The sequence below is a fragment of the Sus scrofa genome, chromosome 18, assembly GCF_054392235.1.
Source record: "Sus scrofa isolate SSC_HxYL_T2T_F1_AM1 chromosome 18, Sscrofa_HxYL_maternal_Yorkshire_Landrace_v2.0, whole genome shotgun sequence".
Taxonomy (NCBI): Eukaryota; Metazoa; Chordata; class Mammalia; order Artiodactyla; family Suidae; genus Sus; species Sus scrofa.
In genome coordinates, this window is record NC_139400.1 from 5980092 (window position 1) to 6052180 (window position 72089).

Here is a 72089-nt window from a genome sequence, read left to right on the forward strand (position 1 = left end):
GGGCCTCGCTGCATGGACTCCACTGCATACAATCGGGATCCATTGCGCCACAATGCATGGAATCCTCTGCATTCAATGATGCTGCATGAAATCCACTGCATTCCATCGGGATGCATTTTACCACACTGCATGGAGTACACTGCATTCAATCACAATGAATGGAATCCAATGCATTCAATCGGGATGCTTTGGGCCATGCTGCAGAAAATCCACTGCATTCAATCGGGATGCACTGGGCCTCGCTGCATAGACTCCACTGCATTCAATTGGTATCCATTGCGCTGCAATGCATGGAATCCTCTGCATTCAATGACGCTGCATGGTATCCACTGCATTCAATCGGGATGCTTTGGGGCATGCTTCATGAAATCCACTGCATTCAATCATGCTGCATGGAATCCACTGCACTCCATCATGCTGCATAAAATCCACTGCATTCAATAGGGTTCCATTTCTTCACACTGCAGGGAATACAATGCATTCAATCGGGATGCATTTTAACACTCTGCATGGATTACACTGCTGCAAACATGCTGCATATAATCCACTGCATTCAATCGGGATGATTTGGGCCATGCTGCATAAAATCCACTGCATTCCATCGGGATGCATTGGGCCTCGCTGCATGGACTCCACTGCATACAATCGGGATCCATTGCGCCACAATGCATGGGATCTTCTGCATTCATTGATGCTGCATGGAATCCACTGCATTCAATTGGGATGCTTTGGGCCATGCTGCATATAATCCAGTGCATTCAATCGGGATGCATTTGGCCTCGCTCCATGGACTCCACTGCATACAATAAGGATCAATTGCAACACAATGCATGGAATCCTCTGCATTCAATGATGCTCCATTGAATCCAGTGCACTCAATCAGGATGCTTTGGGCCATGCTGCATAAAATCCACTGCATTCAATAGGGTTCCAACACTTCACGCTGCATGGAATCCACTGCATTCAATCAGGATGCTTTGGGCCATGCTTAATAAATTCCACTGCATTCAACAACGCTGCATGGAATCCACCGAACTTAATTGGGATACATTATACTAAGCTGTATCGAATCCACTGCATTCAATCAGGATGCATTTTACCACATTGCATGGAGTTCACTGCATTCAATCATGCTGCACGTAATCCACTGCATTCAATCAGGATGCTTTGGGCCATGCTGCATAAAATCCACTGCATTCAATCATGCTGCACGAAATCCACTGCATTCAATCCGGATGCATTTTACCAGGCTGCATGGAATCCACTGCATTCAATCACGCTGCATGGAATCCACTGCATTCAATCGGGATGCATTTTACCAGGCTGCATGGAATCCACTGCATTCAATCACGCTGCATGGAATCCACTGCATTCAATCACGCTGCATGGAATCCACTGTATTCAATCAGGATGCATTTTAATAAGCTGCATGGAATCCATTCAGTCATCACGCTGCATGGACTCCGCTGCATACAGTCGGGATCCATTACGCCACAATGCATGGAATCCTCTGCATTCAATCGGGATGCATTTTACCAGGCTGCATGGAATCCACTGCATTCAATCACGCTGCATGGAATCCACTGCATTCAATCAAGCTGCATGGAATCCACTGCATTCAATCAGGATGCATTTTACCAGGCTGCCTGGAATCCATGCATTCATCACACTGCATGGACTCCACTGCATACAATCGGGATCCATTGCGCCACAATGCATGGAATACTCTGCATTCAATGATGCTCCATGGACTCCACTGCATTCAATCAGGATGCTTTGGGCCATGCTGCATAAAATCCACTGCATTCAATCATGCTGCATGGAATCCACTGCATTCAATCATGCTGCATAATATCCACTGCATTCAAAATATTCCATTGCTTCACGCTGCATGGAATCCACTGCATTCAATCGGGATGCATTTTACCTCGCTGCATGGAGTATACTGAATTCAATCTCAATGCATGGAATCCACTGCATTCAATCGGGATGATTTGGGCCATGCTGCAAAAAATCCACTGCAATCAATCAGGATGCATTGGCCCTCGCTGCATGGACTCCACTGCATACAATCCGGATCCATTGCGCCACAATGCATGGAATAGTCTGCATTCAATGACGCTGCATGGAATCCACTGCATTCAATCGGGATGCTTTGGGGCATGCTTCATGAAATCCACTGCATTCAATCATGCTGCATGGAATCCACTGCACTCCATCATGCTGCATAAAATCCACTGCATTCAATAGGGTTCCATTTCTTCACACTGCAGGGAATACAATGCATTCAATCGGGATGCATTTTAACACTCTGCATGGATTACACTGCTGCAAACATGCTGCATATAATCCACTGCATTCAATCGGGATGCTTTGGGCCATGCTGCATAAAATCCACTGCATTCCATCGGGATGCATTGGGCCTCGCTGCATGGACTCCACTGCATACAATCGGGATCCATTGCGCCACAATGCATGGGATCTTCTGCATTCATTGATGCTGCATGGAATCCACTGCATTCAATTGGGATGCTTTGGGCCATGCTGCATATAATCCAGTGCATTCAATCGGGATGCATTTGGCCTCGCTCCATGGACTCCACTGCATACAATAAGGATCAATTGCAACACAATGCATGGAATCCTCTGCATTCAATGATGCTCCATTGAATCCAGTGCACTCAATCAGGATGCTTTGGGCCATGCTGCATAAAATCCACTGCATTCAATAGGGTTCCAACACTTCACGCTGCATGGAATCCACTGCATTCAATCAGGATGCTTTGGGCCATGCTTAATAAATTCCACTGCATTCAACAACGCTGCATGGAATCCACCGAACTTAATTGGGATACATTATACTAAGCTGTATCGAATCCACTGCATTCAATCAGGATGCATTTTACCACATTGCATGGAGTTCACTGCATTCAATCATGCTGCACGTAATCCACTGCATTCAATCAGGATGCTTTGGGCCATGCTGCATAAAATCCACTGCATTCAATCATGCTGCACGAAATCCACTGCATTCAATCCGGATGCATTTTACCAGGCTGCATGGAATCCACTGCATTCAATCACGCTGCATGGAATCCACTGCATTCAATCGGGATGCATTTTACCAGGCTGCATGGAATCCACTGCATTCAATCACGCTGCATGGAATCCACTGCATTCAATCACGCTGCATGGAATCCACTGTATTCAATCAGGATGCATTTTAATAAGCTGCATGGAATCCATTCAGTCATCACGCTGCATGGACTCCGCTGCATACAGTCGGGATCCATTACGCCACAATGCATGGAATCCTCTGCATTCAATCGGGATGCATTTTACCAGGCTGCATGGAATCCACTGCATTCAATCACGCTGCATGGAATCCACTGCATTCAATCAAGCTGCATGGAATCCACTGCATTCAATCAGGATGCATTTTACCAGGCTGCCTGGAATCCATGCATTCATCACACTGCATGGACTCCACTGCATACAATCGGGATCCATTGCGCCACAATGCATGGAATACTCTGCATTCAATGATGCTCCATGGACTCCACTGCATTCAATCAGGATGCTTTGGGCCATGCTGCATAAAATCCACTGCATTCAATCATGCTGCATGGAATCCACTGCATTCAATCATGCTGCATAATATCCACTGCATTCAAAATATTCCATTGCTTCACGCTGCATGGAATCCACTGCATTCAATCGGGATGCATTTTACCTCGCTGCATGGAGTATACTGAATTCAATCTCAATGCATGGAATCCACTGCATTCAATCGGGATGATTTGGGCCATGCTGCAAAAAATCCACTGCAATCAATCAGGATGCATTGGCCCTCGCTGCATGGACTCCACTGCATACAATCCGGATCCATTGCGCCACAATGCATGGAATAGTCTGCATTCAATGACGCTGCATGGAATCCACTGCATTCAATCGGGATGCTTTGGGGCATGCTTCATGAAATCCACTGCATTCAATCATGCTGCATGGAATCCACTGCACTCCATCATGCTGCATAAAATCCACTGCATTCAATAGGGTTCCATTTCTTCACACTGCAGGGAATACAATGCATTCAATCGGGATGCATTTTAACACTCTGCATGGATTACACTGCTGCAAACATGCTGCATATAATCCACTGCATTCAATCGGGATGCTTTGGGCCATGCTGCATAAAATCCACTGCATTCCATCGGGATGCATTGGGCCTCGCTGCATGGACTCCACTGCATACAATCGGGATCCATTGCGCCACAATGCATGGGATCTTCTGCATTCATTGATGCTGCATGGAATCCACTGCATTCAATTGGGATGCTTTGGGCCATGCTGCATATAATCCAGTGCATTCAATCGGGATGCATTTGGCCTCGCTCCATGGACTCCACTGCATACAATAAGGATCAATTGCAACACAATGCATGGAATCCTCTGCATTCAATGATGCTCCATTGAATCCAGTGCACTCAATCAGGATGCTTTGGGCCATGCTGCATAAAATCCACTGCATTCAATAGGGTTCCAACACTTCACGCTGCATGGAATCCACTGCATTCAATCAGGATGCTTTGGGCCATGCTTAATAAATTCCACTGCATTCAACAACGCTGCATGGAATCCACCGAACTTAATTGGGATACATTATACTAAGCTGTATCGAATCCACTGCATTCAATCAGGATGCATTTTACCACATTGCATGGAGTTCACTGCATTCAATCATGCTGCACGTAATCCACTGCATTCAATCAGGATGCTTTGGGCCATGCTGCATAAAATCCACTGCATTCAATCATGCTGCACGAAATCCACTGCATTCAATCGGGATGCATTTTACCAGGCTGCATGGAATCCACTGCATTCAATCACGCTGCATGGAATCCACTGCATTCAATCGGGATGCATTTTACCAGGCTGCATGGAATCCACTGCATTCAATCACGCTGCATGGAATCCACTGCATTCAATCACGCTGCATGGAATCCACTGTATTCAATCAGGATGCATTTTAATAAGCTGCATGGAATCCATTCAGTCATCACGCTGCATGGACTCCGCTGCATACAGTCGGGATCCATTACGCCACAATGCATGGAATCCTCTGCATTCAATCGGGATGCATTTTACCAGGCTGCATGGAATCCACTGCATTCAATCACGCTGCATGGAATCCACTGCATTCAATCAAGCTGCATGGAATCCACTGCATTCAATCAGGATGCATTTTACCAGGCTGCCTGGAATCCATGCATTCATCACACTGCATGGACTCCACTGCATACAATCGGGATCCATTGCGCCACAATGCATGGAATACTCTGCATTCAATGATGCTCCATGGACTCCACTGCATTCAATCAGGATGCTTTGGGCCATGCTGCATAAAATCCACTGCATTCAATCATGCTGCATGGAATCCACTGCATTCAATCATGCTGCATAATATCCACTGCATTCAAAATATTCCATTGCTTCACGCTGCATGGAATCCACTGCATTCAATCGGGATGCATTTTACCTCGCTGCATTGAGTATACTGAATTCAATCTCAATGCATGGAATCCACTGCATTCAATCGGGATGATTTGGGCCATGCTGCAAAAAATCCACTGCAATCAATCAGGATGCATTGGCCCTCGCTGCATGGACTCCACTGCATACAATCCGGATCCATTGCGCCACAATGCATGGAATAGTCTGCATTCAATGACGCTGCATGGAATCCACTGCATTCAATCGGGATGCTTTGGGCCATGCTGCATAAAATCCACTGCATTCCATCGGGATGCATTGGGCCTCGCTGCATGGACTCCACTGCATACAATCGGGATCCATTGCGCCACAATGCATGGGATCTTCTGCATTCATTGATGCTGCATGGAATCCACTGCATTCAATTGGGATGCTTTGGGACATGCTGCATATAATCCAGTGCATTCAATCGGGATGCATTTGGCCTCGCTCCATGGACTCCACTGCATACAATAAGGATCAATTGCAACACAATGCATGGAATCCTCTGCATTCAATGATGCTCCATTGAATCCAGTGCACTCAATCAGGATGCTTTGGGCCATGCTGCATAAAATCCACTGCATTCAATAGGGTTCCAACACTTCACGCTGCATGGAATCCACTGCATTCAATCAGGATGCTTTGGGCCATGCTTAATAAATTCCACTGCATTCAACAACGCTGCATGGAATCCACCGAATTTAATTGGGATACATTATACTAAGCTGTATCGAATCCACTGCATTCAATCAGGATGCATTTTACCACATTGCATGGAGTTCACTGCATTCAATCATGCTGCACGTAATCCACTGCATTCAATCAGGATGCTTTGGGCCATGCTGCATAAAATCCACTGCATTCAATCATGCTGCACGTAATCCACTGCATTCAATCGGGATGCATTTTACCAGGCTGCATGGAATCCACTGCATTCAATCAGGCTGCATGGAATCCACTGCATTCAATCGGGATGCATTTTACCAGGCTGCCTGGAATCCATGCATTCATCACACTGCATGGACTCCACTGCATACAATCGGGATCCATTGCGCCACATTGCATGGAATACTCTGCATTCAATGATGCTCCATGGACTCCACTGCATTCAATCAGGATGCTTTGGGCCATGCTGCATAAAATCCACTGCATTCAATCATGCTGCATGGAATCCACTGCATTCAATCATGCTGCATAATATCCACTGCATTCAAAATGTTCCATTTCTTCACGCTGCATGGAATCCACTGCATTCAATCGGGATGCATTTTACCTCGCTGCATGGAGTACACTGCATTCAATCTCAATGCATGGAATCCACTGCATTCAATCGGGATGCTTTGGGCCATGCTGCAAAAAATCCACTGCAATCAATCAGGATGCATTGGGCCTCGCTGCATGGACTCCACTGCATACAATCGGGATCCATTGCGCCACAATGCATGGAATCCTCTGCATTCAATGATGCTGCATGGAATCCACTGCATTCCATCGGGATGCATTTTACCACACTGCATGGAGTACACTGCATTCAATCACAATGGATGGAATCCAATGCATTCAATCGGGATGCTTTGGGCCATGCTGCAGAAAATCCACTGCATTCAATCGGGATGCACTGGGCCTCGCTGCATGGACTCCACTGCATTCAATTGGTATCCATTGCGCTGCAATGCATGGAATCCTCTGCATTCAATGACGCTGCATGGAATCCACTGCATTCTATCGGGATGCTTTGGGGCATGCTTCATGAAATCCACTGCATTCAATCATGCTGCATGGAATCCACTGCACTCCATCATGCTGCATAAAATCCACTGCATTCAATAGGGTTCCATTTCTTCACACTGCAGGGAATACAATGCATTCAATCGGGATGCACTTTACCTCACTGCATGGATTACACTGCTGCAAACATGCTGCATATAATCCACTGCATTCAATCGGGATGATTTGGGCCATGCTGCATAAAATCCACTGCATTCCATCGGGATGCATTGGGCCTCGCTGCATGGACTCCACTGCATAGAATCGGGATCCATTGCGCCACAATGCATGGGATCTTCTGCATTCATTGATGCTGCATGGAATCCACTGCATTCAATTGGGATGCTTTGGGCCATGCTGCATATAATCCAGTGCATTCAATCGGGATGCATTTGGCCTCGCTCCATGGACTCCACTGCATACAATAAGGATCAATTGCAACACAATGCATGGAATCCTCTGCATTCAATGATGCTCCATTGAATCCAGTGCACTCAATCAGGATGCTTTGGGCCATGCTGCATAAAATCCACTGCATTCAATAGGGTTCCAACACTTCACGCTGCATGGAATCCACTGCATTCAATCAGGATGCTTTGGGCCATGCTTAATAAATTCCACTGCATTCAACAACGCTGCATGGAATCCACCGAATTTAATTGGGATACATTATACTAAGCTGTATCGAATCCACTGCATTCAATCAGGATGCATTTTACCACATTGCATGGAGTTCACTGCATTCAATCATGCTGCACGTAATCCACTGCATTCAATCAGGATGCTTTGGGCCATGCTGCATAAAATCCACTGCATTCAATCATGCTGCACGTAATCCACTGCATTCAATCGGGATGCATTTTACCAGGCTGCATGGAATCCACTGCATTCAATCACGCTGCATGGAATCCACTGCATTCAATCGGGATGCATTTTACCAGGCTGCATGGAATCCACTGCATTCAATCACGCTGCATGGAATCCACTGCATTCAATCACGCTGCATGGAATCCACTGTATTCAATCAGGATGCATTTTAATAAGCTGCATGGAATCCATTCAGTCATCACGCTGCATGGACTCCGCTGCATACAGTCGGGATCCATTACGCTACAATGCATGGAATCCTCTGCATTCAATCGGGATGCATTTTACCAGGCTGCATGGAATCCACTGCATTAAATCACGCTGCATGGAATCCACTGCATTCAATCAAGCTGCATGGAATCCACTGCATTCAATCGGGATGCATTTTACCAGGCTGCCTGGAATCCATGCATTCATCACACTGCATGGACTCCACTGCATACAATCGGGATCCATTGCGCCACAATGCATGGAATACTCTGCATTCAATGATGCTCCATGGACTCCACTGCATTCAATCAGGATGCTTTGGGCCATGCTGCATAAAATCCACTGCATTCAATCATGCTGCATGGAATCCACTGCATTCAATCATGCTGCATAATATCCACTGCATTCAAAATGTTCCATTTCTTCACGCTGCATGGAATCCACTGCATTCAATCGGGATGCATTTTACCTCGCTGCATGGAGTACACTGCATTCAATCTCAATGCATGGAATCCACTGCATTCAATCGGGATGCTTTGGGCCATGCTGCAAAAAATCCACTGCAATCAATCAGGATGCATTGGGCCTCGCTGCATGGACTCCACTGCATACAATCGGGATCCATTGCGCCACAATGCATGGAATCCTCTGCATTCAATGATGCTGCATGGAATCCACTGCATTCCATCGGGATGCATTTTACCACACTGCATGGAGTACACTGCATTCAATCACAATGAATGGAATCCAATGCATTCAATCGGGATGCTTTGGGCCATGCTGCAGAAAATCCACTGCATTCAATCGGGATGCACTGGGCCTCGCTGCATAGACTCCACTGCATTCAATTGGTATCCATTGCGCTGCAATGCATGGAATCCTCTGCATTCAATGACGCTGCATGGAATCCACTGCATTCAATCGGGATGCTTTGGGGCATGCTTCATGAAATCCACTGCATTCAATCATGCTGCATGGAATCCACTGCACTCCATCATGCTGCATAAAATCCACTGCATTCAATAGGGTTCCATTTCTTCACACTGCAGGGAATACAATGCATTCAATCGGGATGCATTTTAACACTCTGCATGGATTACACTGCTGCAAACATGCTGCATATAATCCACTGCATTCAATCGGGATGATTTGGGCCATGCTGCATAAAATCCACTGCATTCCATCGGGATGCATTGGGCCTCGCTGCATGGACTCCACTGCATAGAATCGGGATCCATTGCGCCACAATGCATGGGATCTTCTGCATTCATTTATGCTGCATGGAATCCACTGCATTCAATTGGGATGCTTTGGGCCATGCTGCATATAATCCAGTGCATTCAATCGGGATGCATTTGGCCTCGCTCCATGGACTCCACTGCATACAATAAGGATCAATTGCAACACAATGCATGGAATCCTCTGCATTCAATGATGCTCCATTGAATCCAGTGCACTCAATCAGGATGCTTTGGGCCATGCTGCATAAAATCCACTGCATTCAATAGGGTTCCAACACTTCACGCTGCATGGAATCCACTGCATTCAATCAGGATGCTTTGGGCCATGCTTAATAAATTCCACTGCATTCAACAACGCTGCATGGAATCCACCGAACTTAATTGGGATACATTATACTAAGCTGTATCGAATCCACTGCATTCAATCAGGATGCATTTTACCACATTGCATGGAGTTCACTGCATTCAATCATGCTGCACGTAATCCACTGCATTCAATCAGGATGCTTTGGGCCATGCTGCATAAAATCCACTGCATTCAATCATGCTGCACGAAATCCACTGCATTCAATCCGGATGCATTTTACCAGGCTGCATGGAATCCACTGCATTCAATCACGCTGCATGGAATCCACTGCATTCAATCGGGATGCATTTTACCAGGCTGCATGGAATCCACTGCATTCAATCACGCTGCATGGAATCCACTGCATTCAATCACGCTGCATGGAATCCACTGTATTCAATCAGGATGCATTTTAATAAGCTGCATGGAATCCATTCAGTCATCACGCTGCATGGACTCCGCTGCATACAGTCGGGATCCATTACGCCACAATGCATGGAATCCTCTGCATTCAATCGGGATGCATTTTACCAGGCTGCATGGAATCCACTGCATTCAATCACGCTGCATGGAATCCACTGCATTCAATCAAGCTGCATGGAATCCACTGCATTCAATCAGGATGCATTTTACCAGGCTGCCTGGAATCCATGCATTCATCACACTGCATGGACTCCACTGCATACAATCGGGATCCATTGCGCCACAATGCATGGAATACTCTGCATTCAATGATGCTCCATGGACTCCACTGCATTCAATCAGGATGCTTTGGGCCATGCTGCATAAAATCCACTGCATTCAATCATGCTGCATGGAATCCACTGCATTCAATCATGCTGCATAATATCCACTGCATTCAAAATATTCCATTGCTTCACGCTGCATGGAATCCACTGCATTCAATCGGGATGCATTTTACCTCGCTGCATGGAGTATACTGAATTCAATCTCAATGCATGGAATCCACTGCATTCAATCGGGATGATTTGGGCCATGCTGCAAAAAATCCACTGCAATCAATCAGGATGCATTGGCCCTCGCTGCATGGACTCCACTGCATACAATCCGGATCCATTGCGCCACAATGCATGGAATAGTCTGCATTCAATGACGCTGCATGGAATCCACTGCATTCAATCGGGATGCTTTGGGGCATGCTTCATGAAATCCACTGCATTCAATCATGCTGCATGGAATCCACTGCACTCCATCATGCTGCATAAAATCCACTGCATTCAATAGGGTTCCATTTCTTCACACTGCAGGGAATACAATGCATTCAATCGGGATGCATTTTAACACTCTGCATGGATTACACTGCTGCAAACATGCTGCATATAATCCACTGCATTCAATCGGGATGCTTTGGGCCATGCTGCATAAAATCCACTGCATTCCATCGGGATGCATTGGGCCTCGCTGCATGGACTCCACTGCATACAATCGGGATCCATTGCGCCACAATGCATGGGATCTTCTGCATTCATTGATGCTGCATGGAATCCACTGCATTCAATTGGGATGCTTTGGGCCATGCTGCATATAATCCAGTGCATTCAATCGGGATGCATTTGGCCTCGCTCCATGGACTCCACTGCATACAATAAGGATCAATTGCAACACAATGCATGGAATCCTCTGCATTCAATGATGCTCCATTGAATCCAGTGCACTCAATCAGGATGCTTTGGGCCATGCTGCATAAAATCCACTGCATTCAATAGGGTTCCAACACTTCACGCTGCATGGAATCCACTGCATTCAATCAGGATGCTTTGGGCCATGCTTAATAAATTCCACTGCATTCAACAACGCTGCATGGAATCCACCGAACTTAATTGGGATACATTATACTAAGCTGTATCGAATCCACTGCATTCAATCAGGATGCATTTTACCACATTGCATGGAGTTCACTGCATTCAATCATGCTGCACGTAATCCACTGCATTCAATCAGGATGCTTTGGGCCATGCTGCATAAAATCCACTGCATTCAATCATGCTGCACGAAATCCACTGCATTCAATCCGGATGCATTTTACCAGGCTGCATGGAATCCACTGCATTCAATCACGCTGCATGGAATCCACTGCATTCAATCGGGATGCATTTTACCAGGCTGCATGGAATCCACTGCATTCAATCACGCTGCATGGAATCCACTGCATTCAATCACGCTGCATGGAATCCACTGTATTCAATCAGGATGCATTTTAATAAGCTGCATGGAATCCATTCAGTCATCACGCTGCATGGACTCCGCTGCATACAGTCGGGATCCATTACGCCACAATGCATGGAATCCTCTGCATTCAATCGGGATGCATTTTACCAGGCTGCATGGAATCCACTGCATTCAATCACGCTGCATGGAATCCACTGCATTCAATCAAGCTGCATGGAATCCACTGCATTCAATCAGGATGCATTTTACCAGGCTGCCTGGAATCCATGCATTCATCACACTGCATGGACTCCACTGCATACAATCGGGATCCATTGCGCCACAATGCATGGAATACTCTGCATTCAATGATGCTCCATGGACTCCACTGCATTCAATCAGGATGCTTTGGGCCATGCTGCATAAAATCCACTGCATTCAATCATGCTGCATGGAATCCACTGCATTCAATCATGCTGCATAATATCCACTGCATTCAAAATATTCCATTGCTTCACGCTGCATGGAATCCACTGCATTCAATCGGGATGCATTTTACCTCGCTGCATGGAGTATACTGAATTCAATCTCAATGCATGGAATCCACTGCATTCAATCGGGATGATTTGGGCCATGCTGCAAAAAATCCACTGCAATCAATCAGGATGCATTGGCCCTCGCTGCATGGACTCCACTGCATACAATCCGGATCCATTGCGCCACAATGCATGGAATAGTCTGCATTCAATGACGCTGCATGGAATCCACTGCATTCAATCGGGATGCTTTGGGGCATGCTTCATGAAATCCACTGCATTCAATCATGCTGCATGGAATCCACTGCACTCCATCATGCTGCATAAAATCCACTGCATTCAATAGGGTTCCATTTCTTCACACTGCAGGGAATACAATGCATTCAATCGGGATGCATTTTAACACTCTGCATGGATTACACTGCTGCAAACATGCTGCATATAATCCACTGCATTCAATCGGGATGCTTTGGGCCATGCTGCATAAAATCCACTGCATTCCATCGGGATGCATTGGGCCTCGCTGCATGGACTCCACTGCATACAATCGGGATCCATTGCGCCACAATGCATGGGATCTTCTGCATTCATTGATGCTGCATGGAATCCACTGCATTCAATTGGGATGCTTTGGGCCATGCTGCATATAATCCAGTGCATTCAATCGGGATGCATTTGGCCTCGCTCCATGGACTCCACTGCATACAATAAGGATCAATTGCAACACAATGCATGGAATCCTCTGCATTCAATGATGCTCCATTGAATCCAGTGCACTCAATCAGGATGCTTTGGGCCATGCTGCATAAAATCCACTGCATTCAATAGGGTTCCAACACTTCACGCTGCATGGAATCCACTGCATTCAATCAGGATGCTTTGGGCCATGCTTACTAAATTCCACTGCATTCAACAACGCTGCATGGAATCCACCGAATTTAATTGGGATACATTATACTAAGCTGTATCGAATCCACTGCATTCAATCAGGATGCATTTTACCACATTGCATGGAGTTCACTGCATTCAATCATGCTGCACGTAATCCACTGCATTCAATCAGGATGCTTTGGGCCATGCTGCATAAAATCCACTGCATTCAATCATGCTGCACGTAATCCACTGCATTCAATCGGGATGCATTTTACCAGGCTGCATGGAATCCACTGCATTCAATCACGCTGCATGGAATCCACTGCATTCAATCGGGATGCATTTTACCAGGCTGCATGGAATCCACTGCATTCAATCACGCTGCATGGAATCCACTGCATTCAATCACGCTGCATGGAATCCACTGTATTCAATCAGGATGCATTTTAATAAGCTGCATGGAATCCATTCAGTCATCACGCTGCATGGACTCCGCTGCATACAGTCGGGATCCATTACGCTACAATGCATGGAATCCTCTGCATTCAATCGGGATGCATTTTACCAGGCTGCATGGAATCCACTGCATTCAATCACGCTGCATGGAATCCACTGCATTCAATCAAGCTGCATGGAATCCACTGCATTCAATCAGGATGCATTTTACCAGGCTGCCTGGAATCCATGCATTCATCACACTGCATGGACTCCACTGCATACAATCGGGATCCATTGCGCCACAATGCATGGAATACTCTGCATTCAATGATGCTCCATGGACTCCACTGCATTCAATCAGGATGCTTTGGGCCATGCTGCATAAAATCCACTGCATTCAATCATGCTGCATGGAATCCACTGCATTCAATCATGCTGCATAATATCCACTGCATTCAAAATGTTCCATTTCTTCACGCTGCATGGAATCCACTGCATTCAATCGGGATGCATTTTACCTCGCTGCATGGAGTACACTGCATTCAATCTCAATGCATGGAATCCACTGCATTCAATCGGGATGCTTTGTGCCATGCTGCAAAAAATCCACTGCAATCAATCAGGATGCATTGGGCCTCGCTGCATGGACTCCACTGCATACAATCGGGATCCATTGCGCCACAATGCATGGAATCCTCTGCATTCAATGATGCTGCATGGAATCCACTGCATTCCATCGGGATGCATTTTACCACACTGCATGGAGTACACTGCATTCAATCACAATGAATGGAATCCAATGCATTCAATCGGGATGCTTTGGGCCATGCTGCAGAAAATCCACTGCATTCAATCGGGATGCACTGGGCCTCGCTGCATAGACTCCACTGCATTCAATTGGTATCCATTGCGCTGCAATGCATGGAATCCTCTGCATTCAATGACGCTGCATGGAATCCACTGCATTCAATCGGGATGCTTTGGGGCATGCTTCATGAAATCCACTGCATTCAATCATGCTGCATGGAATCCACTGCACTCCATCATGCTGCATAAAATCCACTGCATTCAATAGGGTTCCATTTCTTCACACTGCAGGGAATACAATGCATTCAATCGGGATGCATTTTAACACTCTGCATGGATTACACTGCTGCAAACATGCTGCATATAATCCACTGCATTCAATCGGGATGATTTGGGCCATGCTGCATAAAATCCACTGCATTCCATCGGGATGCATTGGGCCTCGCTGCATGGACTCCACTGCATACAATCGGGATCCATTGCGCCACAATGCATGGGATCTTCTGCATTCATTGATGCTGCATGGAATCCACTGCATTCAATTGGGATGCTTTGGGCCATGCTGCATATAATCCAGTGCATTCAATCGGGATGCATTTGGCCTCGCTCCATGAACTCCACTGCATACAATAAGGATCAATTGCAACACAATGCATGGAATCCTCTGCATTCAATGATGCTCCATTGAATCCAGTGCACTCAATCAGGATGCTTTGGGCCATGCTGCATAAAATCCACTGCATTCAATAGGGTTCCAACACTTCACGCTGCATGGAATCCACTGCATTCAATCAGGATGCTTTGGGCCATGCTTAATAAATTCCACTGCATTCAACAACGCTGCATGGAATCCACCGAACTTAATTGGGATACATTATACTAAGCTGTATCGAATACACTGCATTCAATCAGGATGCATTTTACCACATTGCATGGAGTTCACTGCATTCAATCATGCTGCACGTAATCCACTGCATTCAATCAGGATGCTTTGGGCCATGCTGCATAAACTCCACTGCATTCAATCATGCTGCACGTAATCCACTGCATTCAATCGGGATGCATTTTACCAGGCTGCATGGAATCCACTGCATTCAATCACGCTGCATGGAATCCACTGCATTCAATCGGGATGCATTTTACCAGGCTGCATGGAATCCACTGCATTCAATCACGCTGCATGGAATCCACTGCATTCAATCACGCTGCATGGAATCCACTGTATTCAATCAGGATGCATTTTAATAAGCTGCATGGAATCCATTCAGTCATCACGCTGCATGGACTCCGCTGCATACAGTCGGGATCCATTACACCACAATGCATGGAATCCTCTGCATTCAATCGGGATGCATTTTACCAGGCTGCATGGAATCCACTGCATTCAATCACGCTGCATGGAATCCACTGCATTCAATCAAGCTGCATGGAATCCACTGCATTCAATCAGGATGCATTTTACCAGGCTGCCTGGAATCCATGCATTCATCACACTGCATGGACTCCACTGCATACAATCGGGATCCATTGCGCCACAATGCATGGAATACTCTGCATTCAATGATGCTCCATGGACTCCACTGCATTCAATCAGGATGCTTTGGGCCATGCTGCATAAAATCCACTGCATTCAATCATGCTGCATGGAATCCACTGCATTCAATCATGCTGCATAATATCCACTGCATTCAAAATATTCCATTTCTTCACGCTGCATGGAATCCACTGCATTCAATCGGGATGCATTTTACCTCGCTGCATGGAGTATACTGAATTCAATCTCAATGCATGGAATCCACTGCATTCAATCGGGATGATTTGGGCCATGCTGCAAAAAATCCACTGCAATCAATCAGGATGCATTGGCCCTCGCTGCATGGACTCCACTGCATACAATCCGGATCCATTGCGCCACAATGCATGGAATAGTCTGCATTCAATGATGCTGCATGGAATCCACTGCATTCCATCGGGATGCATTTTACCACACTGCATGGAGTACACTGCATTCAATCACAATGGATGGATCCAATGCATTCAATCGGGATGCTTTGGGCCATGCTGCAGAAAATCCACTGCATTCAATGACGCTGCATGGAATCGACTGCATTCAATCATGCTGCATATAATCCACTTCTTACAATAGGGTTCAATTTCTTCACGCTGCATGGAATCCACTGCAGTCAATCACGCTGCATGGAATCCACTACATTCAATAGGGATGCATGTTCCCACGCTGCATGGAGTACACTGCATTCAATCAAAATGCATGGAATCCACTGCATTCAATCGGGATGCTTTGGGCCATGCTGCATACAATCCACTGCATTCAATCGGGATGCATTGGGCCTCACTGCATGGACTCCACTGCATATAATCGGGATCCATTACACCACAATGCATGGAATCATCTGCATTCAATGACGCTGCATGGAATCCACTGCATTCAATCAGGATGCATTTTACCAGGCTGCATGGAATCCATGCATTCATCACGCTGCATGGACTCCACTGCATACAATCTGGATCCATTGCGCCACAATGCATGGAATCCTCTGCATTCAATCAGGATGCTTTGGGCCATACTGCATAAAATCCACTGCATTCAATCATGCTCCATTAAATCCACTGCATTCAATCAGGCTGCATAAAATACACTGCATTCAATAGGGTTCCATTACTTCACACTTCATGGAATACAGTGCATTCAATCACGCTTCATGGAATCCACTGCATTCAATCGGGATTCATTTTACCACGCTGCATGGAGTTCACTGCATTCAATCACAATGCATGGAATCCACTGCATTCAATCGGGATGCTTTGGGCCATGCCTCATAAAATCCACTGCATTCTATCGGGATGCCTTGGGCTTCGCTGCATGGACTCCACTGCATACAATCAGGATCCATTGCGCCACAATGCTTGGAATCCTCGCATTCATTGAGGCTTCATGGAATCCACTGTATTCAATCGGGATGCTTTGGGCATGCTGCATAAAATCCACTGCATTCAATCATGCTTCATGGAATCCACTGCACTCAGTCATGCTGCATAAAATCCACTGCCTACAATAATGTTCCACAACTTCACACTGTATGGAATACACTCCATTCCATCATGCTGCATGGAATCCACTGCATTTAATCGGGATGTTTTGGGCCATGCTGCATATAATCCACTGCATTCAATTGGGATGCATTGGGCCTCACTGCATGGACTCCACTGCATACAATCGGGATCCATTGCGCCACAATGCATGGAATCCTCTGCATTCAATGACGCTGCATGGAATCCACTGCATTCAATCGGGATGCTTTGGGCCATGCTGTATAAAATCCACTGCATCAATCATGCTGCATAATATTCACTGCATTCAATAGTGTACCTTTTCTTCACACTGCATGGAATACACTGCATTCAATCACGCTGTATGGAATAAACTGCATTCAATCGGGATGCATTTAACCACGCTGCATGGATTACACTGCATTCAATGACGCTGCATGGAATCCACTGCATTCAATCGGGATGCTTTGGGGCATGCTTCATGAAATCCACTGCATTCAATCATGCTGCATGGAATCCACTGCATTCAATAGGGTTCCATTTCTTCACGCTGAATGGAATACAGTGCATGCAATCACGCTCCATGGACTCCACTGCATACAATCTGGATCCATTGAGCCACAATGAATGGAATCCTCTGTATTCAATGACGCTGCATGGAATCAACTGCGGTGAATCCGGATGCTTTGGGCCATGCCGCATATAATCTACTGCATTCAATTGGGAAGCATTTGGCCTCGCTGCATTGACTCCACTTGATAAAATCGGGATCCATTGCGCCACAATGCATGGAATCCTCTGAATTCAATGACGCTGCATGGAATCCACTGCAATCAATCGGGATGCTTTGGGCCATGCTGCATAAAATCCACTGCATGCAATCATGCTGCATGGAATCCACTGCATTCAATAGGGTTCCATTGCTTCATGCTGCATGGAATCCACTGCATTCAATCACGCTGCATGGAATCCACTGCATTCAATCGGGATGCATTTTACCACGCTGAATGGAGTACACTGCATTCAATCACAATGCATGGAATCCACTGCATTGAATCGGGATGCTTTGGGCCATGCTGCATAAAATCCTCTGCATTCAATCATGCTGCATAAAATCCACTGCATTCAATAGGGTTCCATTTCTTCACACTACATGGAATATACTGCATTCAATCACGCTGTATGGAATAAACTTCATTCAATCGGGATGCATTTAACCACGCTGCATGGATTACACTTCATTCAATCACAATGCATGGAATCCACTGCATTCTATCAGGATGCTTTGGGCCATGCTGCAAAAAATCCACTGCATTCAATAGGGTTCCATTTCTTCACGCTGCATGGAATACACTGCATTCAATCAGGATGCATGGAATCGACTCCATTCAATCAGGATGCATTATACAACGCTGCATGGATTACCCTGCATTCAATCACAATGCATGGAATCCACTCCATTCAATCGGGATGCTTTGGGCCATGCTGCAGAAAATCCACTGCATTCAATCGGGATGCATTGGGACTCGCTGCATAGACTCCACTGCATATAATCTGGATCCATTGCACCACAATGCATGGAATGCTCTGCATTCAATGTCGCTGCATGGAATCCACTGCATTCAATCGGGATGCTTTGGGCCATGCTGCATAAAATCCACTGCATTCAATCATGCTGCATGGAATCCACTGCATTCAATCGGGATGCATTTTACCACGCTGCAAAGATTACACTTCATTCAATCACAATGAATGGAATCAAATGCATTCAATCGGGATGCTTTGGGCCATGCTGCATATAATCCACTGCATTTAATCGGGATGCATTGGGCCATGCTGCATGGACCCCACTGCATAAAATCGGGATCCATTGCGCCAAAATGCGAGGAATCATCTGCATTTAATGACGCTGCATCGAATCCACTGCATTCGATCGGGATCCTTTTTACCACGCAGCGTGGATTACACTGCTTTCAATCACAATGCATGGAATCCACTCCATTCAATCGGGATGCTTTGGGCCATACTGCATAAAATCCACTGCATTCAATCTTGCTGCATGGAATCCAATGCATTCAATCATGCTGCATAAAATCCATGCATTCAAGAGGGTTCCAATTATTCACACTGCATGGAATCCACTGCATTCAATCGGGATGCATTTTACCACACTGCATATATCACACTGCATTGAATTGCAATGCATAGAATTCACTGCATTCAATCGGGAAGCATTTTACACCACTGCATGGAATCCACTGCATTTAATCACGCTACATGTAATCCATGGAATTTAATCGGGATTCATTTTACTAAGCTGTATGTCATTGACTGCATTTAATCACACTGCATGGAATCCACTGCATTCAATTGGGATTCATTTTACAAGGCTGCATGGAGTTGACTGCATTCAATCACAATACATGGAATCCACTGCATTCAATCGGGATGCTTTGGGCCATGCTGCATAAAATCCACTGCATTCAATTGGGTTCCATGTCTTCACTCTGCATGGAATACACTGCATTCAATCACGCTGCATGGAATCCCCTGCATTCAATCGGGATGCATTCTACCTTGCTGCATGGAGTTCACTGCATCCAATCACAATGCATGGAATCCACTGCATTCAATCGGGATGCTTTGGGCCATGCTGCATAAAATCCACTGCATTCAATCATGCTGCATGGAATCCACTGCATTCAATCGGGATGCATTTTACCACGCTGCATGGATTACACTTCATGCAATCACAATGCATGGAATCCACTGCATTCTATCGGGATGCTTTGGGCCATGCTGCATATAATCCACTTCATTTAATCGGGATGCTTTGGGCCATGCTGCATAAAATCCACTGCATTCAATCATGCTGCATGGAATCCACTGCATTCAATCGGGATGCAATTTACCACGCTGAATGGAGTACACTGCATTCAATCATGCTGCATGGATTCCCCTGCATTCAATCGGGATGCTTTGGATCATGCTGCAATACAATCCACTGCATTCAATCGGGATGCATTGGGCCTCGCTTCATGGACTCCAGTGCATACAGTCGGGATCCATTGCACCACAATGCATGGAATCCTCTGCATTCAATGACGCTGCATGGAATCCACTGCATTCAATCGGGATGCTTTGGGCCATGCCTCATAAAATCCACTTCATTCAATGACGCTGCATGGAATCGACTGCATTCAATCATGCTGCATATAATCCACTGCTTACAATAGGGTTCAATTTCTTCACGCTGCATGGAATCCACTGCATTCAATCACGCTGCATGGAATCCACTGCATTCAATCAGGATGCATGTTCCCACGCTGCATGGAGTACACTGCATTCAATCAAAATGCATGGAATCCACTGCATTCAATCGGGATGCTTTGGGCCATGCTGCATACAATCCACTGCATTCAATCGGGATGCATTGGGCCTCACTGCATGGACTCCACTGCATATAATCGGGATCCATTACACCACAATGCATGGAATCATCTGCATTCAATGACGCTGCATGGAATCCACTGCATTCAATCGGGATGCATTTTACCAGGCTGCATGGAATCCATGCATTCATCACGCTGCATGGACTCCACTGCATACAATCGGGATCCATTGCGCCACAATATATGGAATACTCTGCATTCATTAATGCTCCATGGACTCCACTGCATTCAATCAGGATGCTTTGGGCCATACTGCATAAAATCCACTGCATTCAATCATGCTCCATTAAATCCACTGCATTCAATCAGGCTGCATAAAATACACTGCATTCAATAGGGTTCCATTACTTCACACTTCATGGAATACAGTGCATTCAATCACGCTTCATGGAATCCACTGCATTCAATCGGGATTCATTTTACCACGCTGCATGGAGTTCACTGCATTCAATCACAATGCATGGAATCCACTGCATTCAATCGGGATGCTTTGGGCCATGCCTCATAAAATCCACTGCATTCAACAACGCTGCATGGAATCCACCGAATTTAACTGGGATATATTATATTAAGCTGTATCGAATCCACTGCATTCAATCAGGATGCATTTTACCATATTGCATGGAGTTCACTGCATTCAATCATGCTACACGTAATCCACTGCATTCAATCAGGATGCTTTGGGCCATGCTGCATAAAATCCACTGCATTCAATCATGCTGCACGTAATCCACTGCATTCAATCGGGATGCATTTTACCAGGCTGCCTGGAATCCATGCATTCATCACACGGCATGGACTCCACTGCATACAATCGGGATCCATTGCACCACAATGCATGGAACACTCTGCATTCAATGACGCTGCATGGAATCCACTGCATTCAATCGGAATGCTTTGGGCCATGCTTCATAAAATCCACTTCATTCAATGACGCTGCATGGAATCGACTGCATTCAATCTGGATGCATTTTACCAGGCTGCATGGAATCCACTGCATTCAATCACGCTGCATGGAATCCACTGCATTCAATCGGGATGCATTTTACCAGGCTGCATGGAATCTACTGCATTCAATCATGCTGCATGGAATCCACTGCATTCAATCACGCTGCATGGAATCCACTGCATTCAATCGGGATGCATTTTACCAGGCTGCCTGGAATCCATGCATTCATCACACTGCATGGACTCCACTGCATACAATCGTGATCCATTGCGCCACAATGCATGGAATACTCTGCATTCAATGATGCTCCATGGACTCCACTGCATTCAATCAGGATGCTTTGGGCCATGCTGCATAAAATCCACTGCATTCAATCATGCTGCATGGAATCCACTGCATTCAATCATGCTGCATAATATCCACTGCATTCAAAATGTTCCATTTCTTCACGCTGCATGGAATCCACTGCATTCAATCGGGATGCATTTTACCTCACTGCATGGAGTACACTGCATTCAATCTCAATGCATGGAATCCACTGCATTCAATCGGGATGTTTTGGGCCATGCTGCAAAAAATCCACTGCAATCAATCAGGATGCATTGGCCCTCGCTGCATGGACTCCACTGCATACAATCTGGATTCATTGCGCCACAATGCATGGAATCCTCTGCATTCAATGATGCTGCATGGAATCCACTGCATTCCATCGGGATGCATTTTACCACACTGCATGGAGTACACTGCATTCAATCACAATGGATGGAATCCAATGCATTCAATCGGGATGCTTTGGGCCATGCTGCAGAAAATCCACTGCATTCAATCGGGATGCACTGGGCCTCGCTGCATGGACTCCACTGCATTCAATTGGTATCCATTGCGCTGCAATGCATGGAATCCTCTGCATTCAATGACGCTGCAAGGAATCCACTGCATTCTATCGGGATGCTTTGGGGAATGCTTCATGAAATCCACTGCATTCAATCATGCTGCATGGAATCCACTGCATTCAATCGGGATGCATTTTACCAGGCTGCATGGAATCCACTGCATTCAATCACGCTGCATGGAATCCACTGCATTCAATCACGCTGCATGGAATCCACTGCATTCAATGAGGATGCATTTTAATAAGCTGCATGGAATCCATTCAGTCATCACTCTGCATGGACTCCGGTGCATACAGTCGGGATTCATTACGCCACAATGCATGGAAACCTCTGCATTCAATCGGGATGCATTTTACCAGGCTGCATGGAAACCATGCATTCATCACACTGCATGGACTTTACTGCATACAGTCGGGATCCATTGCGCCACAATGCATGGAATACTCTGCATTCAATGTTGCTCCATGGAATCCACTGCATTCAATCAGGATGCTTTGGGCCATGCTGCATAAAATCCACTGCATTCAATCATGCTGCATGGAATCCACTGCATTCAATCGGGATGCATTTTACCTCGCTGCATGGAGTACACTGCATTCAATCTCAATGCATGGAATCCACTGCATTCAGTCGGGATGCTTTGGGCCATGCTGCAAAAAATCCACTGCAATCAATCAGGATGCATTGGGCCTCGCTGCATGGACTCCACTGCATTCAATTGGTATCCATTGCGCTACAATGCATGGAATACTCTGCATTCAATGACGCTGCAAGGAATCCACTGCATTCTATCGGGATGCTTTGGGGCATGCTTCATGAAATCCACTGCATTCAATCATGCTGCATGGAATCCACTGCACTCCATCATGCTGCATAAAATCCACTGCATTCAATAGGGTTCCATTTCTTCACACTGCAGGGAATACAATGCATTCAATCGGGATGCATTTTAACACTCTGCATGGATTACACTGCTGCAAACATGCTGCATATAATCCACTGCATTCAATCGGGATGATTTGGGCCATGCTGCATAAAATCCACTGCATTCCATCGGGATGCATTGGGCCTCGCTGCATGGACTCCACTGCATACAATCGGGATCCATTGCGCCACAATGCATGGGATCTTCTGCATTCATTGATGCTGCATGGAATCCACTGCATTCAATTGGGATGCTTTGGGCCATGCTGCATATAATCCAGTGCATTCAATCGGGATGCATTTGGCCTCGCTCCATTGACTCCACTGCATACAATAAGGATCAATTGCAACACAATGCATGGAATCCTCTGCATTCAATGATGCTCCATTGAATCCAGTGCACTCAATCAGGATGCTTTGGGCCATGCTGCATAAAATCCACTGCATTCAAAAGGGTTCCAACACTTCACGCTGCATGGAATCCACTGCATTCAATCAGGATGCTTTGGGCCATGCTTAATAAATTCCACTGCATTCAACAACGCTGCATGGAATCCACCGAATTTAATTGGGATACATTATACTAAGCTGTATCGAATCCACTGCATTCAATCAGGATGCATTTTACCACATTGCATGGAGTTCACTGCATTCAATCATGCTGCACGTAATCCACTGCATTCAATCAGGATGCTTTGGGCCATGCTGCATAAAATCCACTGCATTCAATCATGCTGCACGTAATCCACTGCATTCAATCGGGATGCATTTTACCAGGCTGCATGGAATCCACTGCATTCAATCACGCTGCATGGAATCCACTGCATTCAATCGGGATGCATTTTACCAGGCTGCATGGAATCCACTGCATTCAATCACGCTGCATGGAATCCACTGCATTCAATCGGGATGCATTTTACCAGGCTGCATGGAATCCACTGCATTCAATCACGCTGCATGGAATCCACTGCATTCAATCACGCTGCATGGAATCCACTGTATTCAATCAGGATGCATTTTAATAAGCTGCATGGAATCCATTCAGTCATCACGCTGCATGGACTCCGCTGCATACAGTCGGGATCCATTACGCCACAATGCATGGAATCCTCTGCATTCAATCGGGATGCATTTTACCAGGCTGCATGGAATCCACTGCATTCAATCACGCTGCATGGAATCCACTGCATTCAATCAAGCTGCATGGAATCCACTGCATTCAATCAGGATGCATTTTACCAGGCTGCCTGGAATCCATGCATTCATCACACTGCATGGACTCCACTGCATACAATCGGGATCCATTGCGCCACAATGCATGGAATACTCTGCATTCAATGATGCTCCATGGACTCCACTGCATTCAATCAGGATGCTTTGGGCCATGCTGCATAAAATCCACTGCATTCAATCATGCTGCATGGAATCCACTGCATTCAATCATGCTGCATAATATCCACTGCATTCAAAATATTCCATTGCTTCACGCTGCATGGAATCCACTGCATTCAATCGGGATGCATTTTACCTCGCTGCATGGAGTATACTGCATTCAATCTCAATGCATGGAATCCACTGCATTCAATCGGGATGATTTGGGCCATGCTGCAAAAAATCCACTGCAATCAATCAGGATGCATTGGCCCTCGCTGCATGGACTCCACTGCATACAATCGGGATCCATTGCGCCACAATGCATGGAATCCTCTGCATTCAATGATGCTGCATGGAATCCACTGCATTCCATCGGGATGCATTTTACCACACTGCATGGAGTACACTGCATTCAATCACAATGGATGGATCCAATGCATTCAATCGGGATGCTTTGGGCCATGCTGCAGAAAATCCACTGCATTCAATGACGCTGCATGGAATCGACTGCATTCAATCATGCTGCATATAATCCACTTCTTACAATAGGGTTCAATTTCTTCACGCTGCATGGAATCCACTGCAGTCAATCACGCTGCATGGAATCCACTACATTCAATAGGGATGCATGTTCCCACGCTGCATGGAGTACACTGCATTCAATCAAAATGCATGGAATCCACTGCATTCAATCGGGATGCTTTGGGCCATGCTGCATACAATCCACTGCATTCAATCGGGATGCATTGGGCCTCACTGCATGGACTCCACTGCATATAATCGGGATCCATTACACCACAATGCATGGAATCATCTGCATTCAATGACGCTGCATGGAATCCACTGCATTCAATCAGGATGCATTTTACCAGGCTGCATGGAATCCATGCATTCATCACGCTGCATGGACTCCACTGCATACAATCTGGATCCATTGCGCCACAATGCATGGAATCCTCTGCATTCAATCAGGATGCTTTGGGCCATACTGCATAAAATCCACTGCATTCAATCATGCTCCATTAAATCCACTGCATTCAATCAGGCTGCATAAAATACACTGCATTCTATAGGGTTCCATTACTTCACACTTCATGGAATACAGTGCATTCAATCACGCTTCATGGAATCCACTGCATTCAATCGGGATTCATTTTACCACGCTGCATGGAGTTCACTGCATTCAATCACAATGCATGGAATCCACTGCATTCAATCGGGATGCTTTGGGCCATGCCTCATAAAATCCACTGCATTCTATCGGGATGCCTTGGGCTTCGCTGCATGGACTCCACTGCATACAATCAGGATCCATTGCGCCACAATGCTTGGAATCCTCGCATTCATTGAGGCTTCATGGAATCCACTGTATTCAATCGGGATGCTTTGGGCATGCTGCATAAAATCCACTGCATTCAATCATGCTTCATGGAATCCACTGCACTCAGTCATGCTGCATAAAATCCACTGCCTACAATAATGTTCCACAACTTCACACTGTATGGAATACACTCCATTCCATCATGCTGCATGGAATCCACTGCATTTAATCGGGATGTTTTGGGCCATGCTGCATATAATCCACTGCATTCAATTGGGATGCATTGGGCCTCACTGCATGGACTCCACTGCATACAATCGGGATCCATTGCGCCACAATGCATGGAATCCTCTGCATTCAATGACGCTGCATGGAATCCACTGCATTCAATCGGGATGCTTTGGGCCATGCTGTATAAAATCCACTGCATCAATCATGCTGCATAATATTCACTGCATTCAATAGTGTACCTTTTCTTCACACTGCATGGAATACACTGCATTCAATCACGCTGTATGGAATAAACTGCATTCAATCGGGATGCATTTAACCACGCTGCATGGATTACACTGCATTCAATGACGCTGCATGGAATCCACTGCATTCAATCGGGATGCTTTGGGGCATGCTTCATGAAATCCACTGCATTCAATCATGCTGCATGGAATCCACTGCATTCAATAGGGTTCCATTTCTTCACGCTGAATGGAATACAGTGCATGCAATCACGCTCCATGTACTCCACTGCATACAATCTGGATCCATTGAGCCACAATGAATGGAATCCTCTGTATTCAATGACGCTGCATGGAATCAACTGCGGTGAATCAGGATGCTTTGGGCCATGCCGCATATAATCTACTGCATTCAATTGGGAAGCATTTGGCCTCGCTGCATTGACTCCACTTGATAAAATCGGGATCCATTGCGCCACAATGCATGGAATCCTCTGAATTCAATGACGCTGCATGGAATCCACTGCAATCAATCGGGATGCTTTGGGCCATGCTGCATAAAATCCACTGCATGCAATCATGCTGCATGGAATCCACTGCATTCAATAGGGTTCCATTGCTTCATGCTGCATGGAATCCACTGCATTCAATCACGCTGCATGGAATCCACTGCATTCAATCGGGATGCATTTTACCACGCTGAATGGAGTACACTGCATTCAATCACAATGCATGGAATCCACTGCATTGAATCGGGATGCTTTGGGCCATGCTGCATAAAATCCTCTGCATTCAATCATGCTGCATAAAATCCACTGCATTCAATAGGGTTCCATTTCTTCACACTACATGGAATATACTGCATTCAATCACGCTGTATGGAATAAACTTCATTCAATCGGGATGCATTTAACCACGCTGCATGGATTACACTTCATTCAATCACAATGCATGGAATCCACTGCATTCTATCAGGATGCTTTGGGCCATGCTGCAAAAAATCCACTGCATTCAATAGGGTTCCATTTCTTCACGCTGCATGGAATACACTGCATTCAATCAGGATGCATGGAATCGACTCCATTCAATCAGGATGCATTATACAACGCTGCATGGATTACCCTGCATTCAATCACAATGCATGGAATCCACTCCATTCAATCGGGATGCTTTGGGCCATGCTGCAGAAAATCCACTGCATTCAATCGGGATGCATTGGGACTCGCTGCATAGACTCCACTGCATATAATCTGGATCCATTGCACCACAATGCATGGAATGCTCTGCATTCAATGTCGCTGCATGGAATCCACTGCATTCAATCGGGATGCTTTGGGCCATGCTGCATAAAATCCACTGCATTCAATCTTGCTGCATGGATTCCACTGCATTCAATCAGGCTGCATAAAATCCAATGCATTCAATAGGGTTCCATTTCTTCACACTGCATGGACTTCACTGCATTCAATCACTCTGCATGAAATTCACTGCATTAGATCTGGATGCATTTTACCACGCTGCATGGATTACACTGCATTCAATGACGCTGCATGGAATCCACTGCATTCAATCGGGATGCTTTGGGCCCTGCTGCATAAAATCCACTGCATTCAATCGGGGTGCATTCGGCCTCGCTGCATGGACTTCACTGCATTCAATTTGTATCCATTGCCCCACAATGCATGGAATCCTCTGCATTCAACGACACTGCATGGAATCCACTGCATTCAATCATGCTGCCTAAAATCCACTGCATTCAATAGGGTTCCATTTCTTCACGCTGCATGAATCCACTGCATTCAAACACGCTGCATGGAATCCACTGCATTCAATCGGGATGCTTTGGGCCATGCTGCATAAAATCCACTGCATTCAATCATGCTGCATGGAATCCACTGCATTCAATCGGGATGCATTTTACCACGCTGCAAAGATTACACTTCATTCAATCACAATGCATGGAATCCACTGCATTCTATCGGGATGCTTTGGGCCATGCTGCATATAATCCACTTCATTTAATCGGGATGCTTTGGGCCATGCTGCATAAAATCCACTGCATTCAATCATGCTGCATGGAATCCACTGCATTCAATCGGGATGCAATTTACCACGCTGAATGGAGTACACTGCATTCAATCATGCTGCATGGATTCCCCTGCATTCAATCGGGATGCTTTGGATCATGCTGCAATAAAATCCACTGCATTCAATCGGGATGCATTGGGCCTCGCTTCATGGACTCCAGTGCATACAGTCGGGATCCATTGCACCACAATGCATGGAATCCTCTGCATTCAATGACGCTGCATGGAATCCACTGCATTCAATCGGGATGCTTTGGGCCATGCCTCATAAAATCCACTTCATTCAATGACGCTGCATGGAATCGACTGCATTCAATCATGCTGCATATAATCCACTGCTTACAATAGGGTTCAATTTCTTCACGCTGCATGGAATCCACTGCATTCAATCACGCTGCATGGAATCCACTGCATTCAATCAGGATGCATGTTCCCACGCTGCATGGAGTACACTGCATTCAATCAAAATGCATGGAATCCACTGCATTCAATCGGGATGCTTTGGGCCATGCTGCATACAATCCACTGCATTCAATCGGGATGCATTGGGCCTCACTGCATGGACTCCACTGCATATAATCGGGATCCATTACACCACAATGCATGGAATCATCTGCATTCAATGACGCTGCATGGAATCCACTGCATTCAATCGGGATGCATTTTACCAGGCTGCATGGAATCCATGCATTCATCATGCTGCAGGGACTCCACTGCATACAATCGGGATCCATTGCGCCACAATGTATGGAATACTCTGCATTCATTAATGCTCCATGGACTCCACTGCATTCAATCAGGATGCTTTGGGCCATACTGCATAAAATCCACTGCATTCAATCATGCTCCATTAAATCCACTGCATTCAATCAGGCTGCATAAAATACACTGCATTCAATAGGGTTCCATTACTTCACACTTCATGGAATACAGTGCATTCAATCACGCTTCATGGAATCCACTGCATTCAATCGGGATTCATTTTACCACGCTGCATGGAGTTCACTGCATTCAATCACAATGCATGGAATCCACTGCATTCAATCGGGATGCTTTGGGCCATGCCTCATAAAATCCACTGCATTCAACAACGCTGCATGGAATCCACCGAATTTAACTGGGATACATTATATTAAGCTGTATCGAATCCACTGCATTCAATCAGGATGCATTTTACCATATTGCATGGAGTTCACTGCATTCAATCATGCTACACGTAATCCACTGCATTCAATCAGGATGCTTTGGGCCATGCTGCATAAAATCCACTGCATTCAATCATGCTGCACGTAATCCACTGCATTCAATCGGGATGCATTTTACCAGGCTGCCTGGAATCCATGCATTCATCACACGGCATGGACTCCACTGCATACAATCGGGATCCATTGCACCACAATGCATGGAACACTCTGCATTCAATGACGCTGCATGGAATCCACTGCATTCAATCGGAATGCTTTGGGCCATGCTTCATAAAATCCACTTCATTCAATGACGCTGCATGGAATCGACTGCATTCAATCTGGATGCATTTTACCAGGCTGCATGGAATCCACTGCATTCAATCACGCTGCATGGAATCCACTGCATTCAATCGGGATGCATTTTACCAGGCTGCATGGAATCTACTGCATTCAATCATGCTGCATGGAATCCACTGCATTCAATCACGCTGCATGGAATCCACTGCATTCAATCGGGATGCATTTTACCAGGCTGCCTGGAATCCATGCATTCATCACACTGCATGGACTCCACTGCATACAATCGTGATCCATTGCGCCACAATGCATGGAACACTCTGCATTCAATGATGCTCCATGGACTCCACTGCATTCAATCAGGATGCTTTGGGCCATGCTGCATAAAATCCACTGCATTCAATCATGCTGCATGGAATCCACTGCATTCAATCATGCTGCATAATATCCACTGCATTCAAAATGTTCCATTTCTTCACGCTGCATGGAATCCACTGCATTCAATCGGGATGCATTTTACCTCACTGCATGGAGTACACTGCATTCAATCTCAATGCATGGAATCCACTGCATTCAATCGGGATGTTTTGGGCCATGCTGCAAAAAATCCACTGCAATCAATCAGGATGCATTGGCCCTCGCTGCATGGACTCCACTGCATACAATCTGGATTCATTGCGCCACAATGCATGGAATCCTCTGCATTCAATGATGCTGCATGGAATCCACTGCATTCCATCGGGATGCATTTTACCACACTGCATGGAGTACACTGCATTCAATCACAATGGATGAAATCCAATGCATTCAATCGGGATGCTTTGGGCCATGCTGCAGAAAAACCACTGCATTCAATCGGGATGCACTGGGCCTCGCTGCATGGACTCCACTGCATTCAATTGGTATCCATTGCGCTGCAATGCATGGAATCCTCTGCATTCAATGACGCTGCAAGGAATCCACTGCATTCTATCGGGATGCTTTGGGGCATGCTTCATGAAATCCACTGCATTCAATCATGCTGCATGGAATCCACTGCATTCAATCGGGATGCATTTTACCATGCTGCATGGAATCCACTGCATTCAATCACGCTGCATGGAATCCACTGCATTCAATCACGCTGCATGGAATCCACTGCATTCAATCAGGATGCATTTTAATAAGCTGCATGGAATCCATTCAGTCATCACGCTGCATGGACTCCGCTGCATACAGTCGGGATTCATTACGCCACAATGCATGGAAACCTCTGCATTCAATCGGGATGCATTTTACCAGGCTGCATGGAATCCATGCATTCATCACACTGCATGGACTTTACTGCATACAGTCGGGATCCATTGCGCCACAATGCATGGAATACTCTGCATTCAATGTTGCTCCATGGAATCCACTGCATTCAATCAGGATGCTTTGGGCCATGCTGCATAAAATCCACTGCATTCAATCATGCTGCATGGAATCCACTGCATTCAATCGGGATGCATTTTACCTCGCTGCATGGAGTACACTGCATTCAATCTCAATGCATGGAATCCACTGCATTCAGTCGGGATGCTTTGGGCCATGCTGCAAAAAATCCACTGCAATCAATCAGGATGCATTGGGCCTCGCTGCATGGACTCCACTGCATTCAATTGGTATCCATTGAGCTACAATGCATGGAATACTCTGCATTCAATGACGCTGCAAGGAATCCACTGCATTCTATCGGGATGCTTTGGGGCATGCTTCATGAAATCCACTGCATTCAATCATGCTGCATGGAATCCACTGCACTCCATCATGCTGCATAAAATCCACTGCATTCAATAGGGTTCCATTTCTTCACACTGCAGAGAATACAATGCATTCAATCGGGATGCATTTTAACACTCTGCATGGATTACACTGCTGCAAACATGCTGCATATAATCCACTGCATTCAATCGGGATGATTTGGGCCATGCTGCATAAAATCCACTGCATTCCATCGGGATGCATTGGGCCTCGCTGCATGGACTCCACTGCATACAATCGGGATCCATTGCGCCACAATGCATGGAATCTTCTGCATTCATTGATGCTGCATGGAATCCACTGCATTCAATTGGGATGCTTTGGGCCATGCTGCATATAATCCAGTGCATTCAATCGGGATGCATTTGGCCTCACTCCATTGACTCCACTGCATACAATAAGGATCAATTGCAACACAATGCATGGAATCCTCTGCATTCAATGATGCTCCATTGAATCCAGTGCACTCAATCAGGATGCTTTGGGCCATGCTGCATAAAATCCACTGCATTCAAAAGGGTTCCAACACTTCACGCTGCATGGAATCCACTGCATTCAATCAGGATGCTTTGGGCCATGCTTAATAAATTCCACTGCATTCAACAACGCTGCATGGAATCCACCGAACTTAATTGGGATACATTATACTAAGCTGTATCGAATCCACTGCATTCAATCAGGATGCATTTTACCACATTGCATGGAGTTCACTGCATTCAATCATGCTGCACGTAATCCACTGCATTCAATCAGGATGCTTTGGGCCATGCTGCATAAAATCCACTGCATTCAATCATGCTGCACGTAATCCACTGCATTCAATCGGGATGCATTTTACCAGGCTGCATGGAATCCACTGCATTCAATCACGCTGCATGGAATCCACTGCATTCAATCGGGATGCATTTTACCAGGCTGCATGGAATCCACTGCATTCAATCACGCTGCATGGAATCCACTGCATTCAATCACGCTGCATGGAACCCACTGAATTCAATCAGGATGCATTTTAATAAGCTGCATGGAATCCATTCAGTCATCACGCTGCATGGACTCCAATGCATACAGTCGGGATCCATTACGCCACAATGCATGGAATACTCTGCATTCAATCGGGATGCATTTTACCAGGCTGCATGGAATCCACTGCATTCCATCACGCTGCATGGAATCCACTGCATTCAATCAAGCTGCATGGAATCCACTGCATTCAATCGGGATGCATTTTACCAGGCTGCCTGGAACCCATGCATTCATCACACTGCATGGACTCCACTGCATACAATCGGGATCCATTGCGCCACAATGCATGGAATACTCTGCATTCAATGATGCTCCATGGACTCCACTGCATTCAATCAGGATGCTTTGGGCCATGCTGCATAAAATCCACTGCATTCAATCATGCTGCATGGAATCCACTGCATTCAATCATGCTGCATAATATCCACTGCATTCAAAATATTCCATTTGTTCACGCTGCATGGACTCCACCGCATACAATCCGGATCCATTGCGCCACAATGCATGGAATAGTCTGCATTCAATGATGCTGCATGGAATCCACTGCATTCCATCGGGATGCATTTTACCACACTGTTTTAAGTACACTGCATTCAATCACAATGGATGGATCCAATGCATTCAATCGGGATGCTTTGGGCCATGCTGCAGAAAATCCACTGCATTCAATGACGCTGCATGGAATCGACTGCATTCAATCATGCTGCATGTAATCCACTTCTTACAGTAGGGTTCAATTTCTTCATGCTGCATGGCATCCACTGCATTCAATCACGCTGCATGGAATCCACTACATTCAATCGGGATGCATGTTCCCACGCTGCATGGAGTACACTGCATTCAATCAAAATACATGGAATCCACTGCATTCAATCGGGATGCTTTGGGCCATGCTGCATACAATCCACTGCATTCAATCGGGATGCTTTGGGCCTCACTGCATGGACTCCACTGCATATAATCGGGATCCATTACACCACAATGCATGGAATCATCTGCATTCAATGACGCTGCATGGAATCCACTGCATTCAATCGGGATGCATTTTACCAGGCTGCATGGAATCCATGCATTCATCACGCTGCATGGACTCCACTGCATACAATCGGGATCCATTGCGCCACAATGCATGGAATCCTCTGCATTCAATCAGGATGCTTTGGGCCATGCTGCATAAAATCCACTGCATTCAATCATGCTCCATTAAATCCACTGCATTCAAACAGGCTGCATAAAATACACTGCATTCAATAGGGTTCCATTACTTCACACTTCATGGAATACAGTGCATTCAATCACGCTGCATGAAATCCACTGCATTCAATCAGAATGCTTTGGGCCATGCTTAATAAATTCCACTGCATTCAACAACGCTGCATGGAATCCACCGAATTTAATTGGGATACATTATACTAAGCTGTATCGAATCAACTGCATTCAATCAGGATGCATTTTACCACATTGCATGGAGTTCACTGCATTCAATCATGCTGCACGTAATCCACTGCATTCAATCAGGATGCTTTGGGCCATGCTGCATAAAATCCACTGCATTCAATCATGCTCCATTAAATCCACTGCATTCAAACAGGCTGCATAAAATACACTGCATTCAATAGGGTTCCATTACTTCACACTTCATGGAATACAGTGCATTCAATCACGCTTCATGGAATCCACTGCATTCAATCGGGATTCATTTTACCACGCTGCATGGAGTTCACTGCATTCAATCACAATGCATGGAATCCACTGCATTCAATCGGGATGCTTTGGGCCATGCCTCATAAAATCCACTGCATTCAATCGGGATGCCTTGGGCTTCGCTGCATGGACTCCACTGCATACAATCAGGATCCATTGCGCCACAATGCTTGGAATCCTCGCATTCATTGAGGCTTCATGGAATCCACTGTATTCAATCGGGATGCTTTGGGCCATGCTGCATAAAATCCACTGCATTCAATCATGCTTCATGGAATCCACTGCACTCAATCATGCTGCATAAAATCCACTGCCTACAATAATGTTCCATAACTTCACACTGTATGGAATACACTTCATTCCATCATGCTGCATGGAATCCACTGCATTTAATCGGGATGTTTTGGGCCATGCTGCATATAATCCACTGCATTCAATTGGGATGCATTGGGCCTCACTGCATGGACTCCACTGCATACAATCGGGATCCATTGCGCCACAATGCATGGAATCCTCTGCATTCAATGACGCTGCATGGAATCCACTGCATTCAATCGGGATGCTTTGGGCCATGCTGTATAAAATCCACTGCATCAATCATGCTGCATAATATTCACTGCATTCAATAGTGTACCTTTTCTTCACACTGCATGGAATACACTGCATTCAATCACGCTGTATGGAATAAACTGCATTCAGTCGGGATGCATTTAACCACGCTGCATGGATTACACTGCATTCAATGACGCTGCATGGAATCCACTGCATTCAATCGGGATGCTTTGGGGCATGCTTCATGACATCCACTGCATTCAATCATGCTGCATGGAATCCACTGCATTCAATAGGGTTCCATTTCTTCACGCTGAATGGAATACAGTGCATGCAATCACGCTCCATGGACTCCACTGCATACAATCTGGATCCATTGAGCCACAATGAATGGAATCCTCTGTATTCAATGACGCTGCATGGAATCAACTGCGGTGAATCAGGATGCTTTGGGCCATGCCGCATATAATCTACTGCATTCAATTGGGAAGCATTTGGCCTCGCTGCATTGACTCCACTTGATAAAATCGGGATCCATTGCGCCACAATGCATGGAATCCTCTGAATTCAATGACGCTGCATGGAATCCACTGCAATCAATCGGGATGCTTTGGGCCATGCTGCATAAAATCCACTGCATGCAATCATGCTGCATGGAATCCACTGCATTCAATAGGGTTCCATTGCTTCATGCTGCATGGAATCCACTGCATTCAATCACGCTGCATGGAATCCACTGCATTCAATCGGGATGCATTTTACCACGCTGAATGGAGTACACTGCATTCAATCACAATGCATGGAATCCACTGCATTGAATCGGGATGCTTTGGGCCATGCTGCATAAAATCCTCTGCATTCAATCATGCTGCATAAAATCCACTGCATTCAATAGGGTTCCATTTCTTCACACTACATGGAATACACTGCATTCAATCACGCTGTATGGAATAAACTGCATTCAATCCGGATGCATTTAACCACGCTGCATGGATTACACTTCATTCAATCACAATGCATGGAATCCACTGCATTCTATCAGGATGCTTTGGGCCATGCTGCAAAAAATCCACTGCATTCAATAGGGTTCCATTTCTTCACGCTGCATGGAATCTACTGCATTCAATAGGGTTCCATTTCTTCACGCTGCATGGAATACACTGCATTCAATCAGGATGCATGGAATCGACTCCATTCAATCAGGATGCATTATACAACGCTGCATGGATTACCCTGCATTCAATCACAATGCATGGAATCCACTCCATTCAATCGGGATGCTTTGGGCCATGCTGCAGAAAATCCACTGCATTCAATCGGGATGCATTGGGACTCGCTGCATAGACTCCACTGCATATAATCTGGATCCATTGCACCACAATACATGGAATGCTCTGCATTCAATGTCGCTGCATGGAATCCACTGCATTCAATCGGGATGCTTTGGGCCATGCTGCATAAAATCCACTGCATTCAATCATGCTGCATGGATTCCACTGCATTCAATCATGCTGCATAAAATCCAATGCATTCAATAGGGTTCCATTTCTTCACACTGCATGGACTTCACTGCATTCAATCACTCTGCATGAAATTCACTGCATTAGATCTGGATGCATTTTACCACGCTGCATGGATTACACTGCATTCAATGACGCTGCATGGAATCCACTGCATTCAATCGGGATGCTTTGGGCCCTGCTGCATAAAATCCACTGCATTCAATCGGGGTGCATTGGGCCTCGCTGCATGGACTTCACTGCATTCAATTTGTATCCATTGCCCCACAATGCATGGAATCCTCTGCATTTAACGACACTGCATGGAATCCACTGCATTCAATCATGCTGCCTAAAATCCACTGCATTCAATAGGGTTCCATTTCTTCACGCTGCATGAATCCACTGCATTCAAACACGCTGCATGGAATCCACTGCATTCAATCGGGATGCTTTGGGCCATGCTGCATAAAATCCACTGCATTCAATCATGCTGCATGGAATCCACTGCATTCAATCGGGATGCATTTTACCACGCTGCAAAGATTACACTTCATTCAATCACAATGAATGGAATCAAATGCATTCAATCGGGATGATTTGGGCCATGCTGCATATAATCCACTGCATTTAATCGGGATGCATTGGGCCATGCTGCATGGACCCCACTGCATAAAATCGGGATCCATTGCGCCAAAATGCGAGGAATCATCTGCATTTAATGACGCTGCATCGAATCCACTGCATTCGATCAGGATCCTTTTTACCACGCAGCGTGGATTACACTGCTTTCAATCACAATGCATGGAATCCACTGTATTCAATCGGGATGCTTTGGGCCATACTGCATAAAATCCACTGCATTCAATCTTGCTGCATGGAATCCAATGCATTCAATCATGCTGCATAAAATCCATGCATTCAAGAGGGTTCCAATTCTTCACACTGCATGGAATCCACTGCATTCAATCGGGATGCATTTTACCACACTGCATATATTACACTGCATTGAATTGCAATGCATAGAATTCACTGCGTTCAATCGGGAAGCATTTTACACCACTGCATGGAATCCACTGCATTTAATCACGCTACATGTAATCCATGGAATTTAATCGGGATTCATTTTACTAAGCTGTATGTCATTGACTGCATTTAATCACACTGCATGGAATCCACTGCATTCAATTGGGATTCATTTTACAAGGCTGCATGGAGTTGACTGCATTCAATCACAATACATGGAATCCACTGCATTCAATCGGGATGCTTTGGGCCATGCTGCATAAAATCCACTGCATTCAATTGGGTTCCATGTCTTCACTCTGCATGGAATACACTGCATTCAATCACGCTGCATGGAATCCCCTGCATTCAATCGGGATGCATTCTACCTTGCTGCATGGAGTTCACTGCATCCAATCACAATGCATGGAATCCACTGCATTCAATCGGGATGCTTTGGGCCATGCTGCATAAAATCCACTGCATTCAATCATGCTGCATGGAATCCACTGCATTCAATCGGGATGCATTTTACCACGCTGCATGGATTACACTTCATGCAATCACAATGCATGGAATCCACTGCATTCTATCGGGATGCTTTGGGCCATGCTGCATATAATCCACTTCATTTAATCGGGATGCTTTGGGCCATGCTGCATAAAATCCACTGCATTCAATCATGCTGCATGGAATCCACTGCTTTCAATCGGGATGCAATTTACCACGCTGAATGGAGTACACTGCATTCAATCATGCTGCATGGATTCCCCTGCATTCAATCGGGATGCTTTGGATCATGCTGCAATAAAATCCACTGCATTCAATCGGGATGCATTGGGCCTCGCTTCATGGACTCCAGTGCATACAGTCGGGATCCATTGCACCAAAATGCATGGAATCCTCTGCATTCAATGACGCTGCATGGAATCCACTGCATTCAATCGGGATGCTTTGGGTCATGCCTCATAAAATCCACTTCATTCAATGACGCTGCATGGAATCGACTGCATTCAATCATGCTGCATATAATCCACTGCTTACAATAGGGTTCAATTTCTTCACGCTGCATGGAATCCACTGCATTCAATCACGCTGCATGGAATCCACTGCATTCAATCAGGATGCATGTTCCCACGCTGCATGGAGTACACTGCATTCAATCAAAATGCATGGAATCCACTGCATTCAATCGGGATGCTTTGGGCCATGCTGCATACAATCCACTGCATTCAATCGGGATGCATTTTACCAGGCTGCATGGAATCCATGCATTCATCACGCTGCAGGGACTCCACTGCATACAATCGGGATCCATTGCGCCACAATATATGGAATACTCTGCATTCATTAATGCTCCATGGACTCCACTGCATTCAATCAGGATGCTTTGGGCCATACTGCATAAAATCCACTGCATTCAATCATGCTCCATTAAATCCACTGCATTCAATCAGGCTGCATAAAATACACTGCATTCAATAGGGTTCCATTACTTCACACTTCATGGAATACAGTGCATTCAATCACGCTTCATGGAATCCACTGCATTCAATCGGGATTCATTTTACCACGCTGCATGGAGTTCACTGCATTCAATCACAATGCATGGAATCCACTGCATTCAATCGGGATGCTTTGGGCCATGCCTCATAAAATCCACTGCATTCAACAACGCTGCATGGAATCCACCGAATTTAACTGGGATATATTATATTAAGCTGTATCGAATCCACTGCATTCAATCAGGATGCATTTTACCATATTGCATGGAGTTCACTGCATTCAATCATGCTACACGTAATCCACTGCATTCAATCAGGATGCTTTGGGCCATGCTGCATAAAATCCACTGCATTCAATCATGCTGCACGTAATCCACTGCATTCAATCGGGATGCATTTTACCAGGCTGCCTGTAATCCATGCATTCATCACACGGCATGGACTCCACTGCATACAATCGGGATCCATTGCACCACAATGCATGGAACACTCTGCATTCAATGACGCTGCATGGAATCCACTGCATTCAATCGGAATGCTTTGGGCCATGCTTCATAAAATCCACTTCATTCAATGACGCTGCATGGAATCGACTGCATTCAATCTGGATGCATTTTACCAGGCTGCATGGAATCCACTGCATTCAATCACGCTGCATGGAATCCACTGCATTCAATCGGGATGCATTTTACCAGGCTGCATGGAATCTACTGCATTCAATCATGCTGCATGGAATCCACTGCATTCAATCACGCTGCATGGAATCCACTGCATTCAATCGGGATGCATTTTACCAGGCTGCCTGGAATCCATGCATTCATCACACTGCATGGACTCCACTGCATACAATCGTGATCCATTGCGCCACAATGCATGGAATACTCTGCATTCAATGATGCTCCATGGACTCCACTGCATTCAATCAGGATGCTTTGGGCCATGCTGCATAAAATCCACTGCATTCAATCATGCTGCATGGAATCCACTGCATTCAATCATGCTGCATAATATCCACTGCATTCAAAATGTTCCATTTCTTCACGCTGCATGGAATCCACTGCATTCAATCGGGATGCATTTTACCTCACTGCATGGAGTACACTGCATTCAATCTCAATGCATGGAATCCACTGCATTCAATCGGGATGTTTTGGGCCATGCTGCAAAAAATCCACTGCAATCAATCAGGATGCATTGGCCCTCGCTGCATGGACTCCACTGCATACAATCTGGATTCATTGCGCCACAATGCATGGAATCCTCTGCATTCAATGATGCTGCATGGAATCCACTGCATTCCATCGGGATGCATTTTACCACACTGCATGGAGTACACTGCATTCAATCACAATGGATGGAATCCAATGCATTCAATCGGGATGCTTTGGGCCATGCTGCAGAAAATCCACTGCATTCAATCGGGATGCACTGGGCCTCGCTGCATGGACTCCACTGCATTCAATTGGTATCCATTGCGCTGCAATGCATGGAATCCTCTGCATTCAATGACGCTGCAAGGAATCCACTGCATTCTATCGGGATGCTTTGGGGCATGCTTCATGAAATCCGCTGCATTCAATCATGCTGCATGGAATCCACTGCATTCAATCGGGATGCATTTTACCAGGCTGCATGGAATCCACTGCATTCAATCACGCTGCATGGAATCCACTGCATTCAATCACGCTGCATGTAATCCACTGCATTCAATGAGGATGCATTTTAATAAGCTGCATGGAATCCATTCAGTCATCACACTGCATGGACTCCGGTGCATACAGTCGGGATTCATTACGCCACAATGCATGGAAACCTCTGCATTCAATCGGGATGCATTTTACCAGGCTGCATGGAATCCATGCATTCATCACACTGCATGGACTTTACTGCATACAGTCGGGATCCATTGTGCCACAATGCATGGAATACTCTGCATTCAATGTTGCTCCATGGAATCCACTGCATTCAATCAGGATGCTTTGGGCCATGCTGCATAAAATCCACTGCATTCAATCATGCTGCATGGAATCCACTGCATTCAATCGGGATGCATTTTACCTCGCTGCATGGAGTACACTGCATTCAATCTCAATGCATGGAATCCACTGCATTCAGTCGGGATGCTTTGGGCCATGCTGCAAAAAATCCACTGCAATCAATCAGGATGCATTGGGCCTCGCTGCATGGACTCCACTGCATTCAATTGGTATCCATTGCGCTACAATGCATGGAATACTCTGCATTCAATGACGCTGCAAGGAATCCACTGCATTCTATCGGGATGCTTTGGGGCATGCTTCATGAAATCCACTGCATTCAATCATGCTGCATGGAATCCACTGCACTCCATCATGCTGCATAAAATCCACTGCATTCAATAGGGTTCCATTTCTTCACACTGCAGGGAATACAATGCATTCAATCGGGATGCATTTTAACACTCTGCATGGATTACACTGCTGCAAACATGCTGCATATAATCCACTGCATTCAATCGGGATGATTTGGGCCATGCTGCATAAAATCCACTGCATTCCATCGGGATGCATTGGGCCTCGCTGCATGGACTCCACTGCATACAATCGGGATCCATTGCGCCACAATGCATGGAATCTTCTGCATTCATTGATGCTGCATGGAATCCACTGCATTCAATTGGGATGCTTTGGGCCATGCTGCATATAATCCAGTGCATTCAATCGGGATGCATTTGGCCTCACTCCATTGACTCCACTGCATACAATAAGGATCAATTGCAACACAATGCATGGAATCCTCTGCATTCAATGATGCTCCATTGAATCCAGTGCACTCAATCAGGATGCTTTGGGCCATGCTGCATAAAATCCACTGCATTCAAAAGGGTTCCAACACTTCACGCTGCATGGAATCCACTGCATTCAATCAGGATGCTTTGGGCCATGCTTAATAAATTCCACTGCATTCAACAACGCTGCATGGAATCCACCGAATTTAATTGGGATACATTATACTAAGCTGTATCGAATCCACTGCATTCAATCAGGATGCATTTTACCACATTGCATGGAGTTCACTGCATTCAATCATGCTGCACGTAATCCACTGCATTCAATCAGGATGCTTTGGGCCATGCTGCATAAAATCCACTGCATTCAATCATGCTGCACGTAATCCACTGCATTCAATCGGGATGCATTTTACCAGGCTGCATGGAATCCACTGCATTCAATCACGCTGCATGGAATCCACTGCATTCAATCGGGATGCATTTTACCAGGCTGCATGGAATCCACTGCATTCAATCACGCTGCATGGAATCCACTGCATTCAATCGGGATGCATTTTACCAGGCTGCATGGAATCCACTGCATTCAATCACGCTGCATGGAATCCACTGCATTCAATCACGCTGCATGGAATCCACTGTATTCAATCAGGATGCATTTTAATAAGCTGCATGGAATCCATTCAGTCATCACGCTGCATGGACTCCGCTGCATACAGTCGGGATCCATTACGCCACAATGCATGGAATCCTCTGCATTCAATCGGGATGCATTTTACCAGGCTGCATGGAATCCACTGCATTCAATCACGCTGCATGGAATCCACTGCATTCAATCAAGCTGCATGGAATCCACTGCATTCAATCAGGATGCATTTTACCAGGCTGCCTGGAATCCATGCATTCATCACACTGCATGGACTCCACTGCATACAATCGGGATCCATTGCGCCACAATGCATGGAATACTCTGCATTCAATGATGCTCCATGGACTCCACTGCATTCAATCAGGATGCTTTGGGCCATGCTGCATAAAATCCACTGCATTCAATCATGCTGCATGGAATCCACTGCATTCAATCATGCTGCATAATATCCACTGCATTCAAAATATTCCATTTCTTCACGCTGCATGGAATCCACTGCATTCAATCGGGATGCATTTTACCTCGCTGCATGGAGTATACTGCATTCAATCTCAATGCATGGAATCCACTGCATTCAATCGGGATGATTTGGGCCATGCTGCAAAAAATCCACTGCAATCAATCAGGATGCATTGGCCCTCGCTGCATGGACTCCACTGCATACAATCCGGATCCATTGCGCCACAATGCATGGAATAGTCTGCATTCAATGATGCTGCATGGAATCCACTGCATTCCATCGGGATGCATTTTACCACACTGCATGGAGTACACTGCATTCAATCACAATGGATGGATCCAATGCATTCAATCGGGATGCTTTGGGCCATGCTGCAGAAAATCCACTGCATTCAATGACGCTGCATGGAATCGACTGCATTCAATCATGCTGCATATAATCCACTTCTTACAATAGGGTTCAATTTCTTCACGCTGCATGGAATCCACTGCAGTCAATCACGCTGCATGGAATCCACTACATTCAATAGGGATGCATGTTCCCACGCTGCATGGAGTACACTGCATTCAATCAAAATGCATGGAATCCACTGCATTCAATCGGGATGCTTTGGGCCATGCTGCATACAATCCACTGCATTCAATCGGGATGCATTGGGCCTCACTGCATGGACTCCACTGCATATAATCGGGATCCATTACACCACAATGCATGGAATCATCTGCATTCAATGACGCTGCATGGAATCCACTGCATTCAATCAGGATGCATTTTACCAGGCTGCATGGAATCCATGCATTCATCACGCTGCATGGACTCCACTGCATACAATCTGGATCCATTGCGCCACAATGCATGGAATCCTCTGCATTCAATCAGGATGCTTTGGGCCATACTGCATAAAATCCACTGCATTCAATCATGCTCCATTAAATCCACTGCATTCAATCAGGCTGCATAAAATACACTGCATTCAATAGGGTTCCATTACTTCACACTTCATGGAATACAGTGCATTCAATCACGCTTCATGGAATCCACTGCATTCAATCGGGATTCATTTTACCACGCTGCATGGAGTTCACTGCATTCAATCACAATGCATGGAATCCACTGCATTCAATCGGGATGCTTTGGGCCATGCCTCATAAAATCCACTGCATTCTATCGGGATGCCTTGGGCTTCGCTGCATGGACTCCACTGCATACAATCAGGATCCATTGCGCCACAATGCTTGGAATCCTCGCATTCATTGAGGCTTCATGGAATCCACTGTATTCAATCGGGATGCTTTGGGCATGCTGCATAAAATCCACTGCATTCAATCATGCTTCATGGAATCCACTGCACTCAGTCATGCTGCATAAAATCCACTGCCTACAATAATGTTCCACAACTTCACACTGTATGGAATACACTCCATTCCATCATGCTGCATGGAATCCACTGCATTTAATCGGGATGTTTTGGGCCATGCTGCATATAATCCACTGCATTCAATTGGGATGCATTGGGCCTCACTGCATGGACTCCACTGCATACAATCGGGATCCATTGCGCCACAATGCATGGAATCCTCTGCATTCAATGACGCTGCATGGAATCCACTGCATTCAATCGGGATGCTTTGGGCCATGCTGTATAAAATCCACTGCATCAATCATGCTGCATAATATTCACTGCATTCAATAGTGTACCTTTTCTTCACACTGCATGGAATACACTGCATTCAATCACGCTGTATGGAATAAACTGCATTCAATCGGGATGCATTTAACCACGCTGCATGGATTACACTGCATTCAATGACGCTGCATGGAATCCACTGCATTCAATCGGGATGCTTTGGGGCATGCTTCATGAAATCCACTGCATTCAATCATGCTGCATGGAATCCACTGCATTCAATAGGGTTCCATTTCTTCACGCTGAATGGAATACAGTGCATGCAATCACGCTCCATGTACTCCACTGCATACAATCTGGATCCATTGAGCCACAATGAATGGAATCCTCTGTATTCAATGACGCTGCATGGAATCAACTGCGGTGAATCAGGATGCTTTGGGCCATGCCGCATATAATCTACTGCATTCAATTGGGAAGCATTTGGCCTCGCTGCATTGACTCCACTTGATAAAATCGGGATCCATTGCGCCACAATGCATGGAATCCTCTGAATTCAATGACGCTGCATGGAATCCACTGCAATCAATCGGGATGCTTTGGGCCATGCTGCATAACATCCACTGCATGCAATCATGCTGCATGGAATCCACTGCATTCAATAGGGTTCCATTGCTTCATGCTGCATGGAATCCACTGCATTCAATCACGCTGCATGGAATCCACTGCATTCAATCGGGATGCATTTTACCACGCTGAATGGAGTACACTGCATTCAATCACAATGCATGGAATCCACTGCATTGAATCGGGATGCTTTGGGCCATGCTGCATAAAATCCTCTGCATTCAATCATGCTGCATAAAATCCACTGCATTCAATAGGGTTCCATTTCTTCACACTACATGGAATATACTGCATTCAATCACGCTGTATGGAATAAACTTCATTCAATCGGGATGCATTTAACCACGCTGCATGGATTACACTTCATTCAATCACAATGCATGGAATCCACTGCATTCTATCAGGATGCTTTGGGCCATGCTGCAAAAAATCCACTGCATTCAATAGGGTTCCATTTCTTCACGCTGCATGGAATACACTGCATTCAATCAGGGTGCATGGAATCGACTCCATTCAATCAGGATGCATTATACAACGCTGCATGGATTACCCTGCATTCAATCACAATGCATGGAATCCACTCCATTCAATCGGGATGCTTTGGGCCATGCTGCAGAAAATCCACTGCATTCAATCGGGATGCATTGGGACTCGCTGCATAGACTCCACTGCATATAATCTGGATCCATTGCACCACAATGCATGGAATGCTCTGCATTCAATGTCGCTGCATGGAATCCACTGCATTCAATCGGGATGCTTTGGGCCATGCTGCATAAAATCCACTGCATTCAATCATGCTGCATGGATTCCACTGCATTCAATCAGGCTGCATAAAATCCAATGCATTCAATAGGGTTCCATTTCTTCACACTGCATGGACTTCACTGCATTCAATCACTCTGCATGAAATTCACTGCATTAGATCTGGATGCATTTTACCACGCTGCATGGATTACACTGCATTCAATGACGCTGCATGGAATCCACTGCATTCAATCGGGATGCTTTGGGCCCTGCTGCATAAAATCCACTGCATTCAATCGGGGTGCATTGGGCCTCGCTGCATGGACTTCACTGCATTCAATTTGTATCCATTGCCCCACAATGCATGGAATCCTCTGCATTCAACGACACTGCATGGAATCCACTGCATTCAATCATGCTGCCTAAAATCCACTGCATTCAATAGGGTTCCATTTCTTCACGCTGCATGAATCCACTGCATTCAAACACGCTGCATGGAATCCACTGCATTCAATCGGGATGCTTTGGGCCATGCTGCATAAAATCCACTGCATTCAATCATGCTGCATGGAATCCACTGCATTCAATCGGGATGCATTTTACCACGCTGCAAAGATTACACTTCATTCAATCACAATGAATGGAATCAAATGCATTCAATCGGGATGATTTGGGCCATGCTGCATATAATCCACTGCATTTAATCGGGATGCATTGGGCCATGCTGCATGGACCCCACTGCATAAAATCGGGATCCATTGCGCCAAAATGCGAGGAATCATCTGCATTTAATGACGCTGCATCGAATCCACTGCATTCGATCGGGATCCTTTTTACCACGCAGCGTGGATTACACTGCTTTCAATCACAATGCATGGAATCCACTGTATTCAATCGGGATGCTTTGGGCCATACTGCATAAAATCCACTGCATTCAATCTTGCTGCATGGAATCCAATGCATTCAATCATGCTGCATAAAATCCATGCATTCAAGAGGGTTCCAATTCTTCACACTGCATGGAATCCACTGCATTCAATCGGGATGCATTTTACCACACTGCATGTATTACACTGCATTGAATTGCAATGCATAGAATTCACTGCATTCAATCGGGAAGCATTTTACACCACTGCATGGAATCCACTGCATTTAATCACGCTACATGTAATCCATGGAATTTAATCGGGATTCATTTTACTAAGCTGTATGTCATTGACTGCATTTAATCACACTGCATGGAATCCACTGCATTCAATTGGGATTCATTTTACAAGGCTGCATGGAGTTGACTGCATTCAATCACAATACATGGAATCCACTGCATTCAATCGGGATTCATTTTACCACGCTGCATGGAGTTCACTGCATTCAATCACAATGCATGGAATCCACTGCATTCAATCGGGATGCTTTGGGCCATGCCTCATAAAATCCACTGCATTCTATCGGGATGCCTTGGGCTTCGCTGCATGGACTCCACTGCATACAATCAGGATCCATTGCGCCACAATGCTTGGAATCCTCGCATTCATTGAGGCTTCATGGAATCCACTGTATTCAATCGGGATGCTATGGGCATGCTGCATAAAATCCACTGCATTCAATCATGCTTCATGGAATCCACTGCACTCAGTCATGCTGCATAAAATCCACTGCCTACAATAATGTTCCACAACTTCACACTGTATGGAATACACTCCATTCCATCATGCTGCATGGAATCCACTGCATTTAATCGGGATGTTTTGGGCCATGCTGCATATAATCCACTGCATTCAATTGGGATGCATTGGGCCTCACTGCATGGACTCCACTGCATACAATCGGGATCCATTGCGCCACAATGCATGGAATCCTCTGCATTCAATGACGCTGCATGGAATCCACTGCATTCAATCGGGATGCTTTGGGCCATGCTGTATAAAATCCACTGCATCAATCATGCTGCATAATATTCACTGCATTCAATAGTGTACCTTTTCTTCACACTGCATGGAATACACTGCATTCAATCACGCTGTATGGAATAAACTGCATTCAATCGGGATGCATTTAACCACGCTGCATGGATTACACTGCATTCAATGACGCTGCATGGAATCCACTGCATTCAATCGGGATGCTTTGGGGCATGCTTCATGAAATCCACTGCATTCAATCATGCTGCATGGAATCCACTGCATTCAATAGGGTTCCATTTCTTCACGCTGAATGGAATACAGTGCATGCAATCACGCTCCATGTACTCCACTGCATACAATCTGGATCCATTGAGCCACAATGAATGGAATCCTCTGTATTCAATGACGCTGCATGGAATCAACTGCGGTGAATCAGGATGCTTTGGGCCATGCCGCATATAATCTACTGCATTCAATTGGGAAGCATTTGGCCTCGCTGCATTGACTCCACTTGATAAAATCGGGATCCATTGCGCCACAATGCATGGAATCCTCTGAATTCAATGACGCTGCATGGAATCCACTGCAATCAATCGGGATGCTTTGGGCCATGCTGCATAAAATCCACTGCATGCAATCATGCTGCATGGAATCCACTGCATTCAATAGGGTTCCATTGCTTCATGCTGCATGGAATCCACTGCATTCAATCACGCTGCATGGAATCCACTGCATTCAATCGGGATGCATTTTACCACGCTGAATGGAGTACACTGCATTCAATCACAATGCATGGAATCCACTGCATTGAATCGGGATGCTTTGGGCCATGCTGCATAAAATCCTCTGCATTCAATCATGCTGCATAAAATCCACTGCATTCAATAGGGTTCCATTTCTTCACACTACATGGAATATACTGCATTCAATCACGCTGTATGGAATAAACTTCATTCAATCGGGATGCATTTAACCACGCTGCATGGATTACACTTCATTCAATCACAATGCATGGAATCCACTGCATTCTATCAGGATGCTTTGGGCCATGCTGCAAAAAATCCACTGCATTCAATAGGGTTCCATTTCTTCACGCTGCATGGAATACACTGCATTCAATCAGGATGCATGGAATCGACTCCATTCAATCAGGATGCATTATACAACGCTGCATGGATTACCCTGCATTCAATCACAATGCATGGAATCCACTCCATTCAATCGGGATGCTTTGGGCCATGCTGCAGAAAATCCACTGCATTCAATCGGGATGCATTGGGACTCGCTGCATAGACTCCACTGCATATAATCTGGATCCATTGCACCACAATGCATGGAATGCTCTGCATTCAATGTCGCTGCATGGAATCCACTGCATTCAATCGGGATGCTTTGGGCCATGCTGCATAAAATCCACTGCATTCAATCATGCTGCATGGATTCCACTGCATTCAATCAGGCTGCATAAAATCCAATGCATTCAATAGGGTTCCATTTCTTCACACTGCATGGACTTCACTGCATTCAATCACTCTGCATGAAATTCACTGCATTAGATCTGGATGCATTTTACCACGCTGCATGGATTACACTGCATTCAATGACGCTGCATGGAATCCACTGCATTCAATCGGGATGCTTTGGGCCCTGCTGCATAAAATCCACTGCATTCAATCGGGGTGCATTGGGCCTCGCTGCATGGACTTCACTGCATTCAATTTGTATCCATTGCCCCACAATGCATGGAATCCTCTGCATTCAACGACACTGCATGGAATCCACTGCATTCAATCATGCTGCCTAAAATCCACTGCATTCAATAGGGTTCCATTTCTTCACGCTGCATGAATCCACTGCATTCAAACACGCTGCATGGAATCCACTGCATTCAATCGGGATGCTTTGGGCCATGCTGCATAAAATCCACTGCATTCAATCATGCTGCATGGAATCCACTGCATTCAATCGGGATGCATTTTACCACGCTGCAAAGATTACACTTCATTCAATCACAATGAATGGAATCAAATGCATTCAATCGGGATGCTTTGGGCCATGCTGCATATAATCCACTGCATTTAATCGGGATGCATTGGGCCATGCTGCATGGACCCCACTGCATAAAATCGGGATCCATTGCGCCAAAATGCGAGGAATCATCTGCATTTAATGACGCTGCATCGAATCCACTGCATTCGATCGGGATCCTTTTTACCACGCAGCGTGGATTACACTGCTTTCAATCACAATGCATGGAATCCACTGTATTCAATCGGGATGCTTTGGGCCATACTGCATAAAATCCACTGCATTCAATCTTGCTGCATGGAATCCAATGCATTCAATCATGCTGCATAAAATCCATGCATTCAAGAGGGTTCCAATTCTTCACACTGCATGGAATCCACTGCATTCAATCGGGATGCATTTTACCACACTGCATATATTACACTGCATTGAATTGCAATGCATAGAATTCACTGCATTCAATCGGGAAGCATTTTACACCACTGCATGGAATCCACTGCATTTAATCACGCTACATGTAATCCATGGAATTTAATCGGGATTCATTTTACTAAGCTGTATGTCATTGACTGCATTTAATCACACTGCATGGAATCCACTGCATTCAATTGGGATTCATTTTACAAGGCTGCATGGAGTTGACTGCATTCAATCACAATACATGGAATCCACTGCATTCAATCGGGATGCTTTGGGCCATGCTGCATAAAATCCACTGCATTCAATTGGGTTCCATGTCTTCACTCTGCATGGAATACACTGCATTCAATCACGCTGCATGGAATCCCCTGCATTCAATCGGGATGCATTCTACCTTGCTGCATGGAGTTCACTGCATCCAATCACAATGCATGGAATCCACTGCATTCAATCGGGATGCTTTGGGCCATGCTGCATAAAATCCACTGCATTCAATCATGCTGCATGGAATCCACTGCATTCAATCGGGATGCATTTTACCACGCTGCATGGATTACACTTCATGCAATCACAATGCATGGAATCCACTGCATTCTATCGGGATGCTTTGGGCCATGCTGCATATAATCCACTTCATTTAATCGGGATGCTTTGGGCCATGCTGCATAAAATCCACTGCATTCAATCATGCTGCATGGAATCCACTGCATTCAATCGGGATGCAATTTACCACGCTGAATGGAGTACACTGCATTCAATCATGCTGCATGGATTCCCCTGCATTCAATCGGGATGCTTTGGATCATGCTGCAATAAAATCCACTGCATTCAATCGGGATGCATTGGGCCTCGCTTCATGGACTCCAGTGCATACAGTCGGGATCCATTGCACCACAATGCATGGAATCCTCTGCATTCAATGACGCTGCATGGAATCCACTGCATTCAATCGGGATGCTTTGGGCCATGCCTCATAAAATCCACTTCATTCAATGACGCTGCATGGAATCGACTGCATTCAATCATGCTGCATATAATCCACTGCTTACAATAGGGTTCAATTTCTTCACGCTGCATGGAATCCACTGCATTCAATCACGCTGCATGGAATCCACTGCATTCAATCAGGATGCATGTTCCCACGCTGCATGGAGTACACTGCATTCAATCAAAATGCATGGAATCCACTGCATTCAATCGGGATGCTTTGGGCCATGCTGCATACAATCCACTGCATTCAATCGGGATGCATTGGGCCTCACTGCATGGACTCCACTGCATATAATCGGGATCCATTACACCACAATGCATGGAATCATCTGCATTCAATGACGCTGCATGGAATCCACTGCATTCAATCGGGATGCATTTTACCAGGCTGCATGGAATCCATGCATTCATCATGCTGCAGGGACTCCACTGCATACAATCGGGATCCATTGCGCCACAATGTATGGAATACTCTGCATTCATTAATGCTCCATGGACTCCACTGCATTCAATCAGGATGCTTTGGGCCATACTGCATAAAATCCACTGCATTCAATCATGCTCCATTAAATCCACTGCATTCAATCAGGCTGCATAAAATACACTGCATTCAATAGGGTTCCATTACTTCACACTTCATGGAATACAGTGCATTCAATCACGCTTCATGGAATCCACTGCATTCAACCGGGATTCATTGTACCACGCTGCATGGAGTTCACTGCATTCAATCACAATGCATGGAATCCACTGCATTCAATCGGGATGCTTTGGGCCATGCCTCATAAAATCCACTGCATTCAACAACGCTGCATGGAATCCACCGAATTTAACTGGGATATATTATATTAAGCTGTATCGAATCCACTGCATTCAATCAGGATGCATTTTACCATATTGCATGGAGTTCACTGCATTCAATCATGCTACACGTAATCCACTGCATTCAATCAGGATGCTTTGGGCCATGCTGCATAAAATCCACTGCATTCAAACATGCTGCACGTAATCCACTGCATTCAATCGGGATGCATTTTACCAGGCTGCCTGGAATCCATGCATTCATCACACGGCATGGACTCCACTGCATACAATCGGGATCCATTGCACCACAATGCATGGAACACTCTGCATTCAATGACGCTGCATGGAATCCACTGCATTCAATCGGAATGCTTTGGGCCATGCTTCATAAAATCCACTTCATTCAATGACGCTGCATGGAATCGACTGCATTCAATCTGGATGCATTTTACCAGGCTGCATGGAATCCACTGCATTCAATCACGCTGCATGGAATCCACTGCATTCAATCGGGATGCATTTTACCAGGCTGCATGGAATCTACTGCATTCAATCATGCTGCATGGAATCCACTGCATTCAATCACGCTGCATGGAATCCACTGCATTCAATCGGGATGCATTTTACCAGGCTGCCTGGAATCCATGCATTCATCACACTGCATGGACTCCACTGCATACAATCGTGATCCATTGCGCCACAATGCATGGAACACTCTGCATTCAATGATGCTCCATGGACTCCACTGCATTCAATCAGGATGCTTTGGGCCATGCTGCATAAAATCCACTGCATTCAATCATGCTGCATGGAATCCACTGCATTCAATCATGCTGCATAATATCCACTGCATTCAAAATGTTCCATTTCTTCACGCTGCATGGAATCCACTGCATTCAATCGGGATGCATTTTACCTCACTGCATGGAGTACACTGCATTCAATCTCAATGCATGGAATCCACTGCATTCAATCGGGATGTTTTGGGCCATGCTGCAAAAAATCCACTGCAATCAATCAGGATGCATTGGCCCTCGCTGCATGGACTCCACTGCATACAATCTGGATTCATTGCGCCACAATGCATGGAATCCTCTGCATTCAATGATGCTGCATGGAATCCACTGCATTCCATCGGGATGCATTTTACCACACTGCATGGAGTACACTGCATTCAATCACAATGGATGGAATCCAATGCATTCAATCGGGATGCTTTGGGCCATGCTGCAGAAAAACCACTGCATTCAATCGGGATGCACTGGGCCTCGCTGCATGGACTCCACTGCATTCAATTGGTATCCATTGCGCTGCAATGCATGGAATCCTCTGCATTCAATGACGCTGCAAGGAATCCACTGCATTCTATCGGGATGCTTTGGGGCATGCTTCATGAAATCCACTGCATTCAATCATGCTGCATGGAATCCACTGCATTCAATCGGGATGCATTTTACCATGCTGCATGGAATCCACTGCATTCAATCACGCTGCATGGAATCCACTGCATTCAATCACGCTGCATGGAATCCACTGCATTCAATCAGGATGCATTTTAATAAGCTGCATGGAATCCATTCAGTCATCACGCTGCATGGACTCCGCTGCATACAGTCGGGATTCATTACGCCACAATGCATGGAAACCTCTTCATTCAATCGGGATGCATTTTACCAGGCTGCATGGAATCCATGCATTCATCACACTGCATGGACTTTACTGCATACAGTCGGGATCCATTGCGCCACAATGCATGGAATACTCTGCATTCAATGTTGCTCCATGGAATCCACTGCATTCAATCAGGATGCTTTGGGCCATGCTGCATAAAATCCACTGCATTCAATCATGCTGCATGGAATCCACTGCATTCAATCGGGATGCATTTTACCTCGCTGCATGGAGTACACTGCATTCAATCTCAATGCATGGAATCCACTGCATTCAGTCGGGATGCTTTGGGCCATGCTGCAAAAAATCCACTGCAATCAATCAGGATGCATTGGGCCTCGCTGCATGGACTCCACTGCATTCAATTGGTATCCATTGAGCTACAATGCATGGAATACTCTGCATTCAATGACGCTGCAAGGAATCCACTGCATTCTATCGGGATGCTTTGGGGCATGCTTCATGAAATCCACTGCATTCAATCATGCTGCATGGAATCCACTGCACTCCATCATGCTGCATAAAATCCACTGCATTCAATAGGGTTCCATTTCTTCACACTGCAGGGAATACAATGCATTCAATCGGGATGCATTTTAACACTCTGCATGGATTACACTGCTGCAAACATGCTGCATATAATCCACTGCATTCAATCGGGATGATTTGGGCCATGCTGCATAAAATCCACTGCATTCCATCGGGATGCATTGGGCCTCGCTGCATGGACTCCACTGCATACAATCGGGATCCATTGCGCCACAATGCATGGAATCTTCTGCATTCATTGATGCTGCATGGAATCCACTGCATTCAATTGGGATGCTTTGGGCCATGCTGCATATAATCCAGTGCATTCAATCGGGATGCATTTGGCCTCACTCCATTGACTCCACTGCATACAATAAGGATCAATTGCAACACAATGCATGGAATCCTCTGCATTCAATGATGCTCCATTGAATCCAGTGCACTCAATCAGGATGCTTTGGGCCATGCTGCATAAAATCCACTGCATTCAAAAGGGTTCCAACACTTCACGCTGCATGGAATCCACTGCATTCAATCAGGATGCTTTGGGCCATGCTTAATAAATTCCACTGCATTCAACAACGCTGCATGGAATCCACCGAACTTAATTGGGATACATTATACTAAGCTGTATCGAATCCACTGCATTCAATCAGGATGCATTTTACCACATTGCATGGAGTTCACTGCATTCAATCATGCTGCACGTAATCCACTGCATTCAATCAGGATGCTTTGGGCCATGCTGCATAAAATCCACTGCATTCAATCATGCTGCACGTAATCCACTGCATTCAATCGGGATGCATTTTACCAGGCTGCATGGAATCCACTGCATTCAATCACGCTGCATGGAATCCACTGCATTCAATCGGGATGCATTTTACCAGGCTGCATGGAATCCACTGCATTCAATCACGCTGCATGGAATCCACTGCATTCAATCACGCTGCATGGAACCCACTGAATTCAATCAGGATGCATTTTAATAAGCTGCATGGAATCCATTCAGTCATCACGCTGCATGGACTCCAATGCATACAGTCGGGATCCATTACGCCACAATGCATGGAATACTCTGCATTCAATCGGGATGCATTTTACCAGGCTGCATGGAATCCACTGCATTCCATCACGCTGCATGGAATCCACTGCATTCAATCAAGCTGCATGGAATCCACTGCATTCAATCGGGATGCATTTTACCAGGCTGCCTGGAACCCATGCATTCATCACACTGCATGGACTCCACTGCATACAATCGGGATCCATTGCGCCACAATGCATGGAATACTCTGCATTCAATGATGCTCCATGGACTCCACTGCATTCAATCAGGATGCTTTGGGCCATGCTGCATAAAATCCACTGCATTCAATCATGCTGCATGGAATCCACTGCATTCAATCATGCTGCATAATATCCACTGCATTCAAAATATTCCATTTGTTCACGCTGCATGGACTCCACCGCATACAATCCGGATCCATTGCGCCACAATGCATGGAATAGTCTGCATTCAATGATGCTGCATGGAATCCACTGCATTCCATCGGGATGCATTTTACCACACTGTTTTAAGTACACTGCATTCAATCACAATGGATGGATCCAATGCATTCAATCGGGATGCTTTGGGCCATGCTGCAGAAAATCCACTGCATTCAATGACGCTGCATGGAATCGACTGCATTCAATCATGCTGCATGTAATCCACTTCTTACAGTAGGGTTCAATTTCTTCATGCTGCATGGCATCCACTGCATTCAATCACGCTGCATGGAATCCACTACATTCAATCGGGATGCATGTTCCCACGCTGCATGGAGTACACTGCATTCAATCAAAATACATGGAATCCACTGCATTCAATCGGGATGCTTTGGGCCATGCTGCATACAATCCACTGCATTCAATCGGGATGCTTTGGGCCTCACTGCATGGACTCCACTGCATATAATCGGGATCCATTACACCACAATGCATGGAATCATCTGCATTCAATGACGCTGCATGGAATCCACTGCATTCAATCGGGATGCATTTTACCAGGCTGCATGGAATCCATGCATTCATCACGCTGCATGGACTCCACTGCATACAATCGGGATCCATTGCGCCACAATGCATGGAATCCTCTGCATTCAATCAGGATGCTTTGGGCCATGCTGCATAAAATCCACTGCATTCAATCATGCTCCATTAAATCCACTGCATTCAAACAGGCTGCATAAAATACACTGCATTCAATAGGGTTCCATTACTTCACACTTCATGGAATACAGTGCATTCAATCACGCTGCATGAAATCCACTGCATTCAATCAGAATGCTTTGGGCCATGCTTAATAAATTCCACTGCATTCAACAACGCTGCATGGAATCCACCGAATTTAATTGGGATACATTATACTAAGCTGTATCGAATCAACTGCATTCAATCAGGATGCATTTTACCACATTGCATGGAGTTCACTGCATTCAATCATGCTGCACGTAATCCACTGCATTCAATCAGGATGCTTTGGGCCATGCTGCATAAAATCCACTGCATTCAATCATGCTGCACGTAATCCACTGCATTCAATCGGGATGCATTTTACCAGGCTGCATGGAATCCACTGCATTCAATCACGCTGCATGGAATCCACTGCATTCAATCGGGATGCATTTTACCAGGCTGCATGGAATCCACTGCATTCAATCACGCTGCATGGAATCCACTGCATTCAATCACGCTGCATGGAACCCACTGAATTCAATCAGGATGCATTTTAATAAGCTGCATGGAATCCATTCAGTCATCACGCTGCATGGACTCCGATGCATACAGTCGGGATCCATTACGCCACAATGATTGGAATACTCTGCATTCAATCGGGATGCATTTTACCAGGCTGCATGGAATCCACTGCATTCCATCACGCTGCATGGAATCCACTGCATTCAATCAAGCTGCATGGAATCCACTGCATTCAATCGGGATGCATTTTACCAGGCTGCCTGGAACCCATGCATTCATCACACTGCATGGACTCCACTGCATACAATCGGGATCCATTGCGCCACAATGCATGGAATACTCTGCATTCAATGATGCTCCATGGACTCCACTGCATTCAATCAGGATGCTTTGGGCCATGCTGCATAAAATCCACTGCATTCAATCATGCTGCATGGAATCCACCGCATTCAATCATGCTGCATAATATCCACTGCATTCAAAATATTCCATTTGTTCACGCTGCATGGACTCCACTGCATACAATCCGGATCCATTGCGCCACAATGCATGGAATAGTCTGCATTCAATGATGCTGCATGGAATCCACTGCATTCCATCGGGATGCATTTTACCACACTGCTTTAAGTACACTGCATTCAATCACAATGGATGGATCCAATGCATTCAATCGGGATGCTTTGGGCCATGCTGCAGAAAATCCACTGCATTCAATGACACTGCATGGAATCGACTGCATTCAATCATGCTGCATGTAATCCACTTCTTACAGTAGGGTTCAATTTCTTCACGCTGCATGGCATCCACTGCATTCAATCACGCTGCATGGAATCCACTACATTCAATCGGGATGCATGTTCCCACGCTGCATGGAGTACACTGCATTCAATCAAAATGCATGGAATCCACTGCATTCAATCGGGATGCTTTGGGCCATGCTGCATACAATCCACTGCATTCAATCGGGATGCTTTGTGCCTCACTGCATGGACTCCACTGCATATAATCGGGATCCATTACACCACAATGCATGGAATCATCTGCATTCAATGACGCTGCATGGAATCCACTGCATTCAATCGGGATGCATTTTACCAGGCTGCATGGAATCCATGCATTCATCACGCTGCATGGACTCCACTGCATACAATCGGGATCCATTGCGCCACAATGCATGGAATCCTCTGCATTCAATCAGGATGCTTTGGGCCATGCTGCATAAAATCCACTGCATTCAATCATGCTCCATTAAATCCACTGCATTCAATCAGGCTGCATAAAATACACTGCATTCAATAGGGTTCCATTACTTCACACTTCATGGAATACAGTGCATTCAATCACGCTTCATGGAATCCACTGCATTCAATCGGGATTCATTTTACCACGCTGCATGGAGTTCACTGCATTCAATCACAATGCATGGAATCCACTGCATTCAATCGGGATGCTTTGGGCCATGCCTCATAAAATCCACTGCATTCAATCGGGATGCCTTGGGCTTCGCTGCATGGACTCCACTGCATACAATCAGGATCCATTGCGCCACAATGCTTGGAATCCTCGCATTCATTGAGGCTTCATGGAATCCACTGTATTCAATCGGGATGCTTTGGGCCATGCTGCATAAAATCCACTGCATTCAATCATGCTTCATGGAATCCACTGCACTCAATCATGCTGCATAAAATCCACTGCCTACAATAATGTTCCATAACTTCACACTGTAGGGAATACACTTCATTCCATCATGCTGCATGGAATCCACTGCATTTAATCGGGATGTTTTGGGCCATGCTGCATATAATCCACTGCATTCAATTGGGATGCATTGGGCCTCACTGCATGGACTCCACTGCATACAATCGGGATCCATTGCGCCACAATGCATGGAATCCTCTGCATTCAATGACGCTGCATGGAATCCACTGCATTCAATCGGGATGCTTTGGGCCATGCTGTATAAAATCCACTGCATCAATCATGCTGCATAATATTCACTGCATTCAATAGTGTACCTTTTCTTCACACAGCATGGAATACACTGCATTCAATCACGCTGTATGGAATAAACTGCATTCAATCGGGATGCATTTAACCACGCTGCATGGATTACACTGCATTCAATGACGCTGCATGGAATCCACTGCATTCAATCGGGATGCTTTGGGGCATGCTTCATGAAATCCACTGCATTCAATCATGCTGCATGGAATCCACTGCATTCAATAGGGTTCCATTTCTTCACGCTGAATGGAATACAGTGCATGCAATCACGCTCCATGGACTCCACTGCATACAATCTGGATCCATTGAGCCACAATGAATGGAATCCTCTGTATTCAATGACGCTGCATGGAATCAACTGCGGTGAATCAGGATGCTTTGGGCCATGCCGCATATAATCTACTGCATTCAATTGGGAATCATTTGGCCTCGCTGCATTGACTCCACTTGATAAAATCGGGATCCATTGCGCCACAATGCATGGAATCCTCTGAATTCAATGACGCTGCATGGAATCCACTGCAATCAATCGGGATGCTTTGGGCCATGCTGCATAAAATCCACTGCATGCAATCATGCTGCATGGAATCCACTGCATTCAATAGGGTTCCATTGCTTCATGCTGCATGGAATCCACTGCATTCAATCACGCTGCATGGAATCCACTGCATTCAATCGGGATGCATTTTACCACGCTGAATGGAGTACACTGCATTCAATCACAATGCATGGAATCCACTGCATTGAATCGGGATGCTTTGGGCCATGCTGCATAAAATCCTCTGCATTCAATCATGCTGCATAAAATCCACTGCATTCAATAGGGTTCCATTTCTTCACACTACATGGAATACACTGCATTCAATCACGCTGTATGGAATAAACTGCATTCAATCCGGATGCATTTAACCACGCTGCATGGATTACACTTCATTCAATCACAATGCATGGAATCCACTGCATTCTATCAGGATGCTTTGGGCCATGCTGCAAAAAATCCACTGCATTCAATAGGGTTCCATTTCTTCACGCTGCATGGAATCTACTGCATTCAATAGGGTTCCATTTCTTCACGCTGCATGGAATACACTGCATTCAATCAGGATGCATGGAATCGACTCCATTCAATCAGGATGCATTATACAACGCTGCATGGATTACCCTGCATTCAATCACAATGCATGGAATCCACTCCATTCAATCGGGATGCTTTGGGCCATGCTGCAGAAAATCCACTGCATTCAATCGGGATGCATTGGGACTCGCTGCATAGACTCCACTGCATATAATCTGGATCCATTGCACCACAATACATGGAATGCTCTGCATTCAATGTCGCTGCATGGAATCCACTGCAATCAATCGGGATGCTTTGGGCCATGCTGCATAAAATCCACTGCATGCAATCATGCTGCATGGAATCCACTGCATTCAATAGGGTTCCATTGCTTCATGCTGCATGGAATCCACTGCATTCAATCACGCTGCATGGAATCCACTGCATTCAATCGGGATGCATTTTACCACGCTGAATGGAGTACACTGCATTCAATCACAATGCATGGAATCCACTGCATTGAATCGGGATGCTTTGGGCCATGCTGCATAAAATCCTCTGCATTCAATCATGCTGCATAAAATCCACTGCATTCAATAGGGTTCCATTTCTTCACACTACATGGAATACACTGCATTCAATCACGCTGTATGGAATAAACTGCATTCAATCCGGATGCATTTAACCACGCTGCATGGATTACACTTCATTCAATCACAATGCATGGAATCCACTGCATTCTATCAGGATGCTTTGGGCCATGCTGCAAAAAATCCACTGCATTCAATAGGGTTCCATTTCTTCACGCTGCATGGAATCTACTGCATTCAATAGGGTTCCATTTCTTCACGCTGCATGGAATACACTGCATTCAATCAGGATGCATGGAATCGACTCCATTCAATCAGGATGCATTATACAACGCTGCATGGATTACCCTGCATTCAATCACAATGCATGGAATCCACTCCATTCAATCGGGATGCTTTGGGCCATGCTGCAGAAAATCCACTGCATTCAATCGGGATGCATTGGGACTCGCTGCATAGACTCCACTGCATATAATCTGGATCCATTGCACCACAATACATGGAATGCTCTGCATTCAATGTCGCTGCATGGAATCCACTGCATTCAATCGGGATGCTTTGGGCCATGCTGCATAAAATCCACTGCATTCAATCATGCTGCATGGATTCCACTGCATTCAATCATGCTGCATAAAATCCAATGCATTCAATAGGGTTCCATTTCTTCACACTGCATGGACTTCACTGCATTCAATCACTCTGCATGAAATTCACTGCATTAGATCTGGATGCATTTTACCACGCTGCATGGATTACACTGCATTCAATGACGCTGCATGGAATCCACTGCATTCAATCGGGATGCTTTGGGCCCTGCTGCATAAAATCCACTGCATTCAATCGGGGTGCATTGGGCCTCGCTGCATGGACTTCACTGCATTCAATTTGTATCCATTGCCCCACAATGCATGGAATCCTCTGCATTCAACGACACTGCATGGAATCCACTGCATTCAATCATGCTGCCTAAAATCCACTGCATTCAATAGGGTTCCATTTCTTCACGCTGCATGAATCCACTGCATTCAAACACGCTGCATGGAATCCACTGCATTCAATCGGGATGCTTTGGGCCATGCTGCATAAAATCCACTGCATTCAATCATGCTGCATGGAATCCACTGCATTCAATCGGGATGCATTTTACCACGCTGCAAAGATTACACTTCATTCAATCACAATGAATGGAATCAAATGCATTCAATCGGGATGATTTGGGCCATGCTGCATTTAATCCACTGCATTTAATCGGGATGCATTGGGCCATGCTGCATGGACCCCACTGCATAAAATCGGGATCCATTGCGCCAAAATGCGAGGAATCATCTGCATTTAATGACGCTGCATCGAATCCACTGCATTCGATCAGGATCCTTTTTACCACGCAGCGTGGATTACACTGCTTTCAATCACAATGCATGGAATCCACTGTATTCAATCGGGATGCTTTGGGCCATACTGCATAAAATCCACTGCATTCAATCTTGCTGCATGGAATCCAATGCATTCAATCATGCTGCATAAAATCCATGCATTCAAGAGGGTTCCAATTCTTCACACTGCATGGAATCCACTGCATTCAATCGGGATGCATTTTACCACACTGCATATATTACACTGCATTGAATTGCAATGCATAGAATTCACTGCATTCAATCGGGAAGCATTTTACACCACTGCATGGAATCCACTGCATTTAATCACGCTACATGTAATCCATGGAATTTAATCGGGATTCATTTTACTAAGCTGTATGTCATTGACTGCATTTAATCACACTGCATGGAATCCACTGCATTCAATTGGGATTCATTTTACAAGGCTGCATGGAGTTGACTGCATTCAATCACAATACATGGAATCCACTGCATTCAATCGGGATGCTTTGGGCCATGCTGCATAAAATCCACTGCATTCAATTGGGTTCCATGTCTTCACTCTGCATGGAATACACTGCATTCAATCACGCTGCATGGAATCCCCTGCATTCAATCGGGATGCATTCTACCTTGCTGCATGGAGTTCACTGCATCCAATCACAATGCATGGAATCCACTGCATTCAATCGGGATGCTTTGGGCCATGCTGCATAAAATCCACTGCATTCAATCATGCTGCATGGAATCCACTGCATTCAATCGGGATGCATTTTACCACGCTGCATGGATTACACTTCATGCAATCACAATGCATGGAATCCACTGCATTCTATCGGGATGCTTTGGGCCATGCTGCATATAATCCACTTCATTTAATCGGGATGCTTTGGGCCATGCTGCATAAAATCCACTGCATTCAATCATGCTGCATGGAATCCACTGCATTCAATCGGGATGCAATTTACCACGCTGAATGGAGTACACTGCATTCAATCATGCTGCATGGATTCCCCTGCATTCAATCGGGATGCTTTGGATCATGCTGCAATAAAATCCACTGCATTCAATCGGGATGCATTGGGCCTCGCTTCATGGACTCCAGTGCATACAGTCGGGATCCATTGCACCACAATGCATGGAATCCTCTGCATTCAATGACGCTGCATGGAATCCACTGCATTCAATCGGGATGCTTTGGGCCATGCCTCATAAAATCCACTTCATTCAATGACGCTGCATGGAATCGACTGCATTCAATCATGCTGCATATAATCCACTGCTTACAATAGGGTTCAATTTCTTCACGCTGCATGGAATCCACTGCATTCAATCACGCTGCATGGAATCCACTGCATTCAATCAGGATGCATGTTCCCACGCTGCATGGAGTACACTGCATTCAATCAAAATGCATGGAATCCACTGCATTCAATCGGGATGCTTTGGGCCATGCTGCATACAATCCACTGCATTCAATCGGGATGCATTGGGCCTCACTGCATGGACTCCACTGCATATAATCGGGATCCATTACACCACAATGCATGGAATCATCTGCATTCAATGACGCTGCATGGAATCCACTGCATTCAATCGGGATGCATTTTACCAGGCTGCATGGAATCCATGCATTCATCATGCTGCAGGGACTCCACTGCATACAATCGGGATCCATTGCGCCACAATGTATGGAATACTCTGCATTCATTAATGCTCCATGGACTCCACTGCATTCAATCAGGATGCTTTGGGCCATACTGCATAAAATCCACTGCATTCAATCATGCTCCATTAAATCCACTGCATTCAATCAGGCTGCATAAAATACACTGCATTCAATAGGGTTCCATCACTTCACACTTCATGGAATACAGTGCATTCAATCACGCTTCATGGAATCCACTGCATTCAATCGGGATTCATTTTACCACGCTGCATGGAGTTCACTGCATTCAATCACAATGCATGGAATCCACTGCATTCAATCGGGATGCTTTGGGCCATGCCTCATAAAATCCACTGCATTCAACAACGCTGCATGGAATCCACCGAATTTAACTGGGATACATTATATTAAGCTGTATCGAATCCACTGCATTCAATCAGGATGCATTTTACCATATTGCATGGAGTTCACTGCATTCAATCATGCTACACGTAATCCACTGCATTCAATCAGGATGCTTTGGGCCATGCTGCATAAAATCCACTGCATTCAATCATGCTGCACGTAATCCACTGCATTCAATCGGGATGCATTTTACCAGGCTGCCTGGAATCCATGCATTCATCACACGGCATGGACTCCATTGCATACAATCGGGATCCATTGCACCACAATGCATGGAACACTCTGCATTCAATGACGCTGCATGGAATCCACTGCATTCAATCGGAATGCTTTGGGCCATGCTTCATAAAATCCACTTCATTCAATGACGCTGCATGGAATCGACTGCATTCAATCTGGATGCATTTTACCAGGCTGCATGGAATCCACTGCATTCAATCACGCTGCATGGAATCCACTGCATTCAATCGGGATGCATTTTACCAGGCTGCATGGAATCTACTGCATTCAATCATGCTGCATGGAATCCACTGCATTCAATCACGCTGCATGGAATCCACTGCATTCAATCGGGATGCATTTTACCAGGCTGCCTGGAATCCATGCATTCATCACACTGCATGGACTCCACTGCATACAATCGTGATCCATTGCGCCACAATGCATGGAACACTCTGCATTCAATGATGCTCCATGGACTCCACTGCATTCAATCAGGATGCTTTGGGCCATGCTGCATAAAATCCACTGCATTCAATCATGCTGCATGGAATCCACTGCATTCAATCATGCTGCATAATATCCACTGCATTCAAAATGTTCCATTTCTTCACGCTGCATGGAATCCACTGCATTCAATCGGGATGCATTTTACCTCGCTGCATGGAGTACACTGCATTCAATCTCAATGCATGGACTCCACTGCATTCAATCGGGATGTTTTGGGCCATGCTGCAAAAAATCCACTGCAATCAATCAGGATGCATTGGCCCTCGCTGCATGGACTCCACTGCATACAATCGGGATTCATTGCGCCACAATGCATGGAATCCTCTGCATTCAATGATGCTGCATGGAATCCACTGCATTCCATCAGGATGCATTTTACCACACTGCATGGAGTACACTGCATTCAATCACAATGGATGGAATCCAATGCATTCAATCGGGATGCTTTGGGCCATGCTGCAGAAAAACCACTGCATTCAATCGGGATGCACTGGGCCTCGCTGCATGGACTCCACTGCATTCAATTGGTATCCATTGCGCTGCAATGCATGGAATCCTCTGCATTCAATGACGCTGCAAGGAATCCACTGCATTCTATCGGGATGCTTTGGGGCATGCTTCATGAAATCCACTGCATTCAATCATGCTGCATGGAATCCACTGCATTCAATCGGGATGCATTTTACCATGCTGCATGGAATCCACTGCATTCAATCACGCTGCATGGAATCCACTGCATTCAATCACGCTGCATGGAATCCACTGCATTCAATCAGGATGCATTTTAATAAGCTGCATGGAATCCATTCAGTCATCACGCAGCATGGACTCCGCTGCATACAGTCGGGATTCATTACGCCACAATTCATGGAAACCTCTGCATTCAATCGGGATGCATTTTACCAGGCTGCATGGAATCCATGCATTCATCACACTGCATGGACTTTACTGCATACAGTCGGGATCCATTGCGCCACAATGCATGGAATACTCTGCATTCAATGTTGCTCCATGGAATCCACTGCATTCAATCAGGATGCTTTGGGCCATGCTGCATAAAATCCACTGCATTCAATCATGCTGCATGGAATCCACTGCATTCAATCGGGATGCATTTTACCTCGCTGCATGGAGTACACTGCATTCAATCTCAATGCATGGAATCCACTGCATTCAGTCGGGATGCTTTGGGCCATGCTGCAAAAAATCCACTGCAATCAATCAGGATGCATTGGGCCTCGCTGCATGGACTCCACTGCATTCAATTGGTATCCATTGCGCTACAATGCATGGAATACTCTGCATTCAATGACGCTGCAAGGAATCCACTGCATTCTATCGGGATGCTTTGGGGCATGCTTCATGAAATCCACTGCATTCAATCATGCTGCATGGAATCCACTGCACTCCATCATGCTGCATAAAATCCACTGCATTCAATAGGGTTCCATTTCTTCACACTGCAGGGAATACAATGCATTCAATCGGGATGCATTTTAACACTCTGCATGGATTACACTGCTGCAAACATGCTGCATATAATCCACTGCATTCAATCGGGATGATTTGGGCCATGCTGCATAAAATCCACTGCATTCCATCGGGATGCATTGGGCCTCGCTGCATGGACTCCACTGCATACAATCGGGATCCATTGCGCCACAATGCATGGAATCTTCTGCATTCATTGATGCTGCATGGAATCCACTGCATTCAATTGGGATGCTTTGGGCCATGCTGCATATAATCCAGTGCATTCAATCGGGATGCATTTGGCCTCACTCCATTGACTCCACTGCATACAATAAGGATCAATTGCAACACAATGCATGGAATCCTCTGCATTCAATGATGCTCCATTGAATCCAGTGCACTCAATCAGGATGCTTTGGGCCATGCTGCATAAAATCCACTGCATTCAAAAGGGTTCCAACACTTCACGCTGCATGGAATCCACTGCATTCAATCAGGATGCTTTGGGCCATGCTTAATAAATTCCACTGCATTCAACAACGCTGCATGGAATCCACCGAACTTAATTGGGATACATTATACTAAGCTGTATCGAATCCACTGCATTCAATCAGGATGCATTTTACCACATTGCATGGAGTTCACTGCATTCAATCATGCTGCACGTAATCCACTGCATTCAATCAGGATGCTTTGGGCCATGCTGCATAAAATCCACTGCATTCAATCATGCTGCACGTAATCCACTGCATTCAATCGGGATGCATTTTACCAGGCTGCATGGAATCCACTGCATTCAATCACGCTGCATGGAATCCACTGCATTCAATCGGGATGCATTTTACCAGGCTGCATGGAATCCACTGCATTCAATCACGCTGCATGGAATCCACTGCATTCAATCACGCTGCATGGAACCCACTGAATTCAATCAGGATGCATTTTAATAAGCTGCATGGAATCCATTCAGTCATCACGCTGCATGGACTCCAATGCATACAGTCGGGATCCATTACGCCACAATGCATGGAATACTCTGCATTCAATCGGGATGCATTTTACCAGGCTGCATGGAATCCACTGCATTCCATCACGCTGCATGGAATCCACTGCATTCAATCAAGCTGCATGGAATCCACTGCATTCAATCGGGATGCATTTTACCAGGCTGCCTGGAACCCATGCATTCATCACACTGCATGGACTCCACTGCATACAATCGGGATCCATTGCGCCACAATGCATGGAATACTCTGCATTCAATGATGCTCCATGGACTCCACTGCATTCAATCAGGATGCTTTGGGCCATGCTGCATAAAATCCACTGCATTCAATCATGCTGCATGGAATCCACTGCATTCAATCATGCTGCATAATATCCACTGCATTCAAAATATTCCATTTGTTCACGCTGCATGGACTCCACCGCATACAATCCGGATCCATTGCGCCACAATGCATGGAATAGTCTGCATTCAATGATGCTGCATGGAATCCACTGCATTCCATCGGGATGCATTTTACCACACTGCTTTAAGTACACTGCATTCAATCACAATGGATGGATCCAATGCATTCAATCGGGATGCTTTGGGCCATGCTGCAGAAAATCCACTGCATTCAATGACGCTGCATGGAATCGACTGCATTCAATCATGCTGCATGTAATCCACTTCTTACAGTAGGGTTCAATTTCTTCATGCTGCATGGCATCCACTGCATTCAATCACGCTGCATGGAATCCACTACATTCAATCGGGATGCATGTTCCCACGCTGCATGGAGTACACTGCATTCAATCAAAATACATGGAATCCACTGCATTCAATCGGGATGCTTTGGGCCATGCTGCATACAATCCACTGCATTCAATCGGGATGCTTTGGGCCTCACTGCATGGACTCCACTGCATATAATCGGGATCCATTACACCACAATGCATGGAATCATCTGCATTCAATGACGCTGCATGGAATCCACTGCATTCAATCGGGATGCATTTTACCAGGCTGCATGGAATCCATGCATTCATCACGCTGCATGGACTCCACTGCATACAATCGGGATCCATTGCGCCACAATGCATGGAATCCTCTGCATTCAATCAGGATGCTTTGGGCCATGCTGCATAAAATCCACTGCATTCAATCATGCTCCATTAAATCCACTGCATTCAAACAGGCTGCATAAAATACACTGCATTCAATAGGGTTCCATTACTTCACACTTCATGGAATACAGTGCATTCAATCACGCTGCATGAAATCCACTGCATTCAATCAGGATGCTTTGGGCCGTGCTTAATAAATTCCACTGCATTCAACAACGCTGCATGGAATCCACCGAATTTAATTGGGATACATTATACTAAGCTGTATCGAATCAACTGCATTCAATCAGGATGCATTTTACCACATTGCATGGAGTTCACTGCATTCAATCATGCTGCACGTAATCCACTGCATTCAATCAGGATGCTTTGGGCCATGCTGCATAAAATCCACTGCATTCAATCATGCTGCACGTAATCCACTGCATTCAATCGGGATGCATTTTACCAGGCTGCATGGAATCCACTGCATTCAATCACGCTGCATGGAATCCACTGCATTCAATCGGGATGCATTTTACCAGGCTGCATGGAATCCACTGCATTCAATCACGCTGCATGGAATCCACTGCATTCAATCACGCTGCATGGAACCCACTGAATTCAATCAGGATGCATTTTAATAAGCTGCATGGAATCCATTCAGTCATCACGCTGCATGGACTCCGATGCATACAGTCGGGATCCATTACGCCACAATGATTGGAATACTCTGCATTCAATCGGGATGCATTTTACCAGGCTGCATGGAATCCACTGCATTCCATCACGCTGCATGGAATCCACTGCATTCAATCAAGCTGCATGTAATCCACTGCATTCAATCGGGATGCATTTTACCAGGCTGCCTGGAATCCATGCATTCATCACACTGCATGGACTCCACTGCATACAATCGGGATCCATTGCGCCACAATGCATGGAATACTCTGCATTCAATGATGCTCCATGGACTCCACTGCATTCAATCAGGATGCTTTGGGCCATGCTGCATAAAATCCACTGCATTCAATCATGCTGCATGGAATCCACTGCATTCAATCATGCTGCATAATATCCACTGCATTCAAAATATTCCATTTGTTCACGCTGCATGGACTCCACTGCATACAATCCGGATCCATTGCGCCACAATGCATGGAATAGTCTGCATTCAATGATGCTGCATGGAATCCACTGCATTCCATCGGGATGCATTTTACCACACTGCTTTAAGTACACTGCATTCAATCACAATGGATGGATCCAATGCATTCAATCGGGATGCTTTGGGCCATGCTGCAGAAAATCCACTGCATTCAATGACACTGCATGGAATCGACTGCATTCAATCATGCTGCATGTAATCCACTTCTTACAGTAGGGTTCAATTTCTTCACGCTGCATGGCATCCACTGCATTCAATCACGCTGCATGGAATCCACTACATTCAATCGGGATGCATGTTCCCACGCTGCATGGAGTACACTGCATTCAATCAAAATGCATGGAATCCACTGCATTCAATCGGGATGCTTTGGGCCATGCTGCATACAATCCACTGCATTCAATCGGGATGCTTTGGGCCTCACTGCATGGACTCCACTGCATATAATCGGGATCCATTACACCACAATGCATGGAATCATCTGCATTCAATGACGCTGCATGGAATCCACTGCATTCAATCGGGATGCATTTTACCAGGCTGCATGGAATACATGCATTCATCACGCTGCATGGACTCCACTGCATACAATCGGGATCCATTGCGCCACAATGCATGGAATCCTCTGCATTCAATCAGGATGCTTTGGGCCATGCTGCATAAAATCCACTGCATTCAATCATGCTCCATTAAATCCACTGCATTCAATCAGGCTGCATAAAATACACTGCATTCAATAGGGTTCCATTACTTCACACTTCATGGAATACAGTGCATTCAATCACGCTTCATGGAATCCACTGCATTCAATCGGGATTCATTTTACCACGCTGCATGGAGTTCACTGCATTCAATCACAATGCATGGAATCCACTGCATTCAATCGGGATGCTTTGGGCCATGCCTCATAAAATCCACTGCATTCAATCGGGATGCCTTGGGCTTCGCTGCATGGACTCCACTGCATACAATCAGGATCCATTGCGCCACAATGCTTGGAATCCTCGCATTCATTGAGGCTTCATGGAATCCACTGTATTCAATCGGGATGATTTGGGCCATGCTGCATAAAATCCACTGCATTCAATCATGCTTCATGGAATCCACTGCACTCAATCATGCTGCATAAAATCCACTGCCTACAATAATGTTCCATAACTTCACACTGTATGGAATACACTTCATTCCATCATGCTGCATGGAATCCACTGCATTTAATCGGGATGTTTTGGGCCATGCTGCATATAATCCACTGCATTCAATTGGGATGCATTGGGCCTCACTGCATGGACTCCACTGCATACAATCGGGATCCATTGCGCCACAATGCATGGAATCCTCTGCATTCAATGACGCTGCATGGAATCCACTGCATTCAATCGGGATGCTTTGGGCCATGCTGCATATAATCCACTGCATTCAATTGGGATGCATTGGGCCTCACTGCATGGACTCCACTGCATACAATCGGGATCCATTGCGCCACAATGCATGGAATCCTCTGCATTCAATGACGCTGCATGGAATCCACTGCATTCAATCGGGATGCTTTGGGCCATGCTGTATAAAATCCACTGCATCAATCATGCTGCATAATATTCACTGCATTCAATAGTGTACCTTTTCTTCACACTGCATGGAATACACTGCATTCAATCACGCTGTATGGAATAAACTGCATTCAGTCGGG